Source organism: Beta vulgaris, chromosome 5, assembly GCF_026745355.1.
Source record: "Beta vulgaris subsp. vulgaris cultivar EL10 chromosome 5, EL10.2, whole genome shotgun sequence".
NCBI classification, from domain to species: Eukaryota; Viridiplantae; Streptophyta; class Magnoliopsida; order Caryophyllales; family Amaranthaceae; genus Beta; species Beta vulgaris.
This window is the reverse complement of record NC_079206.1, coordinates 10024775-10091712: the sequence shown is the minus strand read 5'-3', so window position 1 is coordinate 10091712 and position 66938 is coordinate 10024775. Positions and strand designations below refer to the sequence as shown.

The window sequence follows — 66938 nt, the reverse complement described above, 5'->3', positions numbered from 1 at the left end:
AAGGCTCAAATGACAAATACAACTATATATTCTTATAAAGTTTCAATAACAAGAATTTGTATTATAAAAATGTTGCTATATTGAGATACTTTAGTTTATGATCGGTGTACAATTTTGAGATAAAGATATTTTCATAAGATCTCGGATGATGCTTATTTAAAGACAAAACTAAACAGATGTAAGATATAAAATTAAAAGAATTTTAGAATCTATATATTGAGAAAATTGTTGAAACTTGTAAATAACAAGTTACCTTACTTAGTGAACTTCATTATTACTAATATACAAAACTTCATTTGATACTTACAAAATAAAAGTTTTCACTTAGATACATACATGTAAAAAATTATACTTCCTCCGTTCCATAATAAGTGAAACACTTACTATTTTAGAACGTTTCAAAATAAGTGAAACATACTTTAAATGGATAAAAGAAAGTGACAAAATGACAAGAGTGCCCATCACAAACTTGTGTGGTTTGCTTTTCTCTCACCTCCTTTTGATAATAAAAAGGGTATTTTATGACTTTTTGGCTTTTGAAAGTGATGTTTATTAAATCTTGTGCCCAATCCCTATGTTTCACTTATTATGGAACGGAGGAAGTATATAAAAAATATATACGTGTAAAAAGTTGTGGATTGGTTAGCCAATTATATGAGGTGAATTTAGCTCCAAATCTGGTAATTCTTGAGGCGACCCTAGTGGATCTTCGTGTTATTTTATCGGAAAACTGGAGTGAAGTAGCACTGATTAGGAAAGCGTATGCTGTTGCAGCTTAGAGTTTTTTTTTCTTTGTGTCTATTTCTTGTTATATGTTTTTTCTTTGTTTTTTTTTCCTCGTATTTCTTGTTTGTTTTTTACTCGGTTTTCCTTTTTTTTTTATAGTTTGGTTAGGTTATTCTTGAAGGGCTTTGCCTCTCTCTTGCAAAAGAAAAAAAAACATCCGTGTAACTTTTTTTTTTTGGTTTTTGGTTTTTGAACATAAAGGTGACTACTAAAGTACTTGTACTATTGGTATTTCTAAGAAGAAATGGTAGTCTTTATGTGTACCTTATTTAGTTATTCTAGAATTTGTGTCTCATTTGACTATTTGTCCTTTTCATTTTGTCATCGAATTATTGTATCGGGAGTATAGTTATAAACTCGTAATCTCGCACAAACATCCGTACTCTTACATATTTTGATCCAAAATGCAGGTACTATCATTGAAGAAAGATTCTACTTTGTATGACTAATAGAGAAGACATAATTAGGTTGTTGTTTGCTTTGGACGTATCCATCTTAGCTTGATATGCATGAAGTGGATATAGCCACTAGCCAATCGCATCTACTTGTATCTACATATGGAGATTGGTAAATGGTGAAATATAAATTCATAAAAACCTTGCTGGCCCATCTGTGTGTTCGACATTAACCTTGTTTAGCAAATTGGCAAATTTATTATTTGTTAAAAAGACCAACATATTCTTTAAAGACTTGGGCAGGAATTATAGCTCGTCACGTGTTGTCTCCTTTCAATTAAGTGTTGACATAGCGTCATATTATCAGTAACAAAATAATTTCTTAAAACCTTCTTTTGTTACTCGCACTCAAACCCCGTGACTACTTATTTTACAAGTCATTATCCAACCATCAAGGTACAACTTTGCTTCTAATTGTGATAATGATCGATAATTAACTTTATTTTTGACAATATATTAACTTTATTTTTGGCAATATAATTATCCCTAACTCAAGTGATCGATAAGATATTTCTCCAAAAAAAAAAAAGAATATGTTTAAAAATATGCAAAGAAGAAATATCCAAATTTGTCATCATATCTATAATTTCCTATAACCATCATCCTCAAAATGAAAACTTCTACAAAATCTTAGGCACTTGTATGTTGTCCGTTATTGTTGGGGTGACCTGAGGCCTGAACAATGAGTGTTGATTGATTATGTTTGTTGTGACTTTCTACCTATCCTACCTTTCACGTGCATGGCTTTTCTTCCAATGGGCTAGCAATTCGTAGTAATGGGAGTTGTGGCCCAATTTTTGTTATTAGGATTGAATCAGATCCACATTGGTACACTTTAATTTAGGCAAAGCTTGCAGTTTCTTTGAAGAAATAGTAACTTGGGTTTTGACTCAATCTGTTTAAAATCGGCCTCACTCACATAATAACTGGATCAAAGCTCAACTTTGAAAAGGCCGTCAAACGTATGTTTGAAAAGAAAAAGTAGAACATCAATCTAGCCAGATTAATAAAAAAAACTTTAGGATGTTAACGTATTATTAAGGTTTTGTTCTTTTGAACTTATTTTGGCTGAACTGAAATTAAATTAACTGAACTAAACTGAAATTAAATTAAATAAACTGAAATTAACTAAAATGAGAGAAACCGAACTGAATTGTATATCAGAGAAACTGAACTAAATTGTATATTTAATTTTCTAAAATAATAATAATCAATAAGTATTAACACAATATTATCAATACTTTTTATTATTGCTATTATTATTATTATTATTATTATTATTATTATTATCATTAATACTATTAAATAATAAATTATAATAAATTATAATTATAACAATAGAAATAGAAATATAAAAAAATAAAAAAATTATTGTTTTTGTTATGACGGAGGCATTTAATTAACCAAAACAAGAATGCAAAACAACCAAGCACACACACAAGAACACAAGAAAACGAATAAAGAACACACAAGATTTAACGAGGTTCACTATCAATTCGATAGCTACGTCCTCAAGGCAGGGAAAATGATTCTTTCACTATGAAAGAGACGATTACAATTACAATAGGCAAGATTCAATTGAATGAATTTCCAATTGAATCTCAAAGACTCTCTCTAATGTTCTCTGTTGTATTTAAGCTAATCTCTCCCTAATATTCGTGGTAATATGATCTAAATATGAATTAACATATTTATATAAAGTTTAGAATACAAGTCCTAATTCGACTAATAAAACGAGCGAAGTAAATCGCCCTCGCGCTTTGCGTGAAAGTTGAGTAGAGCTCGCGACTCGCGAGCAGTGTTACAACTCGTGACCCCCTCGCGACCTGCGTCCCGCCTCGCGACGAGCAGCCTTCCTCAACAAACGAGAAATGCCTCGTCGTGCCCTGCGACCATTGTCGCGACTCACGACAGGCATTCTGCCGCAAGTCACAACCTCACAGTTTCAATAATAATAATAATAATAATAATAATAATAATAATAATAATAATAATAATAATAATAATAATAATAATAATAATAATAATAATAATAATAATAATAATAATAATAATATTGAAAACAAAAATAATAATTAAAACATTAGATAATATTGAACTGAAACAAACTAAACTAAAATTAATATAAATTAACTGAAGTGAAATTAAATTAACTGAACTAAATTGAAACTAAATTAACTGAATAAAAATTAAATTGACTGAACTGAAATTAACCGAACTGAATTGAAACCGCAAACCCTTGATATGTAGATTTTGACCTTCAATTGTGCAACTTCATAGTCCAAATCGTAGCATGCATGGCTATTCAGCATGGATGAATAAGCTCTCATCACACTTCTCGGCCAATTTTTTCATGGTCCATAATAAGCTAATTCAAACATTACGAGGTTCGGTCTGTACAAAGTTTGAAAGTTTAATCAACAAGTTTCAAACAACATCAATTCCATAAAGTTTATCAATAATCATACTACTTCCCCTCAATTAACAACTCATTTAAGGGGGTCACAAGGCTACAAATTAGGGACTCATGCATGATTATTATTGGATAATATTATATGTAAAGGGATAATATTATATTGTAAATGGTAGAATGGTACTTTCATAGTCATAGGTCTGTAATGTAAACACTATATATATTGAATACCAGGTTAACCTACAACAGGTTAACACAATTATTTTCCACACTTGTACATGGTATCAAAGCCCAGGATTTCCTAAAGAATTTTTTTTTTCTCCTCAATTTGTTTTACGTACCAGATTTTTTTTTCCTTCTAAGTCTCTTTTACGTAATATTTCCTCCTGGCCATGGATTACGTATCCACAACCTCCGTTGCCGGCGCTGCCTTCACGCAGCCCCCGCCGGTGTCCGCCGCCGTCCCGCCGAGTTCGACGCCGCCGGCCTCAGTCGCTCCTCCGACGACCCAACCTCCTGCCGGTCAGCAGTCCTCGGCTGCAACGTTTTTTTCAAGACACCTTTTCTCCGGTCTTGAATTCTCTCAGCCATGGTCGACTAGCGACTCCTCGCCAGCCTCCGCGTCGCGCGCCAGCCCGCGGTTCCCCCCTGGTTTTCAGGCGTCCTCCCCGCCCCCGACCATCAGCGCTGCCACACCGGCTCCCTCTTACACCATGCCGCCTCCTCCGCCCGCATGGCACTACTCCCACTCGTCCACGCCGCAGTTCGGCCCTTCAAATCCGACGTCGGTTTTCAGTCTTCCGACTTTATCGGCCCCTAATTTGACGAATCTGGTAACCATTACTTTATCTTCTCCAGAAGATTATTTATTATGGAAAACGTAAATTACTTGCCTGCTACTTTCGCATCAATTACTTGGCATTGTTGATGGTACTGCCATTATTCCTCCTGCTACTGTTATTGATGACTCTGGTAATACTGTTCCCAATGTTCACTTCTATGAGTATTTGCGATTGATCAACAGTTAAATCATGGATTTTTGCCACCTTATCACATGATGTATTTGTGGATGTTCATGATTTGCATACTTCTGTGGATATTTGGACTAGATTACAATCTAGATTTATGCATGCTAGTATGGCCAGATCAATGGAATTAAAGGGTCGGTTATTAACTCGTATTAAAAAGACTGCTTCTCAGACCATGGATGGATATTTACGTGAGATTAAGGTGATTGCTGATTTCCTTGCTGCTATTCAATGTCCTGTGTCGAACCAGGATTTAGTGCAGTATACCCTTTTTGGTTTAGATCGTGATTCTGAGTACGATCATATAGTTACTACCCTCCTGCATTATCCATTCCCAATTAGTTTTGATGATTTGCGTCCCAAGTTGCTACTGCATGAACAAAGATTGATAAATTCTAAGGATGCATCTGATCCCTCATCCCATCATGCCTTACTTGCCGTTAAATCTACTGGTACTGGTTCAAGTTCCTCCTCCCAGACTAATTCTGGAGGGAGAAATCGGGGAAGGAATAACAGAAACAGAGGTGGTAATAATAATCGTGGGGCAACAATCAGATGCTCGGGTAATAATGGTGGGAATGGAGGAAACAATAATAATCATGGCTCTGGAGGAAACAACAACAACAATGGTAATCGGGGACGATCAAATGGTATAAGTAAATTTTCTAACTTGTCATCCTATAGTATGCCTTGCCTAGATTATATTACTAATAATTTGTCGTCTGCAGGGAGTAATTCATCAAATAGTAACAATGTTACCTCTACCCCTACTTCCGATACATGTGGTTTGTGTTGGTTTCCAGGTCACCAAGCTGCCTATTGTCCCCAGCGTTTCAATTTCAGCTTTGTTCCCTCCTCCTCAGAAAGTGTCACTCGAGCCTTAGCTGCACTGTCTGTTGGTGGTGAAGCTAATGACTCAGTCTGGTACCCGGATTCGGGAGCTGCATCTCACATGACTCCTCAGGATGGTACGTTCTCTATTAAAACTCCTTATACTGGGTCTAGTTCTGTTGTAGTTGGTAATGGTACCTTACTCCCAATTAAAAGTACTGGAAATTTAACTTTAAAAACTGCAAGTCGTCCCCTCCGTTTATCATCTGTCTGTCATGTCCCTAATTTAAAACATAATTTATTATCAGTTAACAAGTTGTGTCATGAAAATGATTGTGTTGTGAGTTTTGATAAAAATTCTGTTTATGTTAAGGACCAGATAACGGGGGAAGTTCTGCTTCAGGGAACCAGTAAACAAGGTGTCTACCCTCTTCAGCCCAGCATTGTCCCTCCTGAGCCTTCAGTTCCTGCTTTCCTAGCCATTAAGGAGTCGGGTGACGTGTGGCATGCTCGCTGGGTCATACATCTTCTAGCATTATAGGAAAATTATGTTCAAATAAATATATCACATGTACCTCTAAGTTTCATGATGATTGTGTGGTGTAAGCTAGGAAAATACATCGTTTACCTTTTGATTCGTTGAACATATTTCTACATATCCATTATATAAAATTCATAGTGATCTTTGGCAATCTCCTGTTTTGTCAAATCAATTATTTCGATATTATGTTGTGTTTGTTGATGATTTTTCACGCTATTCCTGGATTTATCCTTACGTCGAAAATCGGAAGCTTATTCAAAATTCCTTATGTTTCAAAAGATGGTTGAAAATCTTTTTAATTGCAAAATTAAAATATTTCAAAGTGATGGAGGAAGGGAATTTGACAATTCTCCTCTTCTTCAACATTTTTCTGACAATGGTATTATTTTTCAAAAATCTTGTCCCCACACTCCAGCTCAAAACGGTGTTGCAGAACGCAAACATCGTCATATCATTGAAATGGCTCGTACTATGATTATTCATTCTGACTTTCCTGCGAATTTTGGGTTGATGCATCATATACTGCCACTTACACTATCAATAGATTACCCAGCTCGGTTTTAGGGGGTGTTTCCCTTTTGAAAAATTATTTCATCGTCCTCCTTCCTATCAATTTTTGAAAATTTGGATGTGAATGCTTTCCTTTGTTTCTGAACTCTAAAAATCACAAATGCAACCTAAATCTAAAACTTGTGTTTTTATTGGATATGCATTGGAATATAAAGGGTATCGATGTTTTGATCCTACTACCAAAAAGTCTACACTACAGTTTCATGAACATAAATTTCTGTATCGTGCTCTAGTTGGCTCCGCGACACATGTCCCTTATAGTTCCCCTTTGGTGCTCACTTTTGACTGGAATTTGACTAATGTTGCTCATGTGTCTGTTGTCTCATCCCCCTCGCCCGTCTGTCGTGTTGTGCCGCCTGCGCCTAGTGGTGCATCAGCGAGTCTTCGGAGTTTCCCTCCGCCCACGCCCGTTTCTCTTCATCACCCGCCTGCTGGGCAGCCTGCTTCATCCGCTACCGAGCCTCGGCTCGCTGGGCAGCCTGCTGGGTCATCATCTCCCGCAGCCTCGCAAGCTCGCTCAGCAGCCTCCGTCGCTGCTTCTCTCGCTTCAGCGAGTTTTGCTGCATCGCCACGCTCCTCGGTCGATGGCTCGCCAGCTCTCGCTGGGTCGCCGAGTGCACAAGCTTCTTCGCCCGCGTCCCTTCGACTCGAGTCTCCCCTCATGGTCTCTCCCCATTCCTCGTCTTCTGGTCCGGTGTCTCCCATTCCCCTCTCTTCTTGTCAGTCTCCTCCTGTTGCCAATAACCATCTCATGGTTACCCGTCTTAAAGATGGAGTGTCTAAACCACGTGTCTTAATGAACTTAAACACTGAAATTGTGGAGTCTGAACCTACTAATTTTAAACAAGCTTCTAAAGACTCACGTTGGCGTCAGGCTATGTTAGATGAATACAATGCTTTGATTAGAAATGACACATGGGAGTTTGTACCTCGCAACTATGATAAGAATTTGCTTGGTTGTAAGTGGGTTTACAGGATTAAATATCATTCTGATGGTTCTGTGGAGCGGTTCAAAGCCAGACTTGTTGTTTTTGGCAATCATCAGCAGGCAGGTATTGATTACTTTGAAAACTTTAGTCATGTTGTTAAACCTACAACTGTTCGCTTGGTTCTTACTATTGATGTTTCTCTTAAATGGTCTATTCGTCGGTTAGATGTCAAAAATGCGTTTCTTCATGGTTTTCTCAATGAAGAGGTTTATATGCGTCAACCTCCGGGTTTTGTTCATCCATCTAAACCTACTCATATTTGTCGTCTTCGTAAGTCCATTTATGGTTTGAAGCAAGCTCCTAGAGCTTGGTTTTCTCGGTTTAGCAACTTTCTTTTATCTATTGGTTTCAAGTGCAGCAGTTATGACACTTCTATGTTTGAATAAAATATCGTGGTCATCTCATTATTCTTCTCTTATATGTTGATGACATTGTCCTTGCTGGTAGTAGTCCTCCTCTTGTTGCCAAATTCATTTATGTTCTTTCTTCGCAGTTTGCTATGAAGGATTTAGGAGATCTTCATTACTTCTTAGGTTTGCAGGTTGTGCGTACTCCATCTGGTTTATTTTTGTCTCAACATAAGTATGTCTCTGATTTACTACGTAAATTCCATCTTCATACTGTTAAACCAGTTACCAATCCTGTTGTCTCTAGAGTAACATTGTCTCTACTTGATGAAGAACTTCTTGCTGATCCCACATATTATCGTAGTATGGTTGGTGCATTGCAGTACTTAACTGTGACTCGTCCTGATATTGCTTATGCTGTTAATATGGTGTCTCAGTTTATGCATGCTCCTCGTACTACTCACCTTCATGCTGTGAAAAAAAAATTCAGATATCTGAAGGGCACTCTGGATTATGGACTTTATTTATATAGCAACAACTCTCCTACTGTTGTTATTGCCTATTCTGATCCAGATTGGGCAGGATGTCCTGACACAAGACGTTCTACTACTGGTTATGCTGTTTTTCTTGGGAAGAATCTTATTTCCTGGCGTTCGAAAAAGCAACCTACCGTCTCCAAGTCCTCCACTAAAGCTGAATACAGGGCCACTGCCTACACAGCTGCAGAAACCATTTGGCTCAAGCAACTTCTTGCTGACATTGGCCATTTTCTCCGTTGTCCTGTGATTGTCTATTACGACAATGTCTCTGCTACTTATCTCACTGCTAATCCAGTTCATCATGATCGTAGCAAACATATCGATGTTGACTATCACTTTGTTCGAGAAATGGTTGCCAAGGGAGGTATTATTGTTCGACATGTTCCTACTCAGTCTCAGGTTGCAAACATTTTTACTAAAGGCCTATCTACTGACTTATTTACTAAACATCGTACCAATCTATCCATTGTTTCACCTCGTGAAGATTGAGGGGGTGTATTGGATAATATTATATGTAAAGGGATAATATTATATTGTAAAGGGTAGAATGGTACTTTCATAGTCATAGGTCTGTAATGTAAACACTATATATATATTGAATGTCAGGTTAACCTACAACAGGTTAACACAATTATTTCCCACACTTGTACAATTATCATTGGCTTGTCTTGTTAATATTGCATTCTTTATCTGTGTATGTTATCTTAATATAAGTTGGAATAAGAGTCTTATTATCTTAAAATCGTAGGGGATAGGGTTATACTTCATATGTTGTAGAGTTAGCCAAATTTCGATGCAATTTGGTACCTCGATACAAACAGAACTCTTTATTAATTGGGAATTTTGGATTGAAAATTTATCAACAATAGGACGTGGAAACTAATCAGTTAAATTATTGTTTTAGACATCCTCTAACAACATGTATACTGGTACATGGCTTTTCAACTAGCTTTCCACTCTCTCTTATTTATTCTCTCTCTTCAAGCTACTCTCAAGAACTATAGCTAAAAACACCCAACAACAATATAACTCTTTAAAGAGCTTTCTATTCAACTTTTTATTGTTTGTTGGTCCCCATATTAATAAATGAACCTCATTTCATATTAGGAAATTTTTTTCAAGTAATCCTGAGGTTTGACGTAATTCTCAAATTACTCGTCACCTTTGGGAAATTTCTCAGATACCCCCGAACTTTGACTTTGTGCTCAAAATACTCTTACTATTGACGGAACTCTAATGCCGTTAGGGTTTCTTTCTCTTTTTCCTCTCCGTCTTCATCTTCTTCATCTCTTCTCCCACCATTCTCCATTAATGACATCCTAAACCTACAATTTTCTCTCTTTTCGTCCACCTATATGCCTTTATCTCTCCTCCCATCTTCATCTTCTTCATCTCTCTTCATGCTCATGTCTTCCATCAATCCTTTTTCATCCCCTCTTAAACCCCTCTTCTCTACATTCTTCATCTCTATCTCCTAAACTTCACACCCCCTTTAACTTCATTCCTCGTTCTTCTCATAATACCATTCAAGTACGTACAAACCCAGAAAACCCAACTCCCGGCCCCAACATCGAGAAGAAGAAAATAAACCTAGGCCAATTTTCTATGACTACATCCATGAAAATGGTGTGTAAAACCCATTTCTAAAACCCAAAAATTCTCATGGCAACTTCAACAATAAGAACAACAACAATAATAACCATCAATAATTTGGGGGAAATTCACAAAGAGAGAGAATCAACTTCACCATCATAAAAAGTGGGGGAAATTCACAAGATGAAGATAAGAAGGAGTTAAAGAGGCATGTAGGTGGAAGGAAATGGAGAAAATTGAAGGTTTTAAGGTGTCATTAATGGAGGATTGTGGGAGAAAAGATGAAGAAGATGAAGATGGAGAGGAAAAAGAGAAAGAAACCTTTAACAACGTTAGGTTTCCGTCAATAATAAGGGTATTTTGAGCACAAAGTCAAAGTTCATGGGTATCTGGGGAATTTCTCAAATGTGAGGGGTAATTTTTGAATTACGTCAAACCTCAGGGGTACTTGTGAAAATTTCCATTCATATTATGATCAAAGTTATACTATATAAATTAAGTTTTTCAGGTAAATTAAATATAATTACAAAAAATAATTATCTTTCTCAGATTTTATGTAATGTGGAATTTTTTAAAAAAATTATTAATTTTGAATGCTAATATTTAATTTTATAAATTAAAAAAAAATAGTAGATTTTGTGCATGAAATATATCCACTATTTGACACATTTTAAAAATAAAGAAAAATTATAGTTGTTGGGATAATAATTATTACCATCTTTTGTTTTATTTTTATAAAAATATCATTAAATGGTTGCAAGAAGAAAAAAAAACTTAAATAATTGCAATAGTATACGGGTCCCACACATTGGAGAGCCATCTCTCCTTCAACCCAAATGGTATCTCCCCCAAGAGTCACTTTATAAAGTGTCTCCATGGAGAGACACCCAATAGCTCCATTGTTGGTACTCCTAGCCGTTGCCCTCCTTGTGGGTTATGAGGAGAGAGAGTATAAATAAAGTAATATTAGTTTATTAGAAAAGAGAAAAAATTTGACCAAAAAGCTGATGTCCAACTCTTTATGATGGACTAAGGAAAAGAGGAGCAAAGAAGGAATCGGAGGAGAGAGAAAATATGGTGGGGTAGGTGAAAGAGTGGGGAAGTAATAAAATAATTGATGATGAAAGATCACATATAATTAATTAGTAGCATGAAATATTCCATTTATATCATATTTGGTTTTCTTATTAATAATATAGGGACACTTGATATTCAAAAGAGGTGCCAAGTGTCAAATCTTGAACAAATCAATTCGGCTTTGTGCATTGATGATCGTAAGAGTTTTGTTTATATATATGTAAGAGCATATATATATATATATATAAGATTTGATTAGATGTTTACTATATATAACTTTTTACAATATCAAATTAAATATATTAATGATCACAAGTGTGCATTTTATATTATAAGATAAAATAAGTGTCGCGCTTATTTAAATCAAAGGAAGTATGTATTAATGTGTTATCTAAAATGACAAACTAAATATTTTTCTAGTAGCTTAAATTCGTCATTAAATCGTAAAATTAAACACTTGAACCAATCTTTTCATTTCAACTCGGTTTTAGCTATAGTTTAAGAATTTATTAGGGAAATTATGTCAACAACATTTGAAATAGCTTTAGGTTTGGAGTAAGCCAAATTTTGGTGTAAAATCGTGTTCGAAGTAGCTTTTATTATTTGAACTAGTGTTTTGGAAAAGTTATAAGGTAGCTTAAGCTTATTGGGATAGACCTAACTTTTAGAGTAGCTTTTGAAGATTGAATATAGTCTTTTTTTTTGTTTTATTTCTAAATAAATAGCTAGTTTTTAGTGAGAACTAATTATCATAAAAGCCACTTTTTATAGGCAAAATCTAATAGCTAATATTTGACAGATAACAACTAGTATATATACAATAGTTTATAGCTACCGCAACACCTACTTTTATCGAACAAAATTAGTGTCAAATACCTTTTCTAAACTAATAACTCAATAGGAAATTGTAGCAAATTCAAATGGGTTACCACACACAATCTTCAACAATTATTACTTATAAGTTTATAACTCCTTAATTTTTTTGAGTGAATTATAACTGCTTGAATATAAACATAATATCAAGAGTAAGCTACTTTCTAAGATCAGTATGACATAATTTTGATTTTTGAATAGTTCCCACCTCGTTTAGATGGTAAGAGTTGGAGACTTTCTTAGAAATTATGAATGCAATAATTTTTATTTGTGACTTGAAATCTTGTGAATGATATAAGGCTAATTTTGAATGTACATATCTCTCAATTTATAAATGGTTTAGATGTGATTCAAATTAGAGGTGATATTTTGTTTTAAGAGCTTTCCAACGATATGTCATATGCCCAATTTCGTTGAGAAACGAGAAAGTTACTCCCGTTTTACGAAGAACTGTCGAGAGCATACTGTGACTCGCGGTTTGCGAGATGTGTTTCCGAATCGGTTTTTCTTTTTAGGGTTCTGTGCGGAGTATATTTTACGATTTTTGTGCAGAGTTCCTTATATTATAAAAGGACCTCTTGGTGCTCATTATTTGACACAACTTATGAAACACTTTCAGGCTCTAAAATTTTAGGACTCATTGTAATGTTTCTCTCTTTTTTTTTTTCTCCATCATAGTGAAGAAGCTCGAATCCACCACCTGTGGACGTAGGTATATTTTGACCGAATCATGTAAATCTTTGTGTTCTTCTGTTTATCTTCTTTATTGCTTTTCTCATTCTTATTATTTCATTGATTTTGTTATTTGCATTAATCAAACTACAACACCCCGATTCCTAACATCAATTATTTGTTTTAAAGAGAAAAGTCTAGCTAGAGCGCTTGCAACTTTGTATCATTATATATTTATAAAATTCAAACTTGGCTTATAGTTTTATACTATTACTTGGAGTTGTGGAAGTAATAATTCCTTTTATAGTTTCATAAAAAGTGAATTACATTATAACCAAAAAAGACTAATAAATTGACTTGTTATTCTCAAACTTCAAACACTTCATGTATTGAGAGAAGCCATGACCTCATCAACACAATTTTTTGAGATGCGTCTAGAACTAATATCTTAAACCAACATTATTTGATTTGAGTGATACATCTATAATTGGGTTTTTTTTTTGACCAATGATATTATAAGGAACCTACTTCTTGTGTCACCAATAAGCACAAATAACCAGACTTTTCTTATCAATATTATCGAATAGATAAATTGAATTTCATACTACCTTTCCTATTCAATTTAATTGACTGAAATACACGCTTGAAATTTCGTCAAAATATTGATGTAATAATTCAGCGAAAGCAAATAGCACTCTATTTATCCATTAAAATTAAAGCCGCCAATCCTAATATGCTTTATTACTTAGAGTATATATTAGGTTCTACTTTATGTTTGCAGCAGTTGATAGTTACGTGAAATAATAATTGGTGATCCACTAATTAGCTTTCTGTGTCTTATTAAAGGGGTGATGCACCTTAAACGCTTTTTACTGGTAGTTCTGATTAGCTGAAACTCATCATTCCACCTTGACAACACTAGTTATATTTTTTATTTTTTGTTTCAAGTTATTTTGATGGTAAAGCAAATTATGAAAAAATAATATAAGGCGCGCACTCTATAGAGTTGGCATACAAGTTGAATTTAGTTGAAGTAAACAAACGTTTTATTTAATAATTAATACCCATTTTATTTGAATTTTATTTCATCCTCCAAAATTAAGCTTTTAAATAAATTGCTATTAACAAGTATCCAAAAATTGTTAATATAGTGCGATGAAAAATTTAAGCAAAATGGCTCGTCTAGGTTGGACCTAGTTTCAGGCTTTTTTTTTTTTGGGCATGTGCCTTTTTCTGTACTATTTAGTAGTACTAAAAGTCTGACTCTAGCATCAGTTTGGTCCAACTTCAGAAATGAAAATTTTTTTAAGCAAAAACTTTGTTAGGATCTATAGTCAGTCTTTAATTTCTACCCCATCCGTCCCAAAATATAGTTCCCATTATCATTTTGGGTGTCCCAAAATATACTCCCTCTGTTTCAAATTATAAGGCATTTTAGCTAAAAGAATTTGTTTCAAAATATAAAGCATTCTACAATACCAATGTAAGATTAAATGCAATTTTATATTATCAAGATAAGCTTATAGGTTGTTTTGTATTATCAATACAATATTTAATGTCAATTCTTATTACCCATGCAAAACTAACTAAAATTAACTAAATTATTAATTTGTGTGCAAAAACCTTAAACGACTTATATTTTGAAACGGAGGGAGTAGTTTCCATTTTCATATTTAGTTCCACATTTTTCCGTAAGTTGTCTAAAAAAACTGTGTCCTATTATTTATTTGCTTCTTGAATTTTGTTTTTTCCTTTGTTTATTCAACCAAAATGTTACAACAATGCTTTTTCACCAATTATACTCCATTCTCTTTTCTAAAGTCATCTTTTCCCATATAATATTTATTGAAATAAATAAAAATATTTACTTTCCCTTTTAAATTCTACTTGCATAAATTACCGTGAAAAAGGGAAAATGAGAATTATATTTTGAGACGGAAGGAGTATTATATAGGTTTAATGAGATAATGGTACATACACAAGTCTACTAAACATTGTGTCTCCCTTCCAAGTTCCAACCTATTTAGTTTTTGAACAAACTACCATCTAGACAGATTGAGATTCAATATACACGCGGGAGTTTCGTTCTCCATTAGGACCAATACACACGAGTTAATAGATGATACAAGTACGACTAGTAACATAAAATTAGGAGATTCATGATCAAATCAAATTCATGCCTCTTGACTCGGCGGCCTTCCTCTACCAAATTTATTCAGACATACTTTTATACCGTTGTTATATATTATTATACACCAAAAAGAGTAAAAAGACTATGGAATCGTCGTGTTTGACAAGCGCAAACTAACACCAAAACCCTCTTCAAAAGTCTTCCTTTACCCTCCATACTTCAAACCCAAATACGTACTTTTCATCCTCACAAATTTAAAGTGATGAGAATTTGTCAATGTCGTCATAGCTTATAAAATTTTGGTCAACAAAAAACCAAGTCAGATGCAACTAATTAAACTACATTTTCATTAATATAATTCTTGTCCTTACTCTAAATTAGTCACATATTCATAAGAAACTATTTTATCCAATAGTTACGTCATATTGATATAGTCACATATTCTTAGTTTTGCACAACGCGAAAAAATGGAAGAGATGTGTGAGATCGAATTGTGTTTTGGTTGATCATTGTAATAATTTTTTTTATAAGTTGAGAACAACTAGGTTGGTCCTTGAGATAGGACCAACCTAACGCATCCTTACGGATAGAAATAAACCCAGAATCATTAAGTTCAAACCAACGGTGAGGGGAGTAAACCGAGTGACCCTTGTGAGCCATGAAGTCCGTTGCTTGATTAGCTTCACGGAAACAATGGTTGATAGAAACCGAAGAGAACGCCTTTAAATCCGACCTTGCATCCAAAACTAAATTATTAATTTCCCAAGAGATCTTCCAAATATTCTTAAGGGAATTAATAACCACCAGGATATCAATCTCTATAATAAGATCATTATAGTAATTAGTTACACCATGTAAAATTGTCTTTTCAATTTTTTTAATCTTTCTCATTTAAAATCTTAACTTTCCACACAGAATTACGGAGAATCTTATCAATTCTTCTTATAATATAAAAAAATATAGTTATATATATGTGAACTTGTTTGATTGTCTCAATAACAACATTTATTAATATTCAATCGTTACAATTATGTAATAAAAAAATAGTTAAAAAAATGCATTTGCATATGTATACAATTAAAATAGGAAAAAGATAAAGAATAAGAGGCAATTAGCATAGAATTTATTTGTAAAATACTGTATAATATAGCATGCAAATATAGAAGAAGCCGCAGTAGTTCACCCACCTAAGCTTCATTAGATCATCAAACTTTACTTAACCCTCCATTTTTGAAATGATATTCAAAGCACGGCAGAATCTTCCTAACTTTCTCTCTCCTTCTTACCCCAAATTGTTGCTTTCATCTTTGCCACATTCTTCTGACTTCTCATAATACCAATTCTTTAATTCCTCTGTTTTTTTTTTTCCAAAATCTTACTTCTCCATATAAACCGCAACAATTAATAAGATTTTTGAAGGCTCAACTCCCAACATAACTAACTTTTCCATTTTATTCATTTTATAGCCATGCACTTTCTGTTACCTTTTCTCCTCTTCCTTTTCTCTCTCCTACAACTACTCCCTCCAACCTTTCCCGCTAGAAATTTTCCCCAACCCACCACTGTCTTAAACTTTGATCACTCCACCGCCACCACCCTCGCCGCCCACTCCTCCGTCTACAACAACACCCCGTGGGGCGGTTTCGCTAAATTCGCCAACCTCGAAAAAGGCAGCCACTTCACCGGCATATGTGATCTCAAGACTTACTTCCACCACTTCGGCTACCTCCCTCCGCCGCCGGGGAATTTTTCCGACGACTTCGACTCCGACCTCGAATCCGCCATATTTAATTACCAGAGAAACCTCGGATTACCCGTCACCGGAAAACTCGACACTGATACAGTTGACCTTATCATGGCCCCACGCTGCGGCATGGGGGATGATCACACACGCGCCGCCGTGAATACCACCACGCGCCACCTCCACACCACGCGCCACTACTCATTTTTTAACGGGCAACCGCGGTGGATGAGGTCTTCACCCATGACTTTGACTTACGCTTTTTCACCAGACGGCATGATTGACTACCTACCACAAGAAGAAATCAGGGCGGTGTTCTCACGCGCTTTCGGGCGGTGGTCCGAGGTTATTCCAGTAAATTTCACTGAGGTAGAAGATTATCGAACGGCTGAGATTCATATTGGATTTCATAATGGTGATCACGGTGACGGAGAACCGTTTGATGGAGTGTTGGGAGTTTTAGCTCATGCTTTTTCACCTGAAAATGGTAGACTTCATTTAGATGCAGCTGAAACATGGGCCGTTGATTTTCAAACGGAAGGATCTAGGGTAGCCGTTGATTTAGAATCAGTAGCAACGCACGAGATAGGTCACGTGCTTGGTTTGGCTCATTCTTCTGTTAGTGATGCTATCATGTACCCGAGTTTAAGACCCAGGAGTCGTAGAGTGGACCTTCGGATTGATGATGTTGAAGGGGTACAAGCTTTATACGGGTCGAACCCGAATTTTAATTACGGGTCTTTGTTAGAATCCGACCAAGAAACTTTTAATGGCGAAAACAGTGGTAGTGGTAAGGGATCTGGATTATCGACGTGGTGGTTAAGTTGGACGATTTTTCTCGTTATATTTAGTATGACCACCTAAAAATCGTGAGAATATATATTCATTTAGAGGCTCGAATGTGAATATCCATCTTAATGGGTTGTAGAATGGGAATCTTATTACTTTTTTATTCTTTTCCTTCTTTGGTTGTTACAAATTTATAGAATAGGAATTTTTTTAATACTTGATACTAGATATACTTCATGGAATATAGAAAGTTCATTCTTTTATGACTTGCATGTTTTAGAGGTAGTTACTATAGATTAGTACTTGTGTATACTTTATACCTTGTACATTATAATTTATATGTTCGTTGAATAATACACACAGTGATGCGGATTTAGTTGTTATTTTAGTCTACCTATCATTCGACATATATGCATGTAGTATCATCCACATTATGTGCTATCCATTCAACTAATAAAGTCATTTGTATGTTCAATTTTACGTTGCTTTCGGCTTGTACTCAAATTGTGTCATAATTCATGTAAAGCATGATATAACATGCTCAACACCATGTCATTTGTTGAGAGTGTTGAAGCTGAAATATATATTTTTTTTTAAAAAAAAATTGAAGGTCAAGACTCGAGACATGATTTGTTAGAGAGGGTGAATATAGGCATAGAGCGTTATTGCTTTTGTTGTGATTTCTCATATAAGTGTATTTACACGTCACACCGTTAGTAATTGTAATGTCAAACAAATACGAGATGAATGATATATATTTTCTCTGTTCCTAAATAACTAAATGAGTGTTATGTTGAGTCAATTAACAATGTTAATCAACTAACATTGACTCTCTTTTTCTCGCTACTATATACAAGGAAAAATATAGTCAAGTGGGATCACGTTAGATGATCATCTCAATGTATATAATTTCAAAATGCTTATCAACTTTTTATAATTTTTACTTGTGCGTAATTAATGATATTAATAATCAAAGAAACACATTGTTTTACATGAAAAAGTCGATGTATGTAACACTTAATTAATTAGGAAGAGAGGGAGTATAAATTGAGTTTACAAAACATATATAGATAGATAAAATAGTATACATATTATTATACCCAAGTAACCCAACTCATTTCTTCCCCTCTAATTAATCTTGTACATATACATACACTCATAGAATTAGGATATAGAGAATTAGAAGATGGAGTAATGGTTTATGGTTCCATCTTTCCCAAGATGTCATAAGTTTGAATCTAGGGGTTGGTAGAAATTATGGGTAAATAGTAGTTAGGGCACGTCATGATGTAAAGAGAAAAATTCATTAGTATACATTACCAAACTGTTTTTTTGAAAAAAACATATATGCTATCCACTCTTTATAGCTAATTTAGGTGGCCAAGTATGCCTTGTCACCCCTATAGACTATAGTTTTGGATATATTTAAAAAAGAAGATGAAATCTTAGTTAAAATTGTTTGAATCACAATACCATTTTATTTTTTTTTCATGGCTTTTGTCTCCATACTCATTTTGAGCTAAAGTTTATTTCTCCAAAAAATACGATCCCCTAATTGAGTAATCTGGGCTTTGCCGCTGCTTTCCTTATATATACCTTATATACGTTGTTGCATGTCGTATACTTGACGAGGGATGAATAGTGGTTGTAATTAATATTGATATGTGACATCATTTTTATTGCATATACGGTTTGAAGCTTCAATGTGCTTACCATTGCCTAATTTTAATTTAAAAAGTAGGCGGTCTCTTACAAGACAAACACTCTGTTTAATTGTATGGAGTTGGCGTGGAGTAAAGATTATAAAATGTAATCCTTTGTCATCATCCTTACATAATAAACTAGATCTTGCGAGATACACATATGAGCTTTTGTAGATTATCATAAATCACATCTTTAGCATATGCATAAAATTAAGTGACGCACTTCTCTTACATAAAAATTAGTTATTATGCCTGGGCTATGCCCCGGGTAAGAAAACAATTAATTTATTAATATAATACTTTATGATAATAACACTAAGAGAACGTATTGTGTCGGACTCGTCCGACCATAATCTTGGTCGGACGACTTTCAGGTGGTTCCAATTTTTTTTCAGTTAGTCTTAATTTTCTTTCAGGTAGTCTTCATTTTTTTTTTCAGGTAATCTTCATTTTGTTTTCAGTTAGTCTTCTTTGTTTTTCAGTTGGTTTTTGTGCTTCAGTTAGACTTACTTGGGTTTCAGTTGGTCTTTATTCTTTTTCAGGTAGTCTTCATTTTTTTTCAGGTAGTCTTCATTTTGTTTCAGTTAGTCTTTTTTTTCAGTTAGTCTTCTTTTTTTCAGTTGGTTTTTGTGCTTCAGTTAGACTTACTTGGGTTTCAGTTGGTCTTTATTCTTTTTCAGGTAGTCTTCATTTTTTTTTCAGGTAGTCTTCATTTTGTTTCAGTTAGTCCAACTGAAAGAACACAAAGTCCAACTGAAAGAAAACAAAGTTCAACTGAAAGAAAACAAAGTCCAACTGAAAGAAAACAAAGTCCAACTGAAACAAAACAAAGTCCAACTGAAACAAAACAAAGTCCAACTGAAAAACAAAACACTAACCTTTTCTTTGCTGTTGTCACCTGTGAGTGTTCAATCACTCATGCTAATTGCCAGCAATACCTTTTTTTTTATATAGAAAAAGATGGAACAACCGAGTCTTATAACAGCAAGGGTTATTTTCCTTTGTAGAGTTACTCTACAAGATACGAAATCACGTACTATAACCAAGCTTTCAAGGAGTGGAAGAAGATGACTATTAAAGATCTTGATGGTAACTGGTGGTTGTCCTTTGAGCAAGATGCAGTTGATGAAGATATTCGCGCGGTTGTAATCCGTCAATGTAAATTTATATCATCTTGCTTACTTTCTTCGAACCACTCTGCCATTGAAGCATAGGCGGATCTAGAGGGGGTACAAGGGGTACAGCTGTACCCCCATTATTTCTGGAAAATAATGAAAACAAATCAATATGTTGAGGTTTGTCTTGTTGGTAGTAGAAGAGAAAAGAAAGATCCATGAAATCATGAGGAGGTCTTGAGTTCAAAACCCCACAAGTTCTTTTTTGTGCTTTTAATTACTCCCCTTTGACTCATATTTAATTTATCTTCAACACTTCTACTATATACTACTCTCCATGAGCCTATGGCTATTAGTGTGAAACTAAAAATTTATAAGTAAGATTACTCTACAACTACAAATTCATAAGCCCACAAAAAGAAAAGCTTCAAAATAATAATTTTGTCTCTATTCTTTTTCCTTCAAATTTTCCTTATTTATATACTTAAACAACTGTTTTTATATTAAAAAAACTTATTTTTAAAGATCTGTTTATTTAAATTGATACATTGAACACTTAAATAGTTAGCAATTATATCTAAGTTCTTACTTAAACTTAAGGAGAAAAAAAATGTTAATAAAGCTTTATTTTGAAAAAAAAATTAACAAGTCTAACTACTTACTTAATCGTACCCCTATGAGTAAATTCCTAGATACGCCACTGCATTGAAGGATGGTTGTACTATTTGAAGAAATGAAACAAAATAAATTCCACAAATACAGAGAAAAAAAAGGTTGTAGAAGTTGAAGAAGGAGAGAGAAAGAGGAGAGAGAATGTGACCTAAAAAGTGAAGCAGAGAGAAGATGTATTGGGCTCAGCCCGTCTGACAGTAAGCAATACGTCAGACGGTCTGACCCAATACTTTCTCTAACATTAAATACAACTTAGTTTAGTGGTTAAAATTTTATTATATATGTACTTGAGGTCTCGGGATCAAACCTTATGCTATGCAATTTCTTAATTTTTTTATTGTACATGGATTAGATGAACTAAAACTCCCTAGGGAGAGCGCCACGTGGCACGGTTTCTTGTTTTCGCACGCCTTTTAATATATTTGTATAGATGTCACAATAAGTGACACCAAGCTTAAAGTGGCAAAAACAAATCCTTTCTTTTATTACAAATATGACATTAAAAAACAAAAGGGAACCATTATTTTTTTTTGTTTCACCTATTGAATTACCTTACTTTGCTGTGATCCTAACATTTTCTATCTAGATTCCTTTTTTTCACACCTTCTTTATGTTAAGAAATGGAGAAAGCACATATAACGTATACCTCCATTTTCAAAAATAACCAACACAAAAGAAAACATACCCGATCCAAAAGACTTAATAACGGACATTATATTTAAAACTTACCAACCATAACTTTAGTTTGATATCTTCTATTAACCACTGTCTACTAAACGGGTCGTTAGGATTATACTCAAACAAAAAGAGTATAAAAAATTCTTTGTAGCCCTCAAACTTCAAAGCCCATCAATTCTATTGATCAAGCTAGTTGCATATTCTGTGGCTAACTAAGCCCATCTAACAAAACTCTCAAACTCAACCACTAAACCCTAAACCTCTCTTTTTTTTCTCTCTCATCTCGAAAACAGTATCCAAATCACAATCCTTCTTCCTTCTCTCAAAACCAATTTCTTCGATCAATTATCATTTCAATGGCGTCAAAATGCAGTAGATTTATTAACAGAGCTTCACTTTCTTCCTTGAAATCCTCCATTAAATCTTCCACTTCTGCTCCAAGGTCTACTGCAGCTCCTCTTCCTAGATCCACATCTTCATCTCTTCCTCGATTCAGTTTCTCAAGGTCTTTATTTCATTTTTTTTTGATGAATTTCATGTTGAATTTGATTTTTCTCTCTTTAATTTTTACTTTTTTTGCGTGTGTTTTTGAAATGTGCGAAAAGATTGCCGAAAGAGTTAGGAGGAGTGCAGTCGTTAATGCCGTTGCACAGCACAGTTTCATCGGCGAGGATGACGTCATGCTTGAGTACGACGTCGAGGAGTTCCAGAGCTCTTTCTCAGGGTACACTCTGCCGTACCTCTCCCGACCTCTAATATTCACTTCTTGTTTTTAGGTTTGTGCATTTTGCATTTGTTTGATCATGTGATTAACTTGTTATTATGATATATAATTATGATTTGGTTGCGCTTGTTTCTAGGTTAATTATCATAGAAATGTTAGTTGTAGCAATAGATGAATTAGATTGGCGTTGAGAATGTTTCAGATGTGTCCAGCTTACTTCACCTTATCTATTGTGGATGTTTGAGATAAGAGTGTGAATCGATTGGAACGATTAAGTAGGGGAAGCTGTCGAAATTTCGAAGGAAGATAGCAATTTTTGAGTTCTTTTTTCCAATGGTTATACACTTGTACCTTAATTGGTTGATTATGTGAGGTTTGCAACCATTGTTAGTTGGATATTTTGGGAATATGTGCTGTAAATGCTAATAGGTGGTGCGGTACTCCAATGATTTAGTGGCTTTGATGTGTGCCAGTGTACCAAAATAATGAAGAGAGTATGGTTATGGCATTACGAAAACATGATTCGCTACTTATTTTTGTTCATTTAGCCCAAAAGTACTTACTTAGCATGTTTTAATTTGGCCTTTTCGTAAGCCAATTAGGTAATACGAATGTGTGCAATTGTTTCTTGTGGTTTGGTTCATTGAATGAGAATAACTGTGCTTGCATTATGATCTGATGCAAACATTGCATATGAATTTTATATTTGGCTTGTGATTTTCTCTGTGTGTGTGCGGGGTGGGGGTGGGGGTTGGGGGAGGAGCTAATCAATAGGGAGCGAAGTCTTGTAGTAGCATCATTTCTTCACATATTAGTTTCGTTTTGGCCTTTTGGCCTTTTGGGTAACAAAATACTGGCGGATTATACTTCTGAACATGTGAGATCTTTTTGGGTTTAGTTTCAACCTTTAAGCCTGTGAGTTTTACTTTCTGTTTGAAGAAGGGGATAAAGTGTTTAATGCGTAACAGGGTGAAAAATGAGAATTCATACGTGAGATCAGATGTCAAATGTCAAGCTGACTAGAGTATTTGGTTCCTGCAGGCACATAATATCACTATGCTTGAAAGAAATAATATGGGTCCTGGCCTCCTGGGACTTGCCAACCATGAACCCTGCGTCATTCTCAAGTATGAAACTATGAATGTTCTATTAAGGAGACAAAAAGATGTCATTTTTATATGAGGATACACCAGTTTTGTTTTGTAATTGAACAACTCACTCTTTACAGCAGTTGAAACAATTAGTAGCATGATTTTTTTGCTGCTTAATGCGCTATCTCTCTTTTCGATTCTATAATTGTCACATTGTCACTAATTCAATCATTTGGTATGACATTTGTTGAACGTTTGTGAACTAGATGAGTAACAGTTGTGTGCAAAGCATTAAATGATGAACATCTTGTTGTTGCACTGGTTTCTTATTATGGTGACACATGTGCTTTAGGATTTTAAGCGAGTTATTGTTGTTTTTACACTAAATCACATCAGGCAAATATGACAGGGCACTAGTATACTTGAAGATTAGATTTGATTATCATTAGTTTTTCTCTCTTATATTTATGTTTGTCAGAATTGCAATAGTGAGCAATTTTCATCCAATAAAAAACAGTTTCTTGCAACATGAGATGCCAAAATTACATTTTACTTCATATTTGATGACGATTAGTCCTTAATCCTCCAGCAGCACTTAGTTCAATAGTGCTAAATGAGTCCTCTTTCATGCCTATACTGTCTGTCAAATTTGATAGAGTTGAATTTGGATGGAATATATTCTTCACTGTAAATAACTGAATGCTAGATCGGAGGATGTTGTAGTGACATACGTGCTTATTTTCCCCAGATGAAATTGATGGTACGTGAGAGGTTTGGAGGTTGCTCATTTCACCAGTGCTTCCATGTTCCCTAGTTATAATGATATTGAAACGTTGATATAGTGTCGGATCCGAAGTCATTTTTGTACATTCTTTGGGAGCAAATCTGTAGCAGTGCAGAAGGAACTTGTCTTTTCTTATTTTTCTTTATGACAAACAGTTTATTGGTTTTCAAAGTAAGAAACCAACATGTTCAAGCATAAAAGCACATTAAACTGCTACTTCTCATAGCATTTTCTGATTGAAATTTATTTTCTGTTTGCTCTAGAGCTTGGTCTGTCCGTACCCAGGTGACTGTTAGCAGTTCATCGCTAATACAAGAAGCTGTCTCACTCTTCATGTGATTGGAAACACAAGTTTTTGCTACCAAAAAGTGAAATGTAAAATGTACAAATTCTCTAATTAACATTATTGAGCTTCTTTGCTGGTTATACATTGGATTTGAAGGTATTTGTTTTGGAAATTGAATTGGTGGAATAATGTTTCATTTTTGCATCGTTGCCTACTTTGTAGTTCCTATGGGATTATTGTTGTTATAATGTCTCCTATTGCAGCAAATCCTGTACCTATAGTTTCAAATACATCTTGATTATACTTTCTAGGTGATGGCATGGCGTTTCTTTTTATGTCTAAGAGCGTCTTATGTTGTCAAGAAGGTTGATTTAGGTTAACCACCTGGATTTTAACCTAATAAAAAGGGGTCAAATGTTGATAGTTGCTCAACCTTCACTCTTCTCCTTGACAAAAAATGAAAAAATCTACAGTGTTTGCTCATTCAGGTTAAATGAGTCTTCACTTGTATAGTATTGACTCTAAATGTGACCTTTGTTGACTTAAAAAGTGATTTGTTTAGACTTAAAAACTGACCTAATTGAGTAAAGTGATGTGGTCTTACATTAAAATTATTATGCATCTGGTGGACAAAGTACTAAAGTTTTTTTTTTTTGGACCTCTCCTCCTTTTTCATTATAATTTTATTATAGTTAATTTTCAAATTATATGAAATGGGCTTGGATAATCCAATAAGGATGAGGAGAGTTTTAGATCACTTATAAGCGTAGGGAGGTTCTATCCTAAAACCAATTGGTAATAGGAAGACTAACTCCTCGTCTTATAAAATGGTTTAGTTTCTGCTCTTTCTCCAATTTGAAACACTCACATGTGGTGATCAATGAGATTCAACAATTATTTCCCATTTAAGGAAGTTTCATATAAATTGCTTGATTATCTTATTTGATAATGAGTTCTTTATCATTTTTATTTATCTCCTCTCCATTTCTCTTCTAATTAGTCATTACAGGGGCTTTCTAATTTGTGTTTGACTCTCATATGATGTTATTAACTAATGTGGATGTTGAAGTATTATCCATATGGCATTTGAAGTAATCAAATTCCTTAATATCTTCCATCTTAGATTTTAAGATTTCCACTAGGACGGGGTTATTTAATCTTTGAGTTAGCGGACTTCGTCTCATTGCCCCCTTACAAAGTTAATGGAACAAATTATGGGACTTTTGATCATCATATCGAATTTACCAACGAATCACCTCAGTAAAATGTAGGAGTATTACATCGCAGCAAAGCATGATTTTGAAAATGCATAACCTTGCTGCATAACTTAAGTCTGTAATCTTATATGGTGAACAAGTTTCTCAGCTTCGTTACTCTATCTCAGCTGGAGTCTGGTTAATGATCATTAATGGTGACTGCATTGCGTGAATACATCAGCTCTCGGCAACTTAAATCCCCTAAACCCAACTTAACCCGGCTTCTTTTATCACCCCTTGGCCTCTCATCAGCTGCCAGACGGCATTTGCATCCACCCAATTACCGCGATCCTTGTTTATGTTCGACAACATCACAAATCCAACCTCATCACCTTCTAATTCCATCAACTTTGCAGCTGCAACTTTGGCAACATCTAAGTCTACACAAACAACACAAGCACCAAGCAAAGCCCTCCAAACCGATGACCATGAACCAAACCCTAGTTCATTAATCATCTTCTCTGCCTTCCTTAGTTGTCCATGGTGCCCCATTAGTCTAATTATAGACGCTAAATGTTCAGGCTTTGGTTTAATTCCATAATTGAAAATCATGGATGTTAAATATTCATAAGCTTTCTCCAATGGCATTTGGCAATGTGAGCATGCCGCCAAAACATTCACGAAGGTGATGTCATCGGGTATCAATCCCTTCGTAGCTTTCAACTCTTCGAAGTATTGGATCACCCTATATGATTCACCATTATGTGCCAGGCCGCAGATCAATGCATTCCAAGTAACAATGTTCTTTATGGGCATAGCCCGAAACAATATTTCCGCATCTAGTACGCGCCCACATTTTGAATACATGTCAACAAGGGCACACCCGATGATCCTCGAAGCAACCAAACCATATTTGATAGCACAACAATGAATTAATGAACCCCATTTTAGAGCTGAAACACAAGCAATCCCACTTAAAATGCTAGAAAATGTGAATTCATCCATTATGACTGCATTTCTATGCATTTGAGTGAAGAAGTCAAGAGCTGCCTGTGCTCTATTCCGAACTACATAACCTGATATAATCGCGTTCCATGAGGATGAATTTGGGTTTGGCATGCTCCTCAAAATCTTAATCGCCTCGTTTATGTCACCAAACTTGGAAATACCATTAATCATTTCATTGTAGGTCACAGTATCAGGGCAAGGCATCTGATAAAAGTAATCAGATGCTAGGTCAAGCCTTCGGTTTCTGGCACACGCTGCAATAATCGAATTCCACGAAATCACATCCTTATCTCTCAATTCGTCAAACACATGAATAGCATCAGCTTCAGAACTGCACTTTCCATAGAAATCAATCAAACAGTTTGCAACAACAACACTCGATTCCAGTCCATATACAACAATCTTCGAGTGCACGGACATGCCTAATTGCAGCAACATCAGTTGACCACATGCAGCTAATGCAAGAGTAAAAGAGTATGCATTAGCTCGCAGTTCTGACTGATTGAGCTCAACGAACAGGGACAGAGCATTCCACAAATTTCCAGAATGTAAATACCCAGAAATCACAGCATTCCAGGACACCACATTTGGTTGAGGTATTTCATCAAACAGTTTGTGTGCATCGTCTAAGGACACAACTTTGGCATAGAAACTTACCAGAGTTGTACTTATATAGACATTTGAAGTAAACCCAGATTGTAAAACATAGCAATGAAGCTGTTTTCCATGAGAAACATAGTTATGATTTGTACAATATCGGATCATTTGTACCCATGTAAGACTATCATCTGGTTTGGTGCCCCATTTGATGGTTTCGGGTATCCCGGAAAATGGCAACCCATCTACATTGGTATGACTTCTACGGGTCAACTTGATTGGAGGTTCAGAGGTTGAGGAGAGAGAAAGAAGAGAGAGTTTGTGGTTTTGAGAATGATTGCTAATTGCTCTGTAAATTGCTCTTTGCATTCCTCGTCTGAGAAAAGCAACGATGTAGTGATGCTATGTTTTAATATGTTCGTGTATCAGGGCAAGTTGAGTCTTGGTTATTTGGAGAGTTAAGTGCACTCTTAGGCCCTAAACTTTCAACTTTGTTGCAATTTAGGTACTAATGTTTTAAATGTTGTAATTAAGGGACTAAGTAGTAACGTCCGTTATCTTTAGAAAAGCTCAGTTAAGTGTAACAATTGCAGCATGTTTTGGGCCTGAACTTTCAAGCCCCGTTTTTTTTTTTAATTTGTTCTCAAATTAAAAAAGAGCATATTAGTAGTTTTAAATAGAATTCTTCTACTGTACGGCAGCCTTCTTCCACTTTGCTCCACAAATTGCCAAAAATAATACTCTTTTTTCTTCAACCTTTTTCACAACCAACAGTGAAGATGACGGCTTGGTTTCCACCACCAAGGGTGCCTCCCAATCTTACTCCTCCTGATGGTAAGTTGCTTCAAACGAATTATACTTTTTTCCTTTTGTTGTTTGCTGATGTTTTCAATTATTTTTTTTTGCTTAATTTTTGATTTAGGATTTTTTGGATTGATTTTGATTATTGAATTATATTTTTGTTTGATTGTGGTTTGTTGAAAGTTGTGATTAAATTAACTTATCTACTAATTAGAGTTTAGGATTTGTGTGTATTATTATATAATTTTAACCCACACTCAAACACACATTTTATATTTGTTAAAGTTCAGTTATTTTGAATGAAGATATCATTAGTGAGGATTAATTAAGTATAATTTCAATATTTTATTTATTATGTTCTGTTTTATCGGATATAGTTTTATGTTCATTAAGGAAATTATATGGGTTTATCAATATTTTTTTCTTCAAACTTGGCTTTTTTTTTTAGCTTCAATTACGAATTGATGTAATGTCGTATTGAAGACAAGTTATATAATGTATGTCAAGTGACTAATATTATGAAAAAAAATCATTACCTTATACATTTGTCTTCTTTGATAATTTACTTTATGTAAAAGCATAACATTATGCAAATCAGTTATGCTTTTACTTTATGCTATGTACTTTATTATTGATAAAGTTTATCCATTTTAATTTGGCAGACATTGTATTGAACCCATGTTTAATTGTGCACCATGGTGGGAAATGGACAGAAAATTGTGATCTTGTGTATAATGGGGGTTTGGTCAATGTGTTTGAGGACATACCAGAGACTATATCAATGTCTTACATTAGAAATATTATCAACAAGTTAGGCCACAAAGACATAATCAAGCTACATTACCAGGACCCTAACAAAAATTTCAGTGATGGGCTTAGATATTTAGGCTTTGAGAGGAGTACCTTTAATCCTTTTTTGGCATTGCTCTTGAAATATAAGGTGATTCATGTGTACACAGAACATGAAAGTGTGGAAGTGATGAGTGAGAACAAGTCTCCTTCAATTGACTGGGATAATGAAAACAACAATCATGGACTTCAGCTGGGTGATGATCACAACCATCAATCTTTTATTTCTCTGCTTAGTTCAATGCATAACCCAACAATGAATGCAATTGATTCGTCATGGGACATAGACTATGATACCGATGGTACAGATGAAGATAATGATGAAGTTGTAAATGCTAGGGATAAGGTTAGGGAGGAGCAAAAAAAACAGATGTCATATGAGGCAGAGTTAGTGATGTTGAAGAAGTTAGCAGACACAAAAGGCAAGAGTCTCAATGACTTCTCAAATGACTTTGAGGGGGAAAGTGACTTGGATAGCCCTAGTGAATCAGATAGTGATGATTGTGGGTACTTACTTGGACCTGAACCTGATGCAAAGAACAAGAAAAAATATAGGTTCTTAGAAGATAGTGACAACAGACAGTCCAAGTTCTATATTGGCCAAGTCTTTGAGAATGCTGCTTCATTTAGAAAGGCAATAATTGACTACTCCATTGAAGTAGGAAGAAACATTCCATTTAGCAGAAATGACAAGGACAGGATGGGTGCTGTGTGCTCAAATAAAGATAAAGGCTGCCCTTGGAGGATATGGGCATCATGGGAAAGAGGCAAAAAAATTTTTATGGTGAAGACACACAATCCTGAACACACTTGTGGTAGGACATCTAAGGTGAAGAAAATGACATCTTCATGGATTGCATCTAACTATATAACAAAATTCAAGGTGAATCCATACATCAAACTTCATGACATAATTGAAACCATTTGGTTGGAATGGGGAATCAAAGTGAGTAGGTTTATGGCCTACAGAGCAAGAAAGAAAGGCCAAGCCTTAATTGTGGGAGAATACAAAGAGCAATACTCCTTACTCCCTAGGTATGCTGCTGAAATACTGAAGAGCAACAGAAACAACACTGTGAAGCTGAAAATGAATGGTAATGTGTTTGAAAGAATATATTTCTGCTTTGAAGCATTGAGGAAAGGGTTTATGGCAGGTTGCAGACCTTTTATTTCACTTGATGGTTGCTTTCTTAAAGGGCCATTTGGTGGACAACTTTTGGTTGCAGTTGGTAGAGATGGGAATAATCAAATGTTTCCCATAGCTTGGGCTGTTATGGAAGTTGAAAGTACCCAGAGTTGGACTTGGTTTCTAGAGTTGCTAGCTTCTGATTTGGGAACAAATGAAGGTGCAGGCTACACCATTATGTCTGATCAACAAAAGGGACTCATTAATGCAGTGTCAAGTGTTTTCCCACAAGCTGAATCTAGGGTATGTGCAAGACATGTATACTGTAATTTTAGGACAGTATTTGGTGGTGGTATGGAGTTTAGAAAACAATTTTGGATAATAGCTAAAAGCACTACAGAGAATGAATTCAAGGCTCAGATTAAGGTAATGAGGGGATCTCTAATGCAGCAGCTGAAGATCTTTTGAAAAGAAATTACCGAAAGTGGTGTAGAGCTTTCTACACTTCAATGTCAAGCTGTGATAGTGTCGACAACAACATGAGTGAGGTATTCAATGCCTATATTCTTCATAGCAGACATAAGCCTATCATTACAATGCTTGAAGATATTAGGGAAGGTTTAATGGAAAGACTATACAAAAAAAGAGATGAGGTTGGAAAAAAAGGATCTGTTGTTATGTCCAAGAATTCAGCAACAAGTTGAGAAACATAAAATATGGGCCAGAGGTTGGAATGCATTTTGGGATGGTGGTTTCTGCTATGGTGTTCGGGAGGGTGCAACTCAGACTAAATTTGTGGTGAACTTAGCTGAAAAAACATGTAGTTGCAATGCATGGCAAGTTAGTGGAATACCTTGCAAACATGCAGTTGTAGCAATATGGAATAAGGTTGATGAACCTGAGTAGTATGTGAATGACTACTTTAGGAAGGGAGTGTATATGAAAGCTTATGAATACCTGTTGGAGCCATTAAATGGACCACAAGAATGGCCTGATTCAGACTTAGTAATGATTGCCCCGGCTCTAAAAAAGGTACAACATAGACCTCAAACAAAAAGGAGGTTGCAAGTTGGTGAAGTTACAAAATCAGGAAAGATGAAGAAAGTAGGGACTGTGATGACTTGCAGCTTATGTGGGATCCAAGGACATAACAAAAGAGGCTGCAAGAATGTCCAAACTGAAACATCTAAGAGGTCTGATAATGGAGAAGGTACTTCACACACTAATAGTGCAAGTGTGCCAATGCATAATAGAGGAGTTGGAGTTTACACCTTTCCTAATGGATATCAAAGACAAGCAAATGTAAGTCATGTGTTTTAATTAATTGTATTCTATTTAATATGTTGCTTCAGATTTTTAACTTTAATTGATTCCGATCTTTTGTTGCAGTTTGTTCCCATGCCTCGATCTACGCAACATATACAACCAAGGAACAATCAAAACCAAGCAAGGGGTGCAGCATTCTACTCAGATTATGAAGGAGAGCAAAGTGTATACAACTTTACTAAAGACTATCATTGGTCACAAACTGAAGTGGGATCACAACATTCACAAACAATAACAAGCCAAGGATTATTAGATCTTGCAGCTGCGAAAAGACTTCGGAGAAAGAATTCGAAGTAACAAGGTAAGCCTTTATCAGTAAATAATTTCATTAAAGTCCATTATTATTTATAGATTTCATTAATACTTAGTTGTTCAGACCACTTAGATACAATTAAGATTTCACTTACTTCTTCTTTCTTTTGTTCTCCTCAACCAAGTAAAAAGCTTAAAAATTTTAACAAACAAATTTTGGATAATTATTGCAGATAATACCTGTTTCAAATAGCAAGGAGGAAGTAGCACAACTAAGCTACTATATATCAAAGAGCAGAAGATAACATTTTTGGCTTTCAAATGTTAATTGCTATGCTTGAAGATTTTTTTGGATTGAAGTTGTTGTCTTTGCTCCGTTATTTATCCTTGTATTTTTTTTACTGTTGGAACAAATTGCTTTTGAACTTAGGTTTAATTTGGTTATGCTGCTACAATTAATGCAGATGATGTAGTTATTTTTTTTTTTTTTAATTAATAGCTACTCTTAACAGAAGTTACAAAAGTTAACAGAATGTTGGATGGAGTCCCTTAATTGCAACATTTGAAACATTAGTACCTAAACTGCAACAAAGTTGAAAGTTTAGGGCCTAAGAGTGCACTTAACTCTTATTTGGAGGGGTGATAAACATCTAATAGTAAAAGTGTAAAATTAATACTCTTTTTAGATAATAAACTAGCGTGTGATCCGGAAAATGCCTCAGGTGTTACTGTTAATTTTTTTTGTATGGTTTAATTCGTGTGTATATTGTTTATGGAAATCATATTTATTTTCTTTTTAAATCATTTGTAATACCGGTTTAATCATATTATTTTCTTTTTATCATTTGTAATACCATGTAGTCAGTAAGTTGCGTTATGCACTGGATAATCTTGACCAGAATTCATTGTCATTCTTACTTTTGGAACAGTGGAAATATGTCAAGTGTGCGTTAAACCAATAATGAAAAACATCATAAAGTGCATAACAAATTTTTTTTTGGCAGACAATGCTCTTATTGTAGTTGCTAATCATCATAATCTTTTCGATTGCTGCTTCGATTCGAGCTTTGCTATATAGTTGGTTGGCTACTTTTTGGCGGTTGGGTTGTCCTGTTGATCTTCTTCCCTGTATTTTTGTATATGTATAATACGGGTGTTAGTTTTTGTAATGGTTGTTATGGTGATTATTTGTATTGATAATGTTTCCGTTCCTCTTTTTTGTGGTATTTTCTGCTTCTTCATTTTGGGTCGGTTCACCAAGAAATTGACTTTCTATATGTGTGTTCACCACTATCATCGAGTACTTGGCTTCCCGTTTCGACAATTGTAGGAGTTTTTGCATTTATGACGTCTGCATCTTGGAATTTCTCTTACAATTATCAATATCATGTATGTGTTAATTGTTTACGACAATAAATTAATTTATTTTGTTGTTTTATACTTTTTTAATGCTTGCCATTTCTTTGTGTTGCTGTTCCTCGTACGATTTTTCTAGTTGGTAGTTTGTCTCAAATGTCCTTTGGCAAATCAATTCAGTTGTCTCACTCCTTGTGCTGACCTTGACCTTGAATGCTGTACAGACATCATAAAGAAGGGCACAGTGCCAGGACGACTCTCACTTGTGTCTAATGGCGAAAAGTTCGAACTCCCAAGATGAAACTGAAGACAATGAGGTAAGTCTTTCTTTCTCTAAAACCTTCAATACATCTTCTATCAAAAAAAACTTGTTACTTTGCTTGAAAATATCATTGATGATTGTCAAGAAATGAATGATGATTTTTCAATCATGAAAAAAGAATTGAAAATTTTAACTAAGCAAAGGATTGGGTGGAACTTGAATATAAAGATATGTTAAAAGACCATAAGATACTGATGAAAAAGAATGATGAACTTGAAAAAACTGTGGAAGAGAAAGATGCTGGGTTAAACGCACTAAGATACGAAAAGTCTCTCGCTAAAGAAATTGTTAACCACATAGTGCCATTCACTGTGCTAGAAGATGAGAATTCGAGTCTTGAAAAACAAATTGAATCACTAAATCATGAATTAACCGAGTTAAAAGAATCAAGACAAAGATCCAGAATTGTTCCACTCATGCTATCTCATGATGCTAAGTTAAGTTACGAACTTGATAAAGTGAAAAGAGAATTAGAAATTATATTGATCTAAATACTTCTGTAGAATTCTTAGAATCACAATTGACTATTGGTCGAAAAATGTATGAAAAATGGTCATATGGTCTAAAAGCTCTCGATTATTTGTCTAGTATAACTAACGATCGAAACAAAACTGGTTTAGGATATACAGGTCAGCAACACCGTGTACGGCATAGTGCCAAAAATTTTGAAAGTGACTTTCGTAAAAGATAATATGTTGATCTACCTGAATATTTGATTTGCAACTTCTGTGGAAAAAGTGGACACCTTATGGATAACTGTAATATAGAGAAAAGGAGTCTTGCAAAAAATGTAAAGAATGTAAATCAAATATGGGTTAGGAAAGATCAACTAGAAGCTCAACGAAAGAAAAAGGGACCCAAGAAAATTTGGGTTCCTAAAACTAACAAGTGATGCTTTTGCAGGCAAACATGAGAGGGAGCAGCCTATGGTACCTCGACGGTGGCTGTTTGTAACGCCCCGACTTATAAGCTTCACTATTAGGTTAATTAATTACAAAAATTAGCAGCGGAAGACCTTCCTAGCTTAGTCGGTGCGTCACTGCCGTACTCTCCACACAGGAAAGCACAAGGCAACATTCTTTCATATAATTAAACCTCTATAATAGTGGTAGTAATTCTAGAAATATATATATATATATATATATATATATATATATAATATATATATATATATATATATATATATATATATAGCTTAAGCATAGCTGATGCTACGTAATCTAGTGATCATAAACTTGTATTTCATAACCGTCATAGTCGCATTAAAGTAATTTAATCCTCACTGCTACGTCATCCCATCTTCGTATGCATACCTAAAACAGAAAAAACAAAACGTCATGAGCCGAGGCTCAGTAACATACTACTCTAACAATGTAAATTCATTTCAATTCATTTTATTTGCAAACAGGGAGAAGAGAATATAGTAAAAATCATTTCGTAAACATACACTTCGAATCAGGAATTTAAAAGTCATTTCCGTTCATATTATCTCCATTATCACATTTCATTATCAGAAAACTTCCTTTGGTTACTTTGGCGAGTACAGAGAAGGCATGACCACCGAGGATATTCATCCCCCGTCAGAAGGTGACATATAACATCATAGATCATAACAGAAGGCAAAGCCACCGAGGATATTCATCCCCCATCAGAAGGTGGCATATAATGCCAGACATCGTAACAGAAGGCAAAGCCACCGAGGATATTTATCCCCCATCAGAAGGTGGCATATAATGCCATAATGCGGGTGCCACCGAGGACGTTGTCCCCCATCAGAAGGTGGCGTTGCCGCCAGATAACAGAATGACACGTGCACGGCCCAGAAAGCATAGTACTGCCATTCACCATCTTTCACTTTCATTTATCATGTTTCGTTTCTTTTGAGTAATTTTCAGAATTCATAATAAAGTCATTTCATAACATCATCAAATCATTAACGTAGCCAAACATTTCATATCCCGCACACCATATAAAACATAGCATAAACATTATATAAAATCACCATAAAACATAGTTGGAAGAGGAGTGCGGGTGTTAGCAGTAGACGTTACATAGTCGCACATTTTATATCCCGCACACTATATAAAACATAGCATAAAACATTATATAAAAGCATCATAAAAGGTAGTTGGAAGGGGAGTGCGGGTATTAGCAGTAGACGTTACCTGGAATCCTGCTTAACAACCTTGATCGTGGTGAAAGGCGTTGTAATATCTCTTCCTTTTTAATCTAATAATCAATTCACGGATCAATAAAAGATTTATTAATATTTTATTCGGAATTCTGAGTTTACTGATCCATTTCCGTCATGTGTCCATTTTAGGAGATATATATATTAACGTCTTTGGTGGTTGATAAAAGGTCGTAGGCGCCCTTTCCACTTAACAACTTAGCGTCTATGCTATAATTCACGGCTTCTGAATATGAACGTCTTATTATAACCTTTTCATATTTTATGAATTTCAAAACGTTATAGTTCTGTTAACCTTTAAGTCAAAACTTCATTCTATTAGTCATAGGGTCCCTTTAACATATTATTCGTCATTTCATGAATCAAAACAGTGGTCATTAATCTTATGGTTCATGATTATACTTAATGACTTATAATTATAAAACTCGTAATAGAATTCTTTCGTTCTTGTAATTTAATTAACTACTACCTTAACATATACAAATTTAACAAGTGAACTATACTTATTTACTATTACTTTTTAGTTGATATATTATAATTATATAAAATATAATATTAAGGTTATCACATACTACATCATTATCTAGTCTCATAATAATCAAATTGCAAAGGTTATATATATATATATATATATATATATATATATATATATATATATATATATATTATATATATTATATATAATATATATATTATATATATATATATATATATATGACATATATTGTTAAGTATCTATATCTATATATATATATATAAAACAAGGTTCATTCTTGCCACATGTCAGTTAACCAATTCATTTTGCCACGTGTCATGATTCTTGCTGCTACATGCCACGTGTCTTGCGGGAAGGAGTGCAAGTGAGCATCATCCTTCTTTAATAATGTCAATTATTACAGGTTTCCATATACGATTAGTATAACTGATTGACAATCATAATCAATTAATGCACCAATTGCAGATTCTTTTTATGGGAGATTTTTTTTTTTACATGGAATTTATTATAATGCCCTTCATTTAGCTCTATAAATATACATGAAATGATATTTAGTCTACAAAAATCAGTAAAGGAAAAAATAAAATAAAAGTCCCCAATTTTCAACCATCCTACTTTCACCATATCATTGCTTAATGCTTACACCTTTCTTTCTTAAATTGTTTCGTATAGCAGTAATTATGTGATCATATATAAAGGTTTACATATATTGCTTTCACCAATTTATTGCTTACATACACTTTCTTCTATAAACGCATGTGACTGAAAATGGTTATGCACCTTTTTGTGTGGTTACATCCATATTGCCACAGTTGGAAAGTAAGAGCTAGGTTATTGAGGTTATCTGATGAAATTTACATGGAATAATTCAATCTGCAGAATAGTTGATTTTTAAATGAACTATACTAATTTAAATTAAGTTGTACTTTTCTATATAAATCTAAATATCATAAACTCAAATTAGATATGAAGTTATGTGCGTGCGAATTAAGGTGTCATTGAGGTTACAATTCGTCAACAAATAACTTAATATGTCATTGAGGTTATAATTAGTCGATAAATGTATTATGGGTTTCTTGAACATGTGGAATTAGATATTAATTTGTTTTTTCTTTGCTCAACAAAATTGATATATATATATATATATATATATATATATATATAATATACCATAAATTACGGGTATTAATAAGTTGTATTTTACCCAAACTTTTAGCCTTATTTAATGATAGATAAACAAGACTTTTACATAGAGTTTTATTGAGTGATAGCCTTGAAATAATTTTTTTAATTTTCATCAAACTTTATACATTAGAATAATGTTAATAGATTAAAAGGATTTTTACATTCCTTTAATTAAATGAACAAAAATTTATATTTCAACGTGAATAATGTAAAATTTTGATTTTGTGAAGTACTTTTAGTTGTACTTATAGATAGATAACATTTTGGAGTTATTTTCTAAAATAATATGAATTTATTTATTAATTTTTAACTTCTAAATCATCACTTCTGATATGTAGAACAATGGGTATGGTTTCTGATATTACTGGGACTAATCGTAATGCGTGGGTGCAACCATAAATATTTATCTAGGCTAATACACTTGCTAACGAGATAACATATATACATGAGTTATATTATCACACCATGCACATTTGACATAATATCCATAAACTTTCCACACCGAGGTCTTTTTTTTTTTTGCAATTTTAATTAATAGTTTAACACTAACTTAATATATCAAAATCGAACATAGTTATTACAACTTAGAAAATTCATGATAACAAGTTCATTAGAACATAATAATAAAGCTATAACTTCTACTTTACTCATGTTGCTCTATTCATTTATTTAATATAAATTATAAAGTTTTTGTTTCTTTAAGCAAACTACCTGTTTTATAATTACGAAAGTCACTGAGTTGGTGCTTGAAATCTTGATCTCAATTTTGTAAGGAGCAGTCAATGTGAGATATAAATAATGAAATATATTGTTTATACATGTAATAAGTCAAACTTATTTTGTAAATAAATTTAATTGGAAAATGTCTTTTTACTTTATTTTTTGTTAATTTATATTTAGTACATAGGATAAATTACAATGTCACGACTTTTAAGTCAACAATTTCTAACTAAATATTTAATTATTTACACAAGATTTCAAGGAACATATTGTAAAATATTTAAAAACTAAAATTTGAGGTGAAATATTAATCAACTTTTCGATCTGATTGAACACAAGTAACCATCACAACATATATATAAATGATGTAAATAATATCGAATCTCAAATATCAAACAAACTGAAAATAGAATTGATAAAATTAAGTATTTTTTTAGGTGCAAAAAATCGAAATATCATTTGTAAAAAATAGATCAACAAATTTAAGGTTGTAATTTTTGGCAATTTCGTACGAAAAAAATTGAGTTTTGACAATTTTGAAGGGAAAGATAGAGAATGAGGGAAGAGGAACGGGGAACGAGGGTGTATAATGCAGTGGTGGATGATTAGAGTGTTAGGTTAGTAGGTTTTATATTCAATTACTATTATGTGTATTGGGAGTACAATAAGTTTATGTCAGAGTATTTCACTTTTGGTCAAAACAAGTCACTTTCACGTCCAAATGAGTTACTTTTAAATTCAGAATGGGTCACTTTTAATGTTAAACAAGTCAGTTTTGTATAATTAAATTGATCCATTTAGGGAATAAAGTTACCCATTTTTTCAGCTGGGTTATGTATTCAACCACGGACAATTATATGTTACTATTTCAAGAGTTACAAGCAAAAAGGTTATCAAAATCTTAATACGTGATAAAGATTGCGGAAACTCATATGTTTCAACCAATGTGGTTTATAAGGAAGTTTCTCAAAATGTTTAAATTGTGTATTGAGTTGTAATTGACCCAATTTTGTATGTATCAATTTAGATAGTGTAATTATTTGTTTGGTTTTTTATCATAATGTGTTGTCAATTCAATTTGATTTTAATCAATCTCATTAAAGAAAAATGTTGCTGACATTAATAAAATTTCTCTTTTTATCTGATAAATGATTTATAATATCACATATAAATATGACCTTCCGTGCATTTTTGCACGGGTTAAAAGCTAGTTATCACATAAATTATCGTTTAATCGTTTATTAATTATCGAATCACAAGTATTATATAATATATAGTGAGTCTTTTATTATGTATGTGTTATTAACTAAATGGATATAATTGACTAACCATCTCAAATAGCTCACTTATTTACTGATTTAATTAAATCAGCCCAAGTTGTTAATTTATCCAACCATTATCTCAATTTGAGAATATTCTCAAAGCCCAACAAAAATAAATAACAGAACATATAAAGGGAAGAGGTATGTTTTTAACATACCTCTGCTTCAACAGAATAGCGTGAACCAGAGAGCAGGGGAGGAACAACGAAGCTCCAGCGACTGAAGGCGAGGCGAGGCAGAAAAGTGACGGCACGACGAGAGGCGCGGGGTGAGGTGGTAGCTCGACGGTGCTCCGGTGGTGTTGGGACGGTGCGAACAGCAGACCAGAAAGAGGAGAGAGAGAACGAATTGGCGAGAGGAGAGAGGAGCTGAGCGAGAGAGATGAGGACGAGGGAGAGGGGCGGCTGGGTAGGCGAAGGCGCGGTGGTTGGCGCAAGGTGGTAGTGGCGAGGGGCGTCGGTGGTTGTCGGCGGAGGGTGGCAGCCACAGAAGGTGGTGCTGCGGTGGTGTTGGTTCGAAAAACAGAGGAGAGAGAGAATTGCGAAAGAAAAAAAAACAGGGGATTTGAGGGGTGTTTTGGGTGGTGTTTTCCGGCGAAGACTCAAGTGGTTTGAGTGAATGGTTTGAGGGGATAAACATGGCTATTTATAGTCATTGTTGAGCTTCAACCTTTGCCCAATTGGTTTGATGAATTTGAATGGATAAAAATGGATTATTGGATAATTTTGTTTGATTAATGAATTTTATATGAACATGAGTTTGATTGAGCAAGAATAATCTATTTAAGAGTTAGGAATTTATGGATGGGTTGTTTGAGAAAAGAAAACTAAAATGGGTTGAAGGAGAAGAAAACGTTTTTCTGTTTCTTTCAATTTCTTCTTTTTCTTTTTCTTTTTCTTTTCCTTTTTCTTTTTTTTTTCTCTTTTTTCTTTTCTTTTCTTTTTTTTTTTCTTTTCCTTTTTATGTCATGAATTTTTTAGTAATTAATTTGTTATTTATTTGTAACTCTTAACCATACATAATGTATACATATTTTTAACGAACTAATTATCCATTGGACATAAAATAACGAAATTCGATTATAACTAATTATTAAATGAAAAAAATTTAGCCACTAATTATTATTATTTAATTTAAGCAAGTTTAAATTTTTCGGGATATTACATCCTTACCCCCTTAGAAAAAAGTTTCGTCCTCGAAACTTGAGAAAAATCGTAACAACATTTCACGGAAATAGTTTCATATTTTATTTAGATTGTTAACACATAAACGTGTCTTAAAACTACACTTAATAGCATCATTATACGTAGCAATAGCGTCATATAATATGAGTTCGTCAATTTGCGCACAAAGATTTAAGCATCGGGAGTAGAGAAGGTTTCATTATCGTTATTTTCATGTTTTTCAGCTCCAGTTGATTGCATCACGTATACTCTTCCAGCTTGCGAAGATCCTCGTGCAGGGTTTCTGTTAACGTTGGTGTTACTTGTGGTGCCCTTATATCCGGAAATTTGTCCGCTTCCTTGAATTCGTCTAGGATCGTAGTGGTTTGCGCTTTGGTTTCGAGAATCTGGCATGGGACAATCTCTGACCAAGTGATCTCGTTTACCGCATCGGAAACATTGACCTGTCCCTTGTCGACAATCTTTTTCCAAATGCCCTTGCTTACCGCACTTATTACATTGGAGAGACGGTCTTTGATAATGATTGTTCTCCGAGAATCCCATGTTCAGCCTCTTGTTGGAATCGTTGATGGATCGACCATCCTGGGGTTTTTCTCTCCTTTTACCATTTTCGTATATCTCTTTTCGAAGCTTCATTTTCGCTCGACGTTGATAGCTCTATCATACAATTCTTGGTAGGATTGACTCATGTGTGCAGCAAGCTTTTCTTGAAGTTCCAAGTTCAAACCCCTTCAAACGATTCATTCTCTGACGATCGGTGGTTACCAGGTCGGGAGCAAATCGAGCCAGCTCATTAAACTTCACAGCGTATTCTGGACGGACATGTTCCTTTGCTTCAGTTGGATGAACTAGATTCCATCTGGAGCTGCAAAGAGGGTAGAATTGGCTTCTCATAACCTCCTTCAGTTTGTCCCATCCGAACCCAGGCTGACTTTGCAGGCCCTTGGCGGTTTTCCACCAAAGATCAGCTTGCCCTTTCAAATAAAATACTGCAAAGTTAACTCTCCATTTTTCGGGACACTGAATGACATCGAATAACTTATCCATGTTGTTTAGCCATTCTTCGAATTCGGTAGGGTCTGGCTTGCCGTCATAAGTTGGCGAATTATGCGTAGAGAATCTTTTAAACGTATTCGAGCATTCTTCTTGCTCCGTCTTGGCCCTTTGTCGATTCCCGTGTAGTAGTTCCATCACCACGAGCCTCATCAAATCCATTGGATTATCGTTTGCAACGTCTCCCGTTGCATCTCCGAATACGGGGTCATTTCGTAAAACGTCAAGTCTTGCCCTCATTTCATCTAGCAGAACATCAGGCTCATGGTTGTCGTTTGCGCCATTAGTGGGATCACTTTCACTTAAAGCCATTTCTAACATATTGAGTTTAAAATCATCAGATGTTCATGCACAAGCATCATAGAGTAAATATATAAAATATTGTTCCCGTCCCGTTCCTAACACTCATGCTCATATCGTTTTTATTTACCATTTTCATAATCATATAGATCTCTTTCTTAAAACCATTTTATAACATTATAACCTAATTCTTTTATTTCTTTTTATATCCTATTTCTCCTTTTAACTTTCCTTTTTCCTACTAACTCGTTGGCATGGAAACCCGAGTTTCACTAATGGTCCTCAGAACCTTTGCTCTGATACCACTCTGTAATGCCCCGACTTCTAAGCTTCACTATTAGGTTAATTAATTACAAAGATTAGCAGCGGAAGACCTTCCTAGCTTAGTCGGTGCGTCACTGCCGTACTCTCCACACAGGAAAGCACAAGGCAATATATATATATATATATATATATATATATATATATATAATATATATATATATATATATAGCTTAAGCATAGCTGATGCTACGTAATCTAGTGATCATAAACTTGTATTTCATAACCGTCATAGTCGCATTAAAGTAATTTAATCCTCACTGCTACGTCATCCCATCTTCGTATGCATACCTAAAACAGAAAAACAAAACGTCATGAGCCGAGGCTCAGTAACATACTACTCTAACAACGTAAATTCATTTCAATTCATTTTATTTGCAAACAGGGAGAAGAGAATATAGTAAAAATCATTTCGTAAACATACACTTCTAATCAGGAATTTAAAAGTCATTTCCGTTCATATTATCTCCATTATCACATTTCATTATCAGAAAACTTCCTTTGGTTACTTTGGCGAGTACAGAGAAGGCATGACCACCGAGGATATTCATCCCCCGTCAGAAGGTGACATATAACATCATAGATCATAACAGAAGGCAAAGCCACCGAGGATATTCATCCCCCATCAGAAGGTGGCATATAATGCCAGACATCGTAACAGAAGGCAAAGCCACCGAGGATATTTATCCCCCATCAGAAGGTGGCATATAATATATCTATATAAAAAAAGAATCTTAGTTCCGAAATTAAGATATTAAAGAAAAATTTCTTAAAAAGGATTTTATAAAATCCGATTTAAAAAGATTTTATAAAAAACCGATTTGAAAAAGGAAAAAGGATTTTGTAAAAATTGATTTAAAGGAAAACGTTTAATAAAATAATTTCGAAAAAACAAAAGGAGTTTCAATAAAGGTAAGGGAAAGTGAGTTGGTTATCAAGTTTTAGATAAAAGTTGATTACTTGTAACTTGGAGAATTCTTATCTTATAAGGATTGAAGAAAAATTTAGCTTTTATAAAGGATAAAAGTTAGTTTTAAGAAAGAAAAGTTTTATGCCTTAGTCTTAAGAATAAAAGATAATCATATCTTAGAGAAGGTTTTTCGTTCAGAAAATAGGTTATAAAAGGGATAGAAGCTCAGTTTAATAACTCACGTTTTCAGATTTAATATCGGAGATTTTGAGAACTCAAAACTGATTCCCATATCACAGAGTTCTTGTAAGTTAAGGTTTCTAAACAACGATTGTAACAACCCTTTATTTGCTTAAATAAGAAGCACACTTTTGAGAAATCTTTCTTTCCGTGATTCTCACATTATAGAGAGTAGCAACACTTAGGGTTAAGTGTTGGGGATCACTACTAGAGTTAATAATTGGGGGGGGGGATCAAATTGTATCAAGAGTTTGGTATTTTAAGATTCAAATAATAAAAGAGTAGTGTGTGTGGACGTAGATCTCAGAGGTGAGATTTAACCACGTTAAATTCCTGTGTCTTATTATTTGAATTCATTGATTTCATATTGTATTACAAGTTAGTTTTCGCAAAAACTCAGATCGGAGAATTTTCGAGTGAAAAACACTACGTTAGGCATAGTGCTATAGCAACGTTTTTGCGAAAAGCGATTAGTTTTTGTCACTCAATTCAACTCCCCCTTCTTGAGTGTCACCTTGTACTCTTACAAGTGGTATCAAAGCAGGCTATTCTCGAAAGGTTCATTCCTAGAGAATAGAAGTCATGGACATGCAAGATGACTCTCAAGATACACACACAAAGTGTCCAATTTTCAACGGAAAAGACTACGGATGGTGGAAGGCAAGGATAAGGATTTACATCCAAGGATCGGGCTATGAATGCTGGAAAAAAATAAGGAAAGGACCGATTCTTATCCAAACGTATCCACCGATCCATGTCCTCCATTCTCAAAACTAGTTAAAAATTTAGTATCTGTTCGAATCATAACATTCTTCAAATTGAGTGCGGATATGAGAACGAAAATGTAGGTTAGTGGAAAACACTTGCGTTAGACAAAGGAAAAGTCCACAAATAATTCGTAAAATCATGCAACACTACAAGATAGTAACAATGGCCCATAGAGCTCAAAACTGGAGAAGTCTAAAGATCACAATGAACAATATCAAAGGGCATTATAGATTTATAGTAGTTGAAATAGAAGCAACAAATGGCAATTTAACATGTTTTCCAAGAGGACAAGAATAACATAAACTAGAATCACTAAGTTTAGTACACTTAATGAGTTTATTTTGCCTAAGAGAATCCAAGAAAGGAGAACCCAGATGACCCAGTCGATCATGCCATAAAGATGGTGCAAGAGCAGCAAATGTAGATTGGGAATGGGCTTGATTTTTGACGGTGTTGGTGATGAGATATAACGCCCCTTGACTCTCACATCTCATTATTAGCCTCCCCGTCAGAAAATCCTTCACAGAAAACCCAAAAGGATCAAATTTCACAGTGACAGAATTATCAAAAGTGAATTTTCGAACAGATACTAAATTCTTAATTAATTTTGGGGCATGGAGGACATGTTTAAGATTTAACGGAAGGTGAGGGGTGCTCGGTGCTCCTATGAATGCCTTGAGGACATGGAGGATCATAAGGATTGGACTATGAATGTCTTGATTCTAGCCTTACTTCTTAATTGTAATCTTCTGTATATAGAGATTAGTTTGTAATGTTGATCACTAAGGAAAATAACATCCTTCAGCAATAATAAAAATAAATAAATAAATAAAGTCCGTTGTTTATTGGAGCATTATAATGCTTTGACGATCTTTTTCTTTGTTTATTTTATTAACTAGTATAGTACCGTGTGATATATGCATGTATTAGTGTATTACAAAATTTTAATTGAATTTGCATGAATGTTGAAGTCTAAATTTTAGTAAATTTTTCATCTAAACATTAACATTGTTATATAATTCTTCTCATCTATACTCGACTTTCGTATTTGAAAATAACTTACGGGATAATAAGATAAAGAGAATGCAAAAGAAAACAGTAAGCCTAAGTTCTTTCTGATTATATTGTCCATTTAAAACCAATAACCACAACATGAAAATTTGTTTATGAACTAATATTAGCTCTTCTCTGGCGCGTCTCCTCCTGTCCAGTATGTTTTAACAGCAACCAAAATTTTCTCTGGGTTGAAGGGGCCATTTTCATGATCTGAAATATGGCTTTTCCACTTCATTCTGTTTGTGATAGCTTGAATCTTCACCAGAACTTCCACTGTGTCTCGGAATATTACTGTTCCTTCTGGCCTAAGCAATCTATCCATCTCCAGCAAAATGTTGGTAATGTCACACCTGCAAAGATGAATACTTAGTCAAATAGGATCACGACGTGCTTGTTTAGTTGACATAAAATTGAATCTGTATTGAAAATTTAGTCTTCTTGCAATGCAATTTTTGTGTAATGACTAGGGGTGTTAACGAGCTGAACCAAGCCTGAAGTTGGGTGGTGTAACTTGGCTCATGACACTTGCATTCAAGTTTGAGTTGAGTATGTAGCAGTTTCCAAGCTTTGAATTCACTCTTCACTAAGTTTTGAGCTAACTGTTTGCTATCTTTTACTAACAATTTCACAAGGTTCTCGAGCTGATGTCCCATGAACATTTCGAGCTTGACTCGAATAGTTCACGAGCTAGCTAGACTTCTGTGCACCCCTATGTATGTTCAATCAAACTGACTACTACATGGAAATGTGAAGAGTTTGCTAGTAGTAGTAACTAGTTAGTAATGAATTACCTATCTTGGTAGATGCTGAAAACACCACCAGCATGAATAAGATCATATGTTCTTGGATATGAAGAGAATGCTTCACACCAGTCATGGTATACTCCAATGAAACCGCGCTCATAAACCACACCCAGAGTATCTGGATTTGAATTGGCAGGAACCACATTCATAACCCAAACAGGATACTTAATCATAGCTGCAGCAAAACCACCCAAGTATGCATTCATATCCATCACATTTCGATAACGTCCTTTAGGTAAAGGAGGAACAATCTTCTTATAATATGCAATTCTATCTTTCCATAAATCATTGTCCTCTCTGAATTTTTCTGTAGAAATTCCTGGCACAGAATTGCTGCTTATTCGAGGAGGAACAGATAACGCGCGCTCAGGCCATTTCTCGAGAGCTCCACCTGCTACTTCATCTGAGTTACTTACTTCAGGCAATGGGGCTATGCAAGCCTCTATATCTTTGTACCTTTTTCACATCCAGGAACAAAGGGATTAGAACAACTTACAGAGTGTTTGATTGACAGAAAACATTTTCCTGGAAAGTAATTTACTTCCTTTGATTTGTAAAGAGTCAACATTTTTTTTCCCAGTGGTGGACAATACAATAGCCAAGGATTGAAAATGTTGTCCGTCCAACCAAACAGAATCTTAAAGAGAAAGAATGATAAGATCAAAGAGAAATTGAAATTCAGAGTAAAAGAAGTACCAAGCAGCATCTGAATTGTCTGATTTGCAAATATGTGGGGTAGGATAAGTTTTCTTGCTCTTGATACATTCAATGTGATTTATGGGTTTCTGCCAAATGGAGAGATCACCTTGTTCAATGATTTTTTTCCAGCACAATCGCTTCACAACATCCTCAATCGAATCTTGTTCTTGGTTTAGATCTTCCTGAGTTCTTTCCCAACCTCTCCAGTACTTTTTCCAGCGAATAGGAGGTCCAGAAAGAATCCAATAACCACCAGGTCTTAAAATTCTATCCACTTCCATTAGATATAATCCGTCTACATTGATCAAAGTACAATAAGTAGCTCAATTATTCATTCTGTTCATAATTAATAGTCACAAATACTATATTTGGATGTTAGGAAAAGCTGTCACATTTACGAAAATAGTAACAGTTGGATAATAAGGGATCTCCTAATACATGTTCTTTTCATTACATGTTCATGTTGCAACTAATAAAACACGGAAAAAATACATTTGTCGATGGATTAAAGAGAAAACGTACCATACTTCTGCCAGGGTATTAAGCAGCGGGAACAGTGAGCCATGTCGAAAGCTCTAGCAGGATAAGGAAGCCTCTGGGAAGCCATGATGCCAATCATAGCAGGAACTCCGCGCTCTAATGCAAACTGCACTTGGGCTTCATGCGTGTCTCGTGGTGCAAAAGACATAGCAATGATGTCTCTCTTTAATAAGTAAGCCCCCCAACTAGCAACCTTCAATTAATCATCCAACAAATAAATGATTCAAACTGTTCTTCTGTAGCATATATAGTGTAAAATTGTTTAATGAAGTGGGAATGATGTGGTTAAAAGATGACATAAGAACCATTTCTTGAATGTTTTTGTGTTGTAGATTGATGTAGTGAGATTAGAGTTCCTTCTTTTTGACAAAATTTAACATCCAAAAAATGTTGCATATATAAACCAAAGAGAAGTTCTAATTAAAAACATAGGTGAATTAAGTTTGATTATATGAAGAAGAAAACATACCCCACAACCAGTATCAATGGCAGTTCGAATATTTCCATCAGTAAGAGGAATAAGAGCATTAATATCATCAATATAAGCATCCGCGCCACGAGGAAACATGGTACCTCCTCCAGGAAACCGAAAACGATCACCTTCAACTTGGATCCAATTTTGTATAGCTTTCTCAATACTAAGTTCTTTATGTGGAATGTTATCATACCAAGCATAATCTCTACTTTGAGGCCACTTAAATGGAGTCTTATACTTTGGAGGAGGCGGTATAAGACATTGCATCATCTCTTCTTTACTAGGACAATGCCGTTCTCTATACTTCAACATGTTACGATCAAATTTTCTGCCTCTCCTAGGATCTTGGCAAGGTGTATACTCACTGTAAGACATATCACATGGAGGAAACTCTTTCACAGCTATTTCATCAGTTTCATTCATTTCTAACTTATGATGACTTTCAAAGTCTAAGCTAGCTGTTCCTGGAGTCGGGTTGTTGTTGTTGTTGTTGTTGTTGTTGTTGTTGTTGTTGTTGTCGTTGTTGTTGTTGATGTTTCCGAGCTTTGATGCTTCAGGCGATGCAGTATTAGTGCAGTCGATGTTGTTGTTGGTTATTGGTTGTTGAAATTTGTTGGCAATGGCGGGTGGTTTGCCTTGCCAAGCGCCAAGGATGTAGAACAGAACACAAAGTGCACTTACACCAAATATGTAAGTGAGGCGCTTTCTTTTTGCTTCTGTGTAATGGTAAGGTTTCGGAGATCCTCCTGGATGCTCCCTTGCCATTTTTTTATATGATTGATTGCCTTGAAGTATAATAATTCTTGAGTTTAAGTATATTTCTAAGAAGTGATCAATACATTTCAAAAGTCTTCTGCATTGTCCTGACTCCTGAAACAAATGCATGGGTTGTATTTTTTGCTTCAATTCAAGAATTATAAAGAATGACAAGGAGAGAAATCACACAAATGATTATTTTTTGTAAGATGTTACATGGGGATGGTCATAAAGCGTGTTTTATTCTAGAAAGATAGAACATATCTAAACTATACCTTTGATCGAAAAATCAATCGGATTTATTTCGTACCTTTCGCTCAATGAGAAAATGGGTCGTTAGATTCTACAAGATCAAACCTATGGAACTTAAAGAATTATGTACTACATTATTAGAGAAATTTTTTGGTTATGTAAAATACTGAAATGTCATACTATTAGGATCCTAACTAACTATACCCATTAATCTTCCACCATCTCCTAACAAAAATCGAACCTTTGCAAAACGTCTTTTGGGACCAATTCATAATAATTTATATTTCTTTCTAAGAGAACTGGACAAAGTTCGTCCTAATAGTTCATGAAATTTGTCTTTGTTCCCCTTTTCTCGCATTTATTCATAATGAATTTTTTTATTTCAAATATTCATGAAGAGATTTATATCTTCCCATGTAACAACTTCTATTGGTATTAAATTACTTTTCTCAATCTAATTGTTAGACAAAAAAAAAAATGTACGGTAGCTAATTCAAAATCAAAGCTAAATAATTAATTGTATGGATATCAATCAATGAATATATACTCAACAAAAAGGGATTGAAACACTAACATACCTCCAAACTCCGAAAAATTCACTCCCTATGTTAATACATTTTGTTTCAGAATGTTACTATTGTTTTAAGTACAAAGAGAATGCTAGAAGTAAAAATGAAACTTGTAATATATCCGATATATAAATTTTCCATCTAAGAATTAAAAATTTCTGAAAAAACAAAATTAAGGATATTAGCAGAGAGATGAAATGGCAAAAAGAAAAAAGAGTGATTAATGTGCAAAAACTATAATGAGAGAATAGAAAGGAGGAAACATTGGAAATGTAGTGTTTTTAAGTAGGCAGAAAAAGAAGGGTAGTGTTTAACGCTCCTTCTCTAATTTATATGCCAATTCCAATTTTAGGAAGGAAAAGAATAAATCATTACTAGCATTTACATTCTTGTGAAAAATTGTACTCCTATAATCAGACGTCCTATGACTAGTTCAACACATAATTACTCGCCTAAAATTTCTCGGTTGCCCATATTGTTGTACCAAACCTCCTTTTATACACATACATATATATTGACTGTCTCTTTGCTTCCTTTTATTATTTCATGCAATGTATTTGTAACTTGTAATTATTACCAAAATACATTCTACAAATAATAATTGTGTATTTGTGTTTTAGCTATCTAATCGATAACTTATTGAGAATGGTAAGAGAAACCTCACCCCTAGGCCCTAAGAGCTTCTAGTGGGATTTGATCCCATGACCTTAGAGTCATGAGGTCAAATCTTTACCACTTGACCAAGCCATGCTTGGTGCGTCTTGGGTATAATATGTTATATCATAACGTATTGTGTAATAAAAGCTCACACATACATAATGAGACGAATTCCAACAAAAATGACATGAACAATACAAATAATGACATATATTTGATGTCATTTTGCCATTTATTTCATGACATTTGAGTTTTTTACAAAAAAAGTTGTGGTTTTTAGATTCTTATACCATAAGTTATGGTGTGACAGTTACACATAAGAATTTGTGGTTTCGTTTATACGATACTGTTTAGCGGTTTTAAAGAAGTTTGGGTAATGTTCATAGAAATTTAAGATTTCATAGCATTTGGAGCTAGTTTTGATAGCAACTATTACTATCACAAGACCTGTTTGGGATGAAATCGTTTTAGTGTATGTGGGTAATATTCTATCCTGGTTGATTGATGACAATAAGTGGTTTGCAACAAAGCAAGTTACAAGATAGAAATTTGGACCAGGCCCATCAAATAAAAAGTAGTGTACATGACACTGAACTTATAAACCATCCACAATTGTCCGCCCTTTTAATGACTAAACAATAACCATACCTTGTGCGCTCCAAGAAAAGATGGATCCACACGAGTCAAACGTAAAAAAGAAGTAAAGCCAATCCAACAACGATTATGTCTGTCTTCCCTCCCTTAGGGCTGCAGGGGGACTAATTGATTATTGGTCTCAAACTAGGTGTATGAGAATAAAAGCACACGTTCATTTGTATCTGATCTCATACTTTTCTCGCTAACATAATTAGGGGTGTGCAAAGATCAAGATCCGAATTGTGAATTTTCATAAGAAAAAATTAGTCATGTGGGGGTCGTGGAGCTGACTGTCTGGGGACAAGTTGAAGTAGGGCCCACTGGGGCTCTATCTCGATCTGTCACCCTACTCGTTTATGATTCAGCCCCCCGCGGAAATAGGTTTCAGGTAAAATACCAGTAGGACAACTGACTAATCGGGCCCGCTTTATAAATATTGAGCGGCTATCTCTTGCAGGATAGGTATTGGTCTTTTCTATTGGGATTTTTCCGGCCACACAGGATGGTCATGTTGAGTGAATTGTGATCTCGTACGATCGTGTCGTCAGCTCTTGTTCACAATCCAGCAGCTATTGAATCACCGTAAGGAGATGTCGATAAGTTTTTCCTTCTTACTCTTCTAATCATACTTATACATTCTCTCTTTCCAATCATGACTTGAACCAAGTTTAAAGGGTTGTTTTCTTTCCAATGCCTTACTACCGATCAAGGATCTTCAAGAGGAGCAAGAATTGCACCCACACTCAAAGGAGGACCACAAGTTTAGGGCTCGACGAAAGAAAAAAAATTATAACATTAAATTAAGAAAACCCGCCCATGGAGTCAAAGATCGGAAGAAATACTTACCCATTCTCTATCAAGCTACGAAATGAACATCATCCAGTAAGGGTCAGTTCATCCCTCCATTGAATTGGTTGACACAAAAACCCGTGTCAGACGATTGAACCTGTCTCTGGGGTACGACAGTCATTAACGGCTCTAGAAGTCGGATGGTACTGGGGGACTCTCGCGGTGGATAGATCAATCAAACAAAATAGGCTCAAGAAGTTTAGTGCTAGTTCTTACTGATTTTTTTATTTAGATTCTCCATTGGATAAAGAATTCAAAAAAGAATCTAAATAAAGGCACCTCAGGGGGGCGGGAGGGCAACCTATTAATAGCTAACGTGAAGCCTGATTTTGGACTAAGTTTTTGACGAAGGAAAGGAACGACAGGGAAATGTATACTTGTCGGTTTTTTTTTTCTTGATGGGTTTGAAACCTAACTCGTAGGAGCTACGTAAGATCAGGACTGTAAGACTCACTCTTGCCGTAGTGACGCGATGACTTATCCTAAGAGAAGCTTTATTAGGGCGGGGTGAAAAGAATCTATGCCTTCAATTGATGAATGACTTTGTTTGGGAGGGAAGAGGGAGAGCACCCGACTTGTTTGCTGACACGTGAGGAGGCTATGGTTCAAGCAGTCAATTGCAGTCTTAGAACTTGAGATGAGAGTGAGCTAGTAAGATTTTGGAAATACTTCTTGGCACTTAAGATTATTCTGATGACCCAACTGTTAGCTTGAACCTTGAGCCGTAGAAGAGGACCTTTCAGAAGGACGACAAGCGTTAGCCCTATAGCATGGAAATCGAAGGCTCCCAACATGTTTCCGGTAAGTAGATAGGCCATTCGGCGCAAGAATATGAACAAAACAAAACACTTGCAAATGTCTATTGGATGGTGCTTCCTCAATAAGTTGGGGTGTAAGTTATTTGATTATATAAACTGAAATCGAACCAAACCAAACCGAACTAATAATTTGGTTTGTTTTTTTTATTCAAATTTTGGTTTGGTTTCGATTGGAAAAAATTAATATTTCGGTTTTTTTATTCTGAAAACTGAAAATATTAAACCAAATCGAACTTTACCTATAGGTTATGACGTTTTAAAAAGATAAGGGGAGTAGTCAGTCGTCCGTTTTGTCAGACCAATTCCTTTCCACGTTAGTAAACCCATTTTATCTGTTCATTGTCATAATAATTAAGAAAAACACTAATTATGATTTTTTTCTTTCGTCGAGCCCTAAACTTGTGGTCTTCTCGTTCTCCTCCTCAGCTCGTATGTTTCTCAATGTCCTCTATCCTCATCCACTTAGTCCCTCTCTCTCCCCTCCGATTCTCTCTCCCAATTTATTTTTTACTTCTCACTCCATTTATGGAACTCAGAATCTTAGTACTGGACTTTGAATATAGAGCTCAAAATAGACAAAAAAAAGGTGTATAATGAATGTTTTCGAGAGGAAGAAGACAATTAGAATATTTTCGAGAGGATGAAACCAAAGAATGTCATGTAATCTCTTTATCTATTTTCATTGTTTTGCTACTTTTATCAATTATCTTAAATTCTATTACTGAACTTGGTTTGTGATTTTAAGTAATTCTTCTACGTTCGATGAAGTGAACTTGAAATGTTCGTAGTAGCATTTGTAAGATTTGGAAAATAATATTTGGCATCATTGAATAATTTCGGTTTTCTCGTTTCAGTTTGGTTTCAGTCTTGTAATTTCGATTTGGTTTGGGATGAATTTTGGTTTGGTTTGGACTTGAAATGTGAAAATCGAATTTATTTTGGTTTAGTGTTACCCTAAAACAAAACCGAAAATCGAACTTAGCTTACACCCCTACCAGTAAGAAATTCGTGGCTAATTCGTTAGACGAATACGCTAATCGAAATAGAAAAAGAACGTTGATGTGTGTCCAAAGGCCCCCCATTGCCTATCCACCACCATTTGCCACACAACCTGCATGAATGGTGTAACGCCTTCCCCTTTCCCCCCCTCGATACACTCCTCTGGCTACTTGTACTGATAAGGATGGGACTAATTAAACTCAGGCTGATTTCTCCTGTTTCAACTGTCCTTATTGAGCCATAATTTTTTTCGTTGAGCAATGAAATTAGATTGATCTTCAGATCTCTCACAGAGTCTTTTTGCATTCATGGCCGAATGATTAAAGCGCAAAAGCTATGAGGGGGTAATTTGTAGGTTCGATTCCTACTGTTTTTTTGGCGGTCCAGAGGCTCAACCAAATCTAAAGTCAAGGCAATGTCAAGTATGATATGAAACGAGCACCTTCTCAGCCCTCCTAAAGACTCATGAAGGTAGAAGAAAAGTTTCCTTTTACTTTTCAGCTGAAAGGTACGCACATGTTATATTCATTACCATTCCTAGGAATGCTAGCTTCAGGTGGTTCCCAGGTTGAAAGTGAAAGTCGCCAAAAACTGGCGGAATGCTCTTGAAACTGCCGCGTAACCAGAGTTCCAATGCGCATATTCGGAGAATAAAGCGGATAGCGGAGCGCTAAGAAAGAGAAAACGTTATCACTATACGAAATGAGACAGCGGCTAACACGCTAAGACCAAAGTGAGAGTTAGCAGCATGGCTTCTTAAACTCATAAGAGTTCTCGAAACGTTTCCAAAATCGATTTGGAGGTGAGGATTTTAGCTATAATTTTGTACACGATAACAAGCAATGAGCCTGAAATCCTTAACATAAGTGGGCAACTTTTGGACTGGCGGAGAGTCGAGGGCTTGTTAAGGAAGGCGGTAAGGGCCAACAGTCCCCCTTTCTTGTGTAAAAGCGATCATAATTCGAACACGTCGTGTTCTACTAAGAAGGATCGAACCATGGGAACGAATATACAGGGCTATCACCTTCTATTGCCAGATCTCTCCAAAGATAGGAGTAGAGGAAGGAGCTGGTTTCGGTCAAACAAGAAGAACTAGAAGATTCCACCCTACTGCTAACCAGTCTTCTTTCCCGACTCCTTCCCCCTATACCACCACCTCCACCCAAACCCATTATATTTATGTTGATTTATACTTTCAAAATATCAATTTTTTTAATTTTTACTAAATTTTTTTTAAAGATATAACTAGTTAAAATTGTGCATTAACAAACATCACTAATACAAAATCTACGATTTGTGTCGGATGCTGGACCATCATTTGCATCGGATAACGGTCTGACGCTACAGGCCTCGACGTAAATGTCCTCTGCAAGATATGGGTCAGATGAGGAGATGACATAATTCTTGAACCATTTGCGTCGGAGCATGGGGAACATCCAACGCACATGACAACGACTGTCCAACATACATGTTCATAAGCAGCAAGTGTGGCAGAGACATTTGCGTCGCATCCTGGGCTATATGCGACACAAATGGCAGTAATAATACGAAATTATAAAATTTGTAGTTAAGGAGTTCATGGTTTGCTAAACTTCCTTCTATTTGTGTTCATTACCATGACATGCTTTGAATTATATAATCAACAAATCAGATCTAACACAAAAACAAAATAAAAAATTGAAACCCAAAAAAATCAGATCGAACACAAATAAGAACTTAAAAATCTATTTCCAATCTTTAAAGGACCCACTTTACACTAAATTATGAAAAAAATTATAATTACAAATTTATAACTTGAAATACATAGATCCAAAAGGAAACTAAAATAATCAAATTTAGGGGAAAACATAAAAATATAACCTCAAATCTAAGTGATGTGTTAAGAATCAAACCATAATCTAAATCTCCATTTTTATCGCCGCTTTCAAATCTCCATCAACTCTTGTCGAAATATTGTGGAGACGTGAATAATATCAACGAGAGTGAGAGTAACACCACGATGTTCTGCCGCAAGAAAGATGATGATGATGATTATGTGAATTTAAAGGCCACGATGTTGCGAAGTAGGATTTGAGAAGTGTAGGGTCCACGAGCCGGAGATCTGGGAAGGGGAGGTAGAGATGTTAAGGGAGGAGAGAGAAAGAGAGTCGATGGTGAAGGAAGGGATACAATTAAGCGGTTGTGTTCCTTCGCCGGAGTGGTTTGGGAGAAAGAGAATCGTTGGAAGAGAGAGAGCGATAAGTGAATAGTGTGGGGGGAAAGTAAGCGGGCGCTTGAAATGAGAGATTAGGGTTCGAGAAACTCCAAAGTCCAAAAGAAAAAGGGGGAGAAGTAGGCAGGCTTGGTTGGTGATTCGCGTCAAACCCGAAAGCCTACCTGACGCACATATTTCCACCTTCAACATGGCCCGTCCGACGTAAATAGTTTGGATCTAAAACTAACCTTCTGGCATTTATCATTTGTGTCGTGTGCTCGTAGTCATCCAGTGCAAATTATCCTTCTACTCATTTGCTGTTTTATTTGCATCGTACATCGACTTTGATCCGATGCAAATAGTCTGTTCCTCAACACCGGCGTCGGGTTTTCTTATGTTCAACGCAAATGAGGAGACGCAAAATATGATTTTTTTTTCTACTAGTGCATAAAAACTCAATTGTTGTAATATAAAAATAAAGGAGGAAATATCTCTTTGTCACACTGGCCCAATCTCTCTATTTCATCTCAAAGATAGGCACTAACTCTTATTATACCTACTTAATAATTAAATGAGAAATGATTACCAAACAACAACCCAACACATCAAGATTATAGATGATCATGGATCAGGCTGTTCTTTGCCCAAAAGAGTGGCACGTTTCGGGCCAAAACTCACTAGTTTGGGCCGGGGCATGCATGTTTTTAGGACCAATGTCGTGCCGAGCTAAAAAGTAGCCTATTCTTCATATTCAAGTTACTCGTGCATCGGCCGATAAAAATCGGGTCATTAGTGAGACGAAGACAAAGAGATATACACACATTTTTCAAACAATTATATATTCGTATCTTCTTAGGTGCATCCACTTAAACTGAATTTCCATGAATGTATTGGAACTTATTGAAGTTTTTATTCAATAAGGTGTTGGAACTTATTTGAAGTTATGTGAAACTTAGCTAAATTTACTAAATCTGATATGAGCTTTAAGCTTTATTAAACTTCTTTAAACTTAGTTGAGCTAATATGAACTTAAATGAATTGATTATAACTTATTAAACTTGAAACTTATTTTTTTGAGGTGAAGAGAAAGCATCCTTTAATTTTTTTTTAATCCACATGTCGCAGAAGAAAAAAAAAGTTGTATATTATAGGTACGTCAATTGAGTAAATAAAAACTATTTAGGGTATGTTTAGCAAAAGTAGTTGTTGCGGTAGCTATTAGTTGCAGAAGTAGTTACAGTTGATATACTACCTGTCAGCTGTCAAATATTATTTGTTAGAGTTTGACGGTAAAAACAGCTTTTATGATAATTAGTGTTTGGTGAAACTAGCTTTTAGCTTAAATAAAATAACAAAAATAAACTATATTTAATCTTTAAAATAAAGTTACTCCAAACGCTCCCTTTACCCCCAAAAGCTAATATTTATAGTTTTTCCAAAATACTAGTTCAAACACCAAAAGTTACTCCAATCACTGATTCATCAAACACAATTTTTCACCATTATCGAAATTTTGACTCAATACGAATACTAATTAAAAGCTATCTCAAAAGCTATTGCTGAACACTCCCTTAAAAGGTAAAAGCTTAAGCCAAAATTTCATGTTTTGATCAAGGGGCATCATCCAATTAGTACTTTCTAACATTATTTGATCCATGATGTATGATAGGAATAAGGTTCAATTACTTGTACTAATTGACTTGGATATTTGTTTAGAAGAACCCAACCCAAGTAGAAATAGAATAAGAATCCCATAGAGTGATCTATACAATACAATTAGAATTGATAATAGTACAAGAAAAAGCCTTTTTCACAGGGGGAGATAAAAGTAGGAATATTACCTTTTAAGAGTGAGCAGATAATATATAGATGGTGCTTGTTGGAGTAGTGAGTTTCCGAGGTGGTATAGACGCAAAAATTATTGATAGGTGTCCCTTAAAGGAGATATTAAAGAATATATGTCGGGTTTTCGAATCCATTCTTGATATATCTTTGATTACTAACTATTCATTCATGTTGTCCAAATATCATCATTTTTTTTTTTTTTAAATACAAAATTTATTCATTCATATCCCATATTGGAGACCTGATATTCTGTGACCCCTTTTGTTCCCATGCCATTGTCACCACTTTGCTTGGGTGTTAGGTTCTCTTCTTCTTCTCTTCTTAATTAAATTTTAGAAAGCATAATATCAATAAATTATACGTTTAATGTATTGTGGATACTATTCCCTGCCTAAAGGGATTTCGGTTCCTTCTTTTCTGCCGTCTCTTTAGGACTTTTGATCAAATCTGCTAACTTTTTCATTTGGATGGAAACAATAGTATTAGGTATGCAAATGTTTGGTTAACTTAACCTATACGAAAATCTTATGTGCATACTTGCATAGTGCTAATACCTACACAATCTTAGTATTGCTACATTTTTATTGACTTGTAATAATTTTTTTGGACTTTATTGAGTTGTAATATTGTTGTATATGTAAGTATGATATGATTTGAGAATTGAGATACCTAAGTTGTACATTTTTTCGATATATGTAGCAAAACAAACACCCCCTTCCCCTTCTCTATTTGACATTCTTTAGAATGTGTAATCACAATTTGAAACAACAAATACTCGATATGGTTCAAGATACAAATATCTTAGGTTGCATCTAAATTAGGAATATGATTCATTGATGTACTATATCTTTTTAATCTCTTTAGAATGTGAGATCTCACGAACAACCCACATGTGAGTGTAAGTGTTGTCCTGCATTGAACATGAAAAGAGGAATAAACAACTTTTACTAAACTTGAGAAGTCGTCCAAACCTTGTAATTAAGTTCCTTTATAACCTCCTTTAACCTTGTAAGTTGTCCAAACTCTAGTCTTTTAATAGATGCAGTCCAGACCCATCAATAGTCATGACGTATGAATAAAGAAAACAACGGTAAAACTGAACTACATAAATAGTGCAAATGTACTTAAAAGAATTAGGGTGGTATGTTATACTAATATTTTACACCACCATCATTCCATCAATAATATATCTTGACATAGGGTAGGACATGGTAGCTAGCAATGAATAATATGTCTAGCCCACATGGGCGCGCATTTTACAACTTTAACATTAGTAGATAAAAACTAATGTATACCTAAAGCAGCCCAAAACAACCAAATTTAAACACAAGCTAAGAAACAGCTGATCTTCTCCTCAGAGTCCAGTATTAGGGAGTGATTTTGAGCCTAAGGTATTGATAGAATTTTGGAATTTTGGAATATTATTTGAGAAAATTATTAAAAGGAGGGAAGGGAGAAGCGATGCTCTGTGCAAGTACAGCAAGAAGAATATCTTCTACCTCAACCTCAGGGTTACTCTTTTCTTCATCTTTATCTTTCCTTAATCACTCTGATATCTTTACCAATAAACCTTAACTTAGTTTACAAATATACGCACGATTCGTATAAATACATACACCTTCAACACGACTTAGTAATGACAAAAACCTTTAAAAGAGCCATCTCTTTGTTCATTTCCACCCTTTCTTGCGGTTTCTTTGGCTATCATCGTAATCATACTCATAGCCATAATCATCGATTACGCGTTACGAGCAACGCTAAGTATTTCTCCTACAATATGGGCAAGTCATCTCGACCTATTTCTTTGCAGGTTTGTTTGCCACCACCCTTTCCTTCTTGTTCAACCATGCACCTTCGTTTACTTGTTTTTGTTGCATGTTACTTGTATTTAGTACAAGTTTGTATAGCGGATGTCACTCATAACCTTGACGTTAGGGGATCAAACTTAAGTAAAGGGTGGAATCGGAGTTATTTAGCCCTTGCCTCTAAGCTCATCAAAGGATTAGACCAACTAATAAGCTTAACTAATTAAATTATTTGCTAGAGGTGTTGGTCTAGTAACGCATTTTTATTCTTTACCATAATTACAAAGAACTTTACTACGTTGCCTCAAACCTTTTTTTTTGTCTTTTTTAGCAAGTACACGTTGTTAGTGATCTAACGTCTTGTTGACTTGGCGGGTTGCTTTATCAGTTAGAGTCGGTTAGCAATAGGTGTTGCAACTTGCGAGGATGTTTAACAAAATTACTTGTTGACCGTAGTTATGATCAGAAGATATTCCTCACATTCTACCACGGTTGTAAATCTTATGTAGTATAATTAAATCTTTTTCAACTAATTAAAATATTTTGAAAGTTATTTTTGGATTCCGTAATTCATAATTATCTCCAAGATTTTCGAATTGTATTTCTACGTGGCATAATGATTACCGAAAGATAAAAAGCTACTTTTACCGTTTCCAATCGGGCTAAAAAGTGGTTTTTAGACTAACGAGAAAGTTATTTATCGAACATATTTTTAATTGTATTGGAGTTTATGCACAATATTGATGATAATTATCCTGACTAGTAATACTCTTTTATCCCATAGAAACAGGATATAGTTAATGTTATAATTTTAATATTTTAACCGTGTTTTCCTATTTCATGAATATAAGACAAAATGTATCTCGTTACCCATTCAGATAATACTACATCACTGGTCTTTTTTAATAGTTATATTTTCACTTTTGACATTATTCACAAATTTTCCTTTGATTATCATATGTGATTTATGGTTAAGAGCAAATATAATCGTGTGGGGTCTTATTTGATTCGTCTGAATATGTACTTTTAGAATATCGACATGCGTAAAAAGGTTAAGTGTAACCATAGTTGTTAAAATCCCGATTCAAATCTTAGAATCTTACGATTTTACGATTCAAATATGGTCGTACGATTCGATTCACGATTCTACACGATTCTATGCATTTTTGTGTACCAACGGAAACCTCATACTTCTAAATCAAATTTATTTAAGAAACCAAAGCTATTAATAGACATATATGGTCAATATCGCCTATTTATTGGCTAAACAACTACTTTTTTCAATTATTAGTCATTTTAAACTTAGAAAATGAGCAATATTCAGATCATACATTTTCATAGAATCTTACGATTCTACGATTCGATTTTACGATCCGATTCTAAGACCACCTTACGATTCAAAGTAGAATCCCGATTTTAACAACCTTAAGTGTAACTATTGAAAAGGAACATAGGTAGTATTAATGAGAAAATTTTTGAATTGTCCTTTTATTATATTTACCACCACATGATATCATTTGCCAATAATCATACTACACGAAAAAACATGCCCATAATTATAGCATATTATCTAAAGAAGTTTTAAAATGAAAAGTACAATAATTTCTAGCAATCCTACTATATTGTTTCTATAATATACTTCCTCCGTTTCTAAATAAGTGCAACACTTCTTGTTTTCACGTTTGCCAATGCATTATTTTAACCATTAATATCTTCAATTATCAATAAGTAAAAATTATAAAAAGTTGATATTAAAAAAATTCACATTCAGACGAATCTAACAAGATAACGCATGACTATGTTTTTCCTAAAATATAAATCACCAAAGCTAATTAAAGGTTAAATTATAAATAGTAAACATTATGCAAATGTGGCACTTATTTAAAAACGGAGGAAGTATTAACTTAGACAGTATTAATTGTCTGCCCTTTGAAATTTTAGTACTTCATTGAGTATAATTCTTTGAACTTTAAACTAGTATTAAATTTCAGGCTATCTTTGAGTAATTATATCTTTCTTTTATTAAAATTTTATCTTGAAATAATAACATCAAGTATAATGGTTAAAATTTTAGCATATATGCTTGTTATCAAGAGTTCAAATCTTATATTTTTATGCAATGCATTTTCTTTTTCTTTTTTATTATATGTAAATTACATGGAATAAAATATTCTACGAAAAATATCTGTTAACATATTAGTTTTATAGACTAGTTACAACTTATATCAAGTGGCAAACTAGCAACAAGCACTACTTCTCCACCAAAGTAGTACTTCGTGAAAGTTACAAAGCCCAAGTAGTGGACAAATATAGTAGGGGGGTGAAACCGGAAAAGAGGGAAATAATTTGGCCCTATTAGCTGCATCCCTTTCGCGATATGCTTGTTTATGGAGTAGTAAAGATCAGTTGTCTCTCTACTTTTGACATATGACTTGGACGTGCTAAGACTATAGATTCAAATCCTTCGCCTAAAGTTTTTTTTTTTGGTTAATTAGTGCGTAATCATTATTGGACTTTAATTCTTTGTTCTTTTTTGGGTTGAAAGAGAGTAGTATGAATCATTTTCTAATTTCCAATTAAAATTATTATATTTTATACCTTTTGTCTTAATCTAATCGCAATACTAGCTAGACTTCGAAATATGTCTTTGTGTCTTTGTTTTGATCGTTATAAATTTTGATTACATATTAGAAAATTTGTGAAAAGTTGACATGCATGAGGATATACATCAAAATCAAAACTAATGTAATGAAGTGATCACACATTTTTGAACCTTATATATTAATGAAATAATAGGGTCAACGTTGATGGATAAAAAAGTATGTGTCAGTCAAAATTCTCTTTTCTTTCCTCTATGTAAGAGCTTTCGTCCCGAATAGACAAACAGGAACAAACTGAAGAAAGGCACGAGAGAGAAAGTTGAGTAAAAGAAAGTCTCACTCTAACAATTCTCGGCTTTGAATCTTTGATCCGGGGACCCGCTGCCCTTACCTAATCCAATCCCGAAACGAAAATAATAGTTGTATACTAGAAGAACAGGTTCATATGCGGGGTCAGATCATGCATAGATCCTTCCTGTCTTGCTGACATGATTGATTTAGTGACAATCTTTTTTCAATTACATGTTCAACCATAAACCTCTCAATCTTTGATTGATTGACCATAAAAGAAAAACAAATGTTGCAACTAATTGAAGATGGAGATAGTATATTTTCTTTTTTTTTCTCAACATTGATCAAGGGAATAATCAAGATGCAACTAGGTAATAAAATGAAGATATAGTGCATATTATTAAGGAGTATCATATTCTAATTCTTCCTTCCTAAGTCACTATAGAGCTTATAAAGTTGACTAGAATCAAATTACATCCCAAGTACAAGAATAAAACAAGTATAGGTTAATAATAGTTGCCAAATCCCAACTCAAAAGGGACTTAAGCAAACGGCACAAAGTTAGTATACGAATCCACAAATAGAATTTTAACTTTGATATACTTCTATGAAATTGGCATCTTGCTATTATATAATGTCACACGACACTCACAAGTCACAATTGTTTCTTTACTTTTCGTTTCGCAGACTGTGGAGCTAAAGGTTCGCATGTGCTGCACTGGTTGTGAAAGGGTTGTCAAGGATGCCATTTTGAAACTTAGAGGTATATTTCCATTTATTATATATCCTGGATTATTATACTGTTCACACAAACATGGCAAATTAGTAATTGCTCTCATGTAGTCATGTTTATGTGTGTACCTCATATGCTATCATGTGATATGAGAACAATTCAAGTCTATGGGTAAAAGTTGTTGTGCTCTTTAAAACAATTACTATAACGATATAGAGAATAATAGTGTTAGAGCCTTAGAGGGTGTTTGGTATGGAAAACCTAAACGGAATGGAAATGATTTGGATAAGGAGGAGAAATGGAAATAATAACCATTACCTTTAATTGTTGTTTGGTATCTTAGTGGAATGGAAACAATTGAGAGGATTATGATTGAGGAAGGAAACATGATTTGTTTCCACTAGTTTGATAAGGGTAACAAATGGGGGGATTATGTTTCCCCTTAGAAATGGTATTTGTTACTTAACACTCATACCAAACAATTAGAAATAGAAACACTTATTTGAATCCGTTTCCTAGATCAAAATTTTCCATACCAAACATCCTCTTAGTTCTAATAAGATGGGACCAAATGAAACAATTAGTGTTCGGTAAAAGATAGATGTTGGATTAGTTGAATAACTAAAAATGTTATCTCTTCATAAGTTACATTAAAAAATAGATCTATCTAAAACTACTACTTATTTTAGCTTTTGACAAGATGACCACATTAGCCATTAAAAAAGATGTCTTAATATATTCTTTCATGATATGACATTATTTTTCGCGTTTAGTAGATTTTAACTTGATCAAATATAAAAATACTTAAGAAGTTATTGCCGAACTTGTCTTATATATATTTTTACCAAGGTAGTTAATTGCCTAATATGAGTAACAAATTTTATTCTTAGCATTACTTAGAAAGACCACAATATGATGAGTATCCCTGTAAAACATATCCTTAAGACCCATAATAATTGTTTAAGCGATAAATCAAATTAAAGCCAAGAAAAGTTGATATTCCAATTGTATTAAGCATATTGCTATAGATCCCAATAGCAATTTCATCATTGCACATACTAAATTAGTGTGAATTCGGGAACGTTATATTAATTTATGTCTTGAAAATACTCTTTCGGTAGAATTGCTGTTGCTTAATAGGTTTGGTGATTTGGTGAAAAGTCCACTATAAAGATTCCTTTAGTTATAAATGCTTTGCATTTGTGATGGTAGAAGAAAGATGGAAATAATAAAAAGAAGAAAGCGTGGAACACGTACAACTTTTCTCCTTTGTTCTAGAAAACCATATTTATTTTTATTTGGTTATCACTTATCAACATGTAAAAAGAGTTGCCCTCTTCTTAAAATTTAAAACAAGTATATGGAATACTCCATCCGTTTCCTAAAGATCTTCCCTTTTTCCGTTTAAGAGTGTTTTCAAAAGATCTTTCCTCTTTTGCTTTATTCCTTATTTGGCAAAACAAATTTTCCTATTTACCCTCTTATGTCATTATCATATGGTCCACCATTACATTATTAATTCAATTTTACTCCCTTTCTCTCACCTACTTTAACCCCTTTTTATTTGTTTATTTCTCTTAACCTCTCTCTCTCTCCTACTTTACTCACACCATGCCCCACACAACTTGATTTTCCTTGGTATCTGTAGGAACAGTAAGTGGGAAGATCTTTAGGAAACGGAGGGAGTAAAACTTTAATATGACGTTAAGGTTAAATAGATTAGAAATTCTATAAAAGATGATATAAGAAACTATAAGATGCTTTTCAATTATGTACAACCTTCTCATTATTTAGAAAGGATTTGGGTCCTATATACAATCTTCTAATCCAATTAAATCATTGAATTTATTTATATGTGTATTTCTTAATTTTATTTTGATACTTTCATATACCTTCTAACTTTAAAAGCTTACATAGAGTAATAATAAATTTGTAACTCTTATTAATTCTTGTGTAAATCATATTATAAGTGGAATGTATATATCAAACACCATCTCAGATAACAATTTGCGCTTGAAACTAAGAGGGTAGGAGTAAGAAAAAGGACAATTGTGATGCCACATAAACAACGCTTCTTTTAATTTTCATTATTATAGCCATATTCATAAACGTAGAATTATACTTTTTTAATTATCTTTTTTTAAGTTGAAAATCTCATTTTCAATCTCGAGAAACACTAACACATCCACAAAACACCTGCATGTAAGTATGATAAACTTAGGTTATTTTCTACTTATTTACTCATTTGAAATTTTTATGAATAGGTAAGTTTTAAGTGTATAATATATATACACAATTAATGTTACTGAAACACACAAGAAAATTTCAATATTGTCTTACTGTCTATTAAGAAGTACAACTTCAATCTTTATTTCTTAGAAGAATCGAAAAAGTCAATTCTTTTTAGAAAATTATGATATAATACAATATACCTAGATACTACTTATAGTTTAATTAAAGTTTATGCAAAAGGATAGACTAGGTCATGACTAAAGCACCCAACATAAGTGGAAAGTAACTAAGTGGATCGAGGAATGATGATAACACATTCACTTCGTCAATAATTAAGTCCCCTGATGTCTACATTTCGGCTAGCTGGGTCATACTACAAATTGAAATGGGGGCAACTATAAAGTTATAGTACTATTACTAATTTATGTATCTAATACTTCTATTTGACTAAGAAAGACCATGCTTTTTAATGTGACCAAACTGAAATTTAATCCTCTAAATTTCTTACTCCAATTTAGTGAGTCGTGTCCTTAAATATGCGTTATTAGTTAATAGTTACATTATTTATGATTTCCGAAAAAACTTTGGTACTATGTACCATGCAGACGTTAAGTTGCTCCTTTAAAATTCATGAAGATTTTAACTACTTCTAAGTGATTTAGCAATTTTAGAGTAAATTAGAATATTTTGAAGCAATAAGGGAAAGATTATATAGTTACGTGTAAAAATTTCCCTCCCAAATATTCCCCTCTCCTCCAAAAAGTTTTGATTCAATTGTAATTGTTTTGAAAATTTTATTTTCTTGTTTTTTCATAGCTTCTTTTTACAAAAAAAATTGTTAAACGAAGACTTTTTTTATTATTTGAAAAGATAATTGGTCCAAAGACCAACTCCTGCTAGGCTACTAGCCTACAGGGCACACCGGCTCAATGGCTGGGTACAAGGCTAAATAGCCTAGGAGAATGCTCTAGATTTCGGGGTGGTACTCCACTGAGCTACTACCTCTCGCTCTTGTCAAACAAAGACTTAAAGGAAGAATAAATTTGCTTATATATTTCAAGTTAATTAGTAATTAAATTTTACAATTAAGCATTTGATATCTTGCCTATATTGTTTATACGAATGATTTTAGTCCTTATAAATATACATGATGTACAGGAATTGATTCTATAGAAGTTGAACTACCAATGGAAAAGGTAACGGTAATAGGATATGTGGATCGAAACAAGGTATTGAAAGCAATAAGAAGGTCTGGAAAAAGAGCGGAGTTCTGGCCTTACCCTAACCCTCCTCTTTACTTCACTTCTTCTACCAACTATTTCAAGGACAGGACCCACGATTACAAGGAGTCTTACAATTATTATCGACATGGATATAATGTTGGTGATAGACATGGCACCCTACCTATTTCATCTCGTGGTGATGATAAAGTTAGTAACATGTTCAATGATGATAATGTCAATGCTTGCTCCATCATGTAGCTAGCTAGTCATGCATGTAACAATCTTTTCTCTCTTATCTAGGACTAGGAGTTGTGTATATGTACTATTTGTATGTATGCAGTTGTTCTAGTCTTTTAGCCTCCTATTCACCATCTTTTTCAACAAAAAAAGAGAGAAATTAGGAGTGTGGGAATATCTAGTTCCTATATATATGCATCACTGAAGAAAAAAGAATGTCATGGTGTTATTTCTTTATTTACTATGTTACGTGACCAAATCCTCTCTTATTGTATATAGTTTCTCTTTTTTCTTAAATAGTTATAACATATTGGCTTTTGTCACCGTCACAAATGATGTATGAAATGGTTGTGCAATAATTTATTATAAGACAATGTTAACGTTTATCCTAATTGGGTTACTTGTATAAACTGGCTACTTTTAAGTAAAAAGTTACTTGTCATATGGAGGTAAGTCGGTAACTAATTGTCCTAGATGTATCACTTTCGTTTATATTGAAGTAACCCATTTTAGTTTGAATGTTACCTTCTGTTTTGAAGAGACCAGTCTTGACTTGAAAAGTAACCGACCTATCATGACTTAAAATAACCTATTTGGATTTTTAGCTTAAATTCCTTTGTAAATCCTCCTCCCCTCCAACCGAAGTTGGGTGAGCTTTGCAATACCAACAATATCCATTTCCTAAAAAAAATATTCATCTCTTCTAAGATTTATCATG

General features: G+C 34.3%; 6 protein-coding genes and 1 long non-coding RNA gene across 18 annotated transcripts; 3 read left to right on the top strand and 4 right to left on the bottom strand.

Annotated features, from left to right (window-relative positions):
- Positions 1 to 16165: 16165 nt before the first annotated feature.
- Positions 16166 to 17758, top strand: LOC104892659 (metalloendoproteinase 1-MMP). Its single transcript, XM_010678648.4, has one exon. It carries the CDS (start codon positions 16314 to 16316, stop codon positions 17448 to 17450), a length of 1137 nt encoding a protein of 378 aa, XP_010676950.1. The 5' UTR covers positions 16166 to 16313; the 3' UTR covers positions 17451 to 17758.
- Positions 17759 to 21755: 3997 nt separating this feature from the next.
- On the top strand, positions 21756 to 24642 carry LOC104892657 (protein NONRESPONDING TO OXYLIPINS 2, mitochondrial). Of its 11 annotated transcripts, XR_789970.4 has the most exons (5): positions 21757 to 22048; positions 22149 to 22319; positions 23309 to 23394; positions 24107 to 24313; positions 24406 to 24642. XR_789970.4 is itself a non-coding variant. In XM_057394955.1 (3 exons), the coding sequence occupies exons 1-3, from the start codon at positions 21900 to 21902 to the stop codon at positions 24124 to 24126; spliced, it is 288 nt and encodes a 95-aa protein (XP_057250938.1). In that variant the 5' UTR covers positions 21756 to 21899; the 3' UTR covers positions 24127 to 24642. The 11 variants fall into 11 exon arrangements, 6 of the variants coding, with proteins under 6 accessions (XP_057250938.1, XP_010676947.1, XP_010676946.1 ...); XR_789971.4 differs by lacking the exon at positions 24107 to 24313; XR_789969.4 differs by having other exon boundaries at positions 24107 to 24642.
- A 989-nt stretch (positions 24643 to 25631) lies between these two features.
- On the bottom strand, positions 25632 to 27741 carry LOC104892656 (putative pentatricopeptide repeat-containing protein At5g47460). Its single transcript, XM_010678640.3, has one exon. The coding sequence runs from the start codon at positions 27596 to 27598 to the stop codon at positions 25886 to 25888; it is 1713 nt and encodes a 570-aa protein (XP_010676942.1). The 5' UTR covers positions 27599 to 27741; the 3' UTR covers positions 25632 to 25885.
- A 6738-nt stretch (positions 27742 to 34479) lies between these two features.
- Positions 34480 to 39977, bottom strand: LOC130591562 (uncharacterized). Its single transcript, XR_008969346.1, has 3 exons — positions 39334 to 39977; positions 35427 to 35490; positions 34480 to 34574 (listed from the first exon to the last, which is right to left on the bottom strand). It is a non-coding gene; the product is annotated as an uncharacterized LOC130591562 (long non-coding RNA).
- Positions 39978 to 40530: 553 nt separating this feature from the next.
- On the bottom strand, positions 40531 to 40995 carry LOC130591333 (serine/arginine-rich splicing factor RS2Z33-like). The gene has a single exon (XM_057394608.1). The coding sequence runs from the start codon at positions 40993 to 40995 to the stop codon at positions 40531 to 40533; it is 465 nt and encodes a 154-aa protein (XP_057250591.1).
- Positions 40996 to 45102: 4107 nt separating this feature from the next.
- Positions 45103 to 48289, bottom strand: LOC104892655 (probable methyltransferase PMT17). 2 transcript variants are annotated; one of them, XM_048644968.2, is made up of 6 exons: positions 48160 to 48289; positions 47519 to 48096; positions 47032 to 47242; positions 46507 to 46804; positions 45799 to 46266; positions 45103 to 45357 (listed from the first exon to the last, which is right to left on the bottom strand). In XM_048644968.2, exons 1-6 carry the CDS (start codon positions 48287 to 48289, stop codon positions 45129 to 45131), a joined length of 1914 nt encoding a protein of 637 aa, XP_048500925.1. In that variant the 3' UTR covers positions 45103 to 45128. The 2 variants fall into 2 exon arrangements, with proteins under 2 accessions (XP_048500925.1, XP_010676941.1); XM_010678639.3 differs by having other exon boundaries at positions 47519 to 48289.
- A 10015-nt stretch (positions 48290 to 58304) lies between these two features.
- On the top strand, positions 58305 to 66517 carry LOC104892654 (heavy metal-associated isoprenylated plant protein 30). Its single transcript, XM_010678638.4, has 3 exons — positions 58305 to 58909; positions 62483 to 62558; positions 65919 to 66517. The coding sequence occupies exons 1-3, from the start codon at positions 58736 to 58738 to the stop codon at positions 66239 to 66241; spliced, it is 573 nt and encodes a 190-aa protein (XP_010676940.1). The 5' UTR covers positions 58305 to 58735; the 3' UTR covers positions 66242 to 66517.
- The last annotated feature ends 421 nt before the right edge of the window (positions 66518 to 66938 follow it).

What these genes read in the sequence shown, in the direction of transcription:
- LOC104892659 (XM_010678648.4), top strand. Translation starts at nt 16,314, where the DNA reads ATGCACTTTCTGTTACCTTTTCTCCTCTTCCTTTTCTCTCTCCTACAA.
- LOC104892657 (XM_010678644.4), top strand. Translation starts at nt 21,900, where the DNA reads ATGGCGTCAAAATGCAGTAGATTTATTAACAGAGCTTCACTTTCTTCC. An exon ending in CCTCGATTCAGTTTCTCAAG is followed by an intron (nt 22,049 to 22,148) that starts GTCTTTATTTCA and finishes ATGTGCGAAAAG; the next exon opens with ATTGCCGAAAGAGTTAGGAG.
- LOC104892656 (XM_010678640.3), bottom strand. Translation starts at nt 27,598, where the DNA reads ATGCAAAGAGCAATTTACAGAGCAATTAGCAATCATTCTCAAAACCAC.
- LOC130591333 (XM_057394608.1), bottom strand. Translation starts at nt 40,995, where the DNA reads ATGAAGCTTCGAAAAGAGATATACGAAAATGGTAAAAGGAGAGAAAAA.
- LOC104892655 (XM_010678639.3), bottom strand. Translation starts at nt 48,289, where the DNA reads ATGGCAAGGGAGCATCCAGGAGGATCTCCGAAACCTTACCATTACACA. An exon ending in CCATTGATACTGGTTGTGGG is followed by an intron (nt 47,243 to 47,518) that starts GTATGTTTTCTT and finishes GATTAATTGAAG; the next exon opens with GTTGCTAGTTGGGGGGCTTA. An exon ending in TTCAGCATCTACCAAGATAG is followed by an intron (nt 45,358 to 45,798) that starts GTAATTCATTAC and finishes TCATCTTTGCAG; the next exon opens with GTGTGACATTACCAACATTT.
- LOC104892654 (XM_010678638.4), top strand. Translation starts at nt 58,736, where the DNA reads ATGACAAAAACCTTTAAAAGAGCCATCTCTTTGTTCATTTCCACCCTT. An exon ending in CTCGACCTATTTCTTTGCAG is followed by an intron (nt 58,910 to 62,482) that starts GTTTGTTTGCCA and finishes TTCGTTTCGCAG; the next exon opens with ACTGTGGAGCTAAAGGTTCG. An exon ending in TGCCATTTTGAAACTTAGAG is followed by an intron (nt 62,559 to 65,918) that starts GTATATTTCCAT and finishes CATGATGTACAG; the next exon opens with GAATTGATTCTATAGAAGTT.